Source organism: Numenius arquata, chromosome 2 (assembly GCF_964106895.1).
Source record: "Numenius arquata chromosome 2, bNumArq3.hap1.1, whole genome shotgun sequence".
NCBI lineage: Eukaryota > Metazoa > Chordata > Aves > Charadriiformes > Scolopacidae > Numenius > Numenius arquata.
This window is the reverse complement of record NC_133577.1, coordinates 100,268,681-100,340,769: the sequence shown is the minus strand read 5'-3', so window position 1 is coordinate 100,340,769 and position 72,089 is coordinate 100,268,681. Positions and strand designations below refer to the sequence as shown.

Sequence of the window (72,089 nt, the reverse complement as noted above, 5' to 3'; positions counted from 1 at the left end):
GCCATCAACTTAATTATATTACTATGAAATCCAAACGGTGTCTGATCTGAAAGACATGAAACAAATTCAAAATTTGCCAAAATTGAATATGAAAGTTCAAACAATTTAGTTAAATTTTTTACTTTTGAAAATTGTGCCAGAATGTTTCTTTTTCCTACAAAATGCTAGTGACTTAGAGCTGCATTTTCTGGTGGAAAAGTCTCCTACTGACAGGCAGCCCCCTTCACAGGTACATTTCAGACAAATGATGAGTGATAACATTTCAGTACCTTGCAGCAGATGCTTTTTGGCTTTGTTTTATCTGTAATAGCTTGGAGGATTCTTTGAGATTTGCTTCAAGGCTGAAAACATTTTTTGGAAATTCATTTGCTAAAGCATGTTTTTCAACTACCTGAGAAAATTCAAGGCTCTTTCGTGTACATAACGAAAAATGGTAGCAAGGCGTTGCATGGGTCAATTCTCAATCCTTTTCTAGTCAACAGGAATTTTACAATCGACTTCAACAGAAGCAAACTTAAGCCATCTAAATCAATATCCCAGTTTGCCATGGACTGAGTACAAATAAAACCTTACTAAATTGTAAAAGGAATTTAGTGAGTTTAGTCAATTCACTAAATTAAACAATAAAAAATGTAATTAGAAGAGATATCTTATTAAAAAGCATTATTTAAGTATATTAACTTCTTTTGGGCCATGTTTCATATAAGCAAAGATTTATCGATATTCTTCAATAATATATTCAACTATGACGACTGTGAATAATGTGATGTTTAATATTCCCTAAATTTTTTAGATAACCTTAGTGAAAAGTCATTAATTATAATATTTATCTGTTACTTGAAAAGGAACATGATATAAAATGACAACTCAATTTTCCTCTTTGACATTTCAAATACAAGTAGGTCATATTAATCAATCAATAATGTGCTTATCATACACTGTGGTCAATTATACCCCAACTATCAGTGACAGTTTTCTGGCTTGCAATCTGGACACATATACTCTCATGACAACTATATTCTTTTTAGCCCTTTTGTATTTTACAACCAGTGCTATTGCTTAAGGCACATCATAAACGTGCGAAAAGGGCATCAGATACTTCATAATCCCAATTCCATTTCTGTGCTATTAATGTATTTCCAAAGAATAAACTTTCAATGCATGGAAATCCAAGCAAAATGGGATAAGCTCCCCTTCTCTGAAGAAAAAGCTATACATAAAATGAAACCAGCAGCACTACAAATAGAGCATTTGCATTTGCTGATTGCAAGGTTGCAATTATAGTTCACCATTTTAATGAAGTCATAAACTAGTTGATCTTACTACTTTGGTTTATTGCACCATGAGAACCTTTTTTTTGGAGTTGCAGCCATATAAACTATAATTATTAATGATATCTCTGTGAAAGACATTATTAATACTGTTTGCCAGGACATTATTTATATTCTGGGCTATCTGTAAAGATGAGTCAGTATCTCCCAAATGAACTTTGACACAGTTTTAAATGGAACTTCTCACCTTCAGACAAATCATATAAATCTTAACCTTCCTGTTTTTATTAAAATTATTTTGAATGAATGATACAATCATAAATCTCACTATAAATCATCTCTTCATTGGAAAATTCTGGTTGGCCAATGATGAAATTGCTTATTTCAACAATACCTTACTCTAATTTTCCCTGACAAATGTTTTCTGATAAGGAACAACAAAACATTTTAGATTTTTTGAAGGGGAATATTTCATTTTTCTTTTTAAAAAGAACTTCTTTCAAAATATTGAAAGTGAGTTATTAACACAACATAAAGGAAAATTATTGAAGAAACAATTCCAAAATACATCATCCAGAATTTTTATTTCAATTTCATTTCACATGAATGAAATCTGAAAACACTTTTTAATATGTTTGCTCAGAATAGGAATTTGTTTTAAATTGTAGAATTTCCCATGAAATAGAATAGGCAGTTTTTATGAGGCCATAGGCTCAGCCAGGCTAAGGACACAAGCACTGACTGATGAACCTTCTCCCTCCCACGGAGGTGATGGCTTCTGCAGTACTGTCCTCCACCATTTCCTGAAAACCTGAGAGAATATGACCTTTCTTATATATTTTTTTCCATCTTTCTTGGGCAAAGTTCTGTTTACTCCAACTGGCTCATAGGTGGAGCGCTGAGAAGGAAAGAGATGTGTGAGTTCTCAGCCCTTACAAGTGTGCGATGAGACACATTTCACATCTTCCTTCGTTAGTGCCAGAAGCAGAATATGGAAACAAGATGAGAGCAAATTTGAATATCAAAAGTCATTCTCCGGTTTACCCACTCTTAAAAACTGTCACATCACATTCCCAGCACTAATTAGCTACCCTGTTCCAGTTCAGAAGCAACAGCATCTCAGAGGTGGTTGAATGACCTTATCAGTTGCAAACTGTTTATTTACTCAGGATAAAAATAAGGAAAAATGAAGAAAAAAATTGTTGTACGCATCTAACAGATCAATAATTGCTGTTTGCATGGTTTTATTGTTTTTACATCGTGTTTTGATGCTGTTATACTCATTGGGACATTTAGAGGGTAATATAGTAATAATTTATGAAATAAGAGAGTCTGAAATGCAACAGTATTCCTAGTGGTGCATTTCGTATCATATTAACAATACAAAAATCGTAAAAAGCTGATGGTGGCAGTGGGTTCCCACTGAGACATACCCTATTACAGTGGTATCCATGTCAGCTTTTTGCTTTTTAATCACAGCTTTGACATTCAGTGACTACAGTGTTTTTCTTTTAAAAATCATATAGATCTTCACTCAGGAGCCCAAATTATTTAGGTGACATTCCTAGTTTTGCATTAAAATCAATTAATGAAAGGAGTATCCTTAGTGCAGCTAATTTCCATAGATGAAGGCTGATGTACCAAGATTATTTGTGTGTGCGGTCCGTAAAGACAAAGTCCTTTTTTCATGTATTGCTTGAGCTCTACTTGATGCTGCAATGGCATGTGAGAGACAAATTCCTACGGCAATTTGAAGGTACATTTCTTTCGCTCTCACAAATGTTATGTTATGCTATCAGTGCACAAATACATATCAGTGCACAAATTGCTAACAAAACCTGGCTTTTTAATATTTACTTGATTTAGTATACCCAAAACAAAGATAGGCAAGACCAGAAATTTTGAGCTATTCTTATGAAGGTAAGGTGAAAAAGTTGATGACAGGGGTGTGCTGATACATTGGTCAGTTCAAATAATTGAACTTGGTGAAAAATGGCCTTTCAATCACCAGAAAAAAAAAATCTTAAGAGTTCAATATTTTTCTTATCAATTGTAAAGCTCCCTCCTTTTAAGTTTCTGAGAACTCTGTCATTGCCTGAAGTGTGGTCGAACCACTGACCACAGGTCTTGCTACGGGGGGCAGAAAGCTTCCCGTATTAATTCCTGTTTTAATTTTAGCTGTGCTTTGAAGGAGAGCCCGTATGCCCATAGGAGCAATGCATAGGAGTGGGGCTATGACAGATAGGCAGTGTGCAGTGGTATTGGCTCTGCCTTAGAATTGCCTTTTTTTCCCCAACAACATGTTTAAAATTTAATCATCCTAGATCTACAAAATTATTGACTGTATAGTTGAACCTTCAGTTTGATTTTTTTACACCATTCCCAGATTTTTATTATATTACCATCTCCCATCAGAGAGATCATCTTTGTTAGAGTAAACTGAAAATCACTAGTTATGACAAAAGAGAATTCCCATTAACAAGTCATCATCTAATCATATTAGGATCTTTGTATCCTATTATCAGCTTTCTTATGAAATACCATTTCTTAATGACAGGGATTTGACTAATACTGTGTGAACTCTGTTAACATAATTTGACAGTTACTACCAAGTGTGTTTTTATAGAATAAGGTGTCATTTTTTTTCATGCTTGCACATAATTCTAGCTTGTGATTTGATCAGATGTGAATGTTGAAAGTTAATTTTCATCAAATCAGCCGAGGAAGGAGGAATAGAGTTATCAGCACTTTGCACCGGATTAAAACATATTGGCACTGAATTCGGTGGGGCCTCAAAGGGAGTCAGCTTTCTCTTCTCTGAGTCCACAAAATTTCTTCTGTGGGTGACAGAGGCAATCCATCCATTTAGTGTTTTCTTTGAGGGCAATGGTACCACTTGTATATGTGATATGTAACATTTACTGTATTTTCAGCTTGTTTCACTGAAGGCCAAGCAGCAGGGAGAGCCCAGGCCCCTCCAGTCCCAGTTTCGAACCCCACGCAGTGAACCCGATGACGATTCATTTCTGCCACCTCCCTCACTCTAAAATGCCACGTTTCTTTCCCCATGTTCCCTCGATTGCCAACCCAGATTGACCTTACCTTAACCTGCATTGCCTAAATCAGCGGTCCAGGCTCCCCAGAGCATGGAAATTATATGCACCGGTATAACACATGACCTTGTCATTGTAAGTCTACACGTGAAACCATGTGAAAATATGGAAGAGATTTATCGTCACCTTTTTGTTGTTGTTGTTCCATATGGTTTTCCCCTTGTAGATCTAATTCATATGGCGCAATACATATATATGTTCCACACCTATACATGCATAAATGCCCCATCCCTGGAAACATTCAAGGTCCGGTTGGACAGGGCTCTGAGTAACTTGATGTAGTTGAAGATGTCCCTGCTCATTGCAGGGAGGTTGGACTAGATGATCTTTAAAGGTCCCTTCCAACCCAAACTATTTATGATTCTATGATACTTAATAGTTTATTTTCCATCAATCTGAAGATATTTTTCCTAGGTCATAGGTTGGGAAAAATGTTTTCCCAGCCAGAAAAACAAATTTATTAATTTTTTTCATAGTCTTGAAAAGACAAAATAGATTTTGATCCCTTTCTCATTGATGATCTTCATAGCACCTTTCCCCCTACCTTAAAAGAACAAAAAGCACCCATTTATTTTTTGAAAATAAAATCTTCTATGGGAAATAGTCACTTTGGATCTATTTAAAAGATATATATAGTCTGCTAAAGAGAAGATATCAACTCACAGAAATAGAATTTTGCTTTACATTTTCACAGATAGACTGACTCCGTGATTCCGAATGAAGAAAACCATTAATTAATTTTGTAGGGTTTTTTTCAGTTTGAATTACAAATGTGGAGATACCTATCTGAAATACTAAACATAGACACACAGCATTTCAGAGACAAATTTACTATCGACAGACTGTTCATAAGACAGCCTCACACTGGCAAAATACTGAGCACTAAGGTCAGGGACTGTCCTTTTGGTTTGTGTTTGTACAGCATCAACCATGGGCTCGGATCAATAGCTGATGTTCTTAGATCTACTGTCACATAAATAACAACATATTTTTATCAAATACAGTGTCACAGAGTTAAATAGGTAGTATCATAAATGACAGCAAATAGAGCAAAATTGTCCAAATAAATAAGTTACCTATTGTGTTTCAATATCCTTGGTATCTTTGTTATGGAAATCTGTGTAAAGGGATAATGCAAGCACAGTAACGTCGATGGAAGTCTTTACTTGATTTCCATGAGCTTTGCATCATGCTTTTACGTCCTAATTTGCAACAGCTGATAATCCACAATACAGCCCACAGAGTTATTAGTTTGAATTAGTGAAGTTCTCCTACTCGTTTGGTTTTAAGCCAATTTATATAGGCTTGTCTGTTTAAGCTGTTAATACTGTTGAAGATTACTATGGTATTACTGCAGTCTGCAATATTTCAAAGCTTACAGCACTGTTCCTCAACAAATCCTTGAAATGGATTTGACTTTTTCAACATCACTTTTAGTTGTCTAAGAGCTATCACTTGTGAAACAAGTCCCTGAAAGCCTGGGCTAACTGTGCGAAGTGTCAGAAAACACCCTTTAGTCTGCTGAAAGAGCTAAAGCAGGACTTCAACTGTTCAGCGTAGAAACAGAGAATACTTTTTTATTTCATCCAACTCCAGGTAGCTGGATAAACATTCCAGTTAATTAAGCTGTGAAACTGTTTCCTTGATTTAGAGGTTCTGATAATTTCACTGAGTTCTTTGCTTAAACTCAACTTGTATTTTCCTTCGTGATTCATTCATTTTAGTAAAGAATTACCCATTTGAAACAAATACTGGTTTTGCACACATGAAAAGAATCCTTTAATAAATGTAAGTCACTGTTCTGCTCTAACTGCACAGGGAAGACAGATTAGTGTTGTAAATTAACCCACAAACAGACTTTATGCTTTCTTGCTCCTTAAAACAAAATCAGTGCATGGCTAAGTAAACCATCTCTGAAAACATGTAGCTCCAATTGCTCAGCCAGTGCAGAAAAGATTATTAATAATCCCCAGTCTTGGTCTGAAAAGTTTAGTTAATGACAGTAGCCTGTGTGAGAAGAAAGGGAAGCAGAGCACCATCTGCTGTACAGCCGTGCAAGTGTTTCAGAACAAAACCTGCAAAAATGCCAACCTTATCTTAAGCTTTTCAAATAGTTAGGACATATGGAAGATTATCATCATCCAACATTGCATGACCATGAGCTTGAGGGGGACACAGACTAAAAATAGAGAGAGACATGAAGAGTCGGGGTTCAGAGTTAGCCACCAAAAGCTACAGGGAGGAAACAAAGTAAGGAACATTGTTTCTTTGGAGGGATAGCCGCGGCTGTGATTTTTAAAAGCACAGAATTTGACTGCCTAGATCTATATATATGCTACTATACTGACATCACATTTGGCAGACTCGCTTGATCGAGCTAAAGCACTGTTGGGAAAAAATGCCCCGAAGTTCCGTTAGTATGCCTACACCTCAGGAAGAAGGAAAATCATTATGCTCAGGGACCACTGTCAGCATCTTTGTCCAGTTCCTCATATTTTATAAGGAGCTGGTAGCCATTTAAAGATGAGCCTTTTGGGAGGCTTTTATTTGGGAAACTTCAAGTTCTTTGTGGGGATCTCAAAAAAGCAGATCAGGCTTGGGCATGCCTGTCACACTCTGCAGAGGGTGCAAGCGTTAGGAAAAGGGATGACAGTGACTCCAGAAACACCAAGCAAGCCTGAGGGTAACCTGTCATCCAACGCATTCAACATGAGCCACTGAGGAGCAGAAGAGTGATGGAAAGGGGTTGATTTCTGTCCTATGAGTAGAAAAGAAAATTAACTTTTCAGACTACCAGCTGCCAAAATCAAAATCAAGACCATCACCCCTAGTAGACAAGGAAAAGCTAAGGACTATAGAGTTCAAAGCCACCAATCCAAAGAGCAAATAAGGAGTGGAGTAGCACCTTCTCAGTCCTGAAAAGGATGAGAGACTGTCCATAAGCCTGACACCTCAAGACACACACCTTTTGCCTTTATCTATCACTCATAAGAGCCACTGACACTCATCCACTAAATATTGGGCAATCCAAATGAGCACTAATGATGCTATCCACAACAGCTCCAAGACCAAGAATTGGTAGTGGAACTGAGTCACGAGCTTAGCAGGTGTTGCAGCCCTCACATTGGCAAGAAAAGGCCCTGAAGGGAATGGGAGAATCCTGGGGATTAGCACGTGGTTGTGCACACAGGATTACTAAAGAGGCTTTGGTTCTTTCTTGTGGGAGAAGAAGACTACTATAAAGATGAGGCAACTATCAACAAAGGCTTGCTTAGGGAACAGGGCTGGGATTATCAGGGGCTGTTGCAAAGACCTGCACAAAAATAAACCTACCTGGGAGTGTGATACAAATAAAGAGGAACTAATTATTCATCATAGCATCAGAAAAGGAGAAAGAATGAAGAGACGAGGACAATCTGAAAAGCCTCTCAGGTGTACAGATACCAATGAATTAAATAAGCAGCGTAAGCAGAAGCTGGAAGCACAGCAGCCACACTTCCTGATTTTCCCACACACTCTCCCCTTTCCGCCCTGGACACTCTCTCCAGACAGCAAAACAGGAAATGGACTTTTTTCTCCATGGTTCTGTGTCAGGCAACCCACAACAAATTGAGTGAATTTTGAGAAGGCACAGAAAAAAGTCAGTGGCCAGTCAGGAAGATCCCTCGGGAAGTTAATAGCAGAAGGTCAGGATATTACACACAAGTACAAAATATCCCAATGTAAAGTAAAGACATGAAGCATAAGAGCCATTTTGGTCAAATCATGCCTTCCTCAATGATCTCAAACACAAATAAATCCACAGACAGTGGAAACCAGGTCAAATTAGGAATAAAAGAATGTAAAAGAAAACAACAAAAATGTAACAACTGAATCAGAAAATGATGCCGTCGCAAAATAAGAAGGATTATAAACAACAGGAAAGCTGTCTATGGAAATACCTCAGCCAGAAGGGAAGAAGAAAGGTGAATGAGTGATGCTGAGAAAGATTAAATATCTAATGCTTCTTTTTGTTTCAGTCCTCACACAAAAGGTCACCTAGGTGACACAACCAAAGAGCTTGCAGGTCAGGTTCAGCTGCCAAACTCACAGCCAACTTATTCACACACAATTTAGGCTCAAAACTGTACCAGGGCAGCTGAACATGATCTTTGTGGTTTAAAACAAAAGAAATAAAACCCTTCTCTCTCTCGCCAAGGCAAGGGTTATTGATGATGTGCACGGGGTGTGATAACGGGTGTCTGCACAGCTGTCCCTCAGTCCGGGTTACTGAACTCACTCTCCTGGTGCTCTAACAAGTTCAAGAGACAAGACTTTTGTTTTATGCCACCATAAGCCAATAATAACTCTACTTGTAAAAAGTCAAACGTAAAATTGTAAACAACCACAACATGGCACAAAATGCTCTGTCTTTTCTTAATAACTCATCATTTTACCTTTTTGCCTTTTATTTGACTGAACCTTTAGGATCCTGGCCTTAAGGGAAATCTTAATGCCAGCAAGCGGGTAATCAGAGTTTACATCTACATGAAAAATAAAAAGGACCAGACCCTTCCTCTGTTCCTGGCAGTAACTGCAATGGCACTGGCGAAACTTTCTCAGCTGCGTGCCACCCGGGGAAACGCTGTGGGAGCAGGCTCAAACCAAGCAGGGGGACACTGACAGCAAGGCTGTGCGGCTGGGTGTTCACGGGCTCTCTAATCAAATCCTCTTTAATTTGTGTAGACGTACAGCCAGTAGAGCTGCAGCCAGAGGGGCACGGACTCCAGTCCAAGACCTTTACAGCTTGAGATCAGATTTTAAATTTCAATGTCCTGGGGAATTAATACAGTGAATCTCAGTATCTCATATGCGCTTGTCTAACTGCTTTCTAATTTAGCACTGGATCCACCAAATAAGCACAAACGACAGTACCAATGATACTGGGTAGGGCTGACATTAGCACAGATGCATGCAAAATTATCAGAGCACGTAGTCAGAGCTCTTAGAACACTGAGCTGAAATTCCCTTGGGGACCATGGGAGGGAGCTTATGAAGTGTTAAAGAGAGGACAGTAGCCAGCAGTGATTCAGTTCTTCTGCCTGAAGCTAGTGCACAAGCAGGAACTTCTTTAGTTTCACCAGGGAACTTCAGATGACTCTTACTTGCCGGTAGCAGCTCAGGATCTCCTGGCTAGAAGAGCAACACTGCAGTCGTGCTACTCACAGCTTGTGGCTGGACCAGGCAGGTCACTCTTTCAAGAAATGAGCCAGAAGAGAATTACACTTTTAGAGAGATAAAGAAACAGTAAGACAAAAAGTTACAAGACCTTTATTAGCAGATGAATCCAGAGATAAATGCACAGGCTACTCAGGCATATATCTACAGTATTAGCTCTAAGCAATCAGTATTCCATCAATTTGAGTGAAGAAAGCTCCAGAATCAGCACTACGACATAATCATGAAATGACATTTGTTTACCCACCCTGCACAAGAATCTGATGTTCAATACATCTGGACTGATGTTCAGCACCCCTGCCCATCATCCAGCCCTACACTTGCCCATCTTCATCATCTGGCAGAACAGAAAGTGCAAGTCCAAGGGCAGACACAAACCTCCCTGAAAAGACAGCCTACACCAAGCCAATATGCTTAACTATTGTTATTTTGCTGTTAGGATTAAAAAAATGAAATTGCCTGTGAAAAGCTGAAGAAACCCATTGCAAATATTCTGCCTCATACTAGATTCTGTGGCACGGGGAATTTCCAGCCCTCTGCTTCCCAGAGCTGCCACAAACATGCAGCCATGCTGCCAGCAGCGGGCAGCCAGATGTGCTGCCCATTTTCACCCCACAAGTCACCCGTGTTGCAGAACAAGTAAATGTAGGAGCTTTTATGTAGAATAACAAGCCAATATACAACCTTGTCTACAAATGTCATAGCAACACTGCTCTGCTCCTTTCACATCTCCGTGACCGGGTGGAAAAGGCAGGGGATGTTCTGCTCACTTCAGCCCTGCAGCTCACTTAGTGTGGTTTCAGTGATCCTACGAGAAAGGCTGATTCAACCTTTCCCTGCTCTTAAGAGCAGTAGAAATGTTTTGATTGTTTTCACTGAGCACTAAATCACACCCTTGATGGATAAGGGTAGTTTATTGTATTGACCAGCCAAAAGAAATAGAAGGCATCTCGGACTGCTACTCACAGAGGGAAAAGCTGTACTTTGTCACTGTCTGTGCCCTTCTACAGGCCTCTGTAAATAAGAAATTAGAGTTCCTCGCATAACTTATTTCTTATCAATCATTAGCTAGTCAGGCAGCTCTAATAATAGCCTGAAGAGATCTACAACCCACAGTTGGTCGAGTTTACAAAAGCATCTGGGTAAGACCCCAGAATGAAAAGGTAGTCACAGTCTAGTCTGGAGGAAACCCTTCACAGGATGGAGCAGGGGAGGGACCACCTCTGGAAATCCCGAGAGGAGCAGCCCACCGTGGAAGTGCTCGGTCAGTAGTACCCCAGGTCGGTCAGTGGGGACAAGGGAATATGCTGTTAAGTCCAGAGAGGGCGTTAAAAAGAACTGCAGCCTATGTTAGACAGTCAAGGGGAGACTAACAGCTGGATTTTACTTTAACAGTTAAGCTGTCAGTGGTTGTAGCAAAGGTAACTAGAAAAAAAAGAATACCACCAAAAGCAGGCAGATTTCACCCCAAAATTGAGATCCCAACATATGAAGGAAGCAGAACATTTCAGCACCCTTCTGTATCTCCCCCTTCACGGGGTTCATTAAGTCCAAGAGGGAATACTCTCCTTCCTCTGGCAAGTGCAGCCTTGTGACATTTCACACCAGTCTGGGATGAAAACATCTCGATAGAAACTTTTTTTTTCTTTAGTTCAGGTAACCAAAACAAAATACTATTCAGTTCATTCTGCAGCTACAGAGGCTGAAGAGGGGTAGAAAATTCTTATTTCACACAGCTGTTGAGTTGCCATTGCTTTCATTTTTCTTAGTTTGTATCACTTCACTGGTGTGACTGACCAGCTGAAAACCTGTACATCATTTTACCAAATGTTTTCAGGAAAAAAAAACACACTGTGAAAACCTTCTTTAACAAAATGAAGGCTTTGGGCATCAAAAACATGCCCGTGCTCCTCCTGTTTTACTCCAGACCACAGGAATGTATTAATTTCATAAAATAACAGAAACTAATGTTATGTAAAATTAATGTGTGTTTTCTTAGAAAACTCAGCTTTGGACCAAGTAACCTCACTTAAAACTGTAGCTGAAAAAAGAGTTCAAAGAACACAGCTTGTAGTAGTACTCTTAATATAACAAATTTAGAAAGCAAAACAAAAAGCCTGAGGTAAACACACATCTGATGCTATTAAAGTTGCACTGTTGCGCTCTCTTTCCCCTGAGATTCTGCTGAATCTAGGGCTCCTAGATGACTGTAAGCAGTAATGGTCTCTTAAAATTAAGACTAAATGTGAAAGAAATGCAAAGCAGTTCGTGAACTTTTCCTATCCACGGAACCAATTACATCATTAAAGACTGCCAAAACAGTCTGTATTTTAATTGCTGCTCAAGATTTCACCGCGTCCCGAAAAATAAAATTCTGTTTCCTTTTCAATTAGTGCCCAAGAGATATTTAAGAACAAAAAAAACTGCATGAAAGCAGCAATAGTTATGAGAGGTTTTATTGAGAAGAGTGCCGCTTAATTTCCTTAATTTAGTGTATTTCCCAAAAGAACATCTTTGCCTATCCCCCATTCTGTACAATTCACAAACGTACTCCATTGATTTTCAGTCTGCAGAGCTCAGGGTGAAGATAAACAATAACTTTATATAGAAAATATTGATTTAAAGCCATTGATTCAAAGCCCTAGGGTATCAAAAGATTAGTTACTTTTAAGGAAAGTACTAAAGGTGACTTTCGGCTACTTCACGATTGAAAAATGCAAAGCAAATAAACCCTGCTATTCAAACCAGCAAGAAACCAATGCAGAAGCTGTTCCAAAGCAAGCCAATTTGGCACACAACAGACCAATAGAAATAGACCCAAGCAGGCATTGCTGGCAACTGTTTTAGTGATACCATATAAACCCTACATCTTCCAAAGTAAAAAATCCCAAGGAAAAATGAACGACACAGAATAAAACTTTGTTGTGATGTGAGACGCCACGAGGATGTCTTCAGGTGTACGATAGACCAGACAATATAGGACCAAGGGGCTGCAATCTGGTGGGCACCACTACCTCCTCCCAAAGTCACTAGGAGCCAGGGACCCTCAGTGCCCACAGCTGTGATATGCCACGGTTCCACACCAACCCCCTAAATCCAGGGCTGGTGCTGGTGACGCAGGAGGGGTGCTGCTGACAGAGCCGGGCCGGCTGGGGGATGCTGGGGGGTCATCCCACGCGTAACGGGGAGATAAGCAGGTGTACAAGGTGTGTGGAGCTGCACAGGGACACGTGGCCATGGGCAGAGGACTGCCAGCAGGCATCTACTCTGCTCGGGCAGGCGCTGGGTGCCAGCACAGGGCTCTGCCCTCGCTGGAGCCAGTCCCGGGGAAAACAAAATGCCTGATGGTACCAAAGGGAAAACAACGTTTAATCCACCCATAAACTACTTCCACAATTGCCTTATAAAACTCAGGACTGCAAGTAGTGAGGGAGGGATACCGTAAGTAGACCTTTTGTTGTGCTTTAACATAGGCATCTGCTTGCTCAGTATTAATGAGTCTTGCTTTTGTCAACGTTTTCCTTTTTTATGCACATTCTGATGTCAGGAAGAAGTTACAGATGTCAGCTGCAAAGAGAATCTGTGACAAGAAGAAAAATGACCAGAAGAAAAGCAGCCTGTGGTACAGTGGTAATCTCTTGTCAAAAAAGTGCCTTTCATTCAAGTACAGCAACCTCACAGGCATTTCCATCTATTTAGTAGAGTCCTGTAAACGATGGAAAAGGAAGATAGTTTCTCCCTAAATGGATGTTCTTCACTGTTTATACTCACGTTCACACTGTGCCAAGAGTACAGCCATGCTTAAACTCACAGACCTTTAAACATCTCATTCTCCCTGCACGAGGTGTAATTCTCTCCCACGTGGTATAAAATGGGAGAACCTGTCAGCGTTGGCCCAAACATAAACAACATTGAAAGAAAGGTCAGAGAGGGGAGTGGGCAGATGTTGAAGGTAATTATGCAAAGTGCACTATGAAGATTATACAGTTACTTCTAGGAAACCTTCCTCCTGCCCTACAGGGACTGTCCACGTGCAGGTTCACACTGAGAATGGTGCTCCTCTGCCCTCATGGTGCTCAGAGCCCTCTCCCAGAAAATGGGAAAGCAAGAATGGGCCAAGATCCTGTCTAAAAAATTTCAGCTGAAAGACTGTGCCCAAACAGCACTCCATCCAGCAGCTTTAGAAATCAGGAAGTAATTATATGTACAGAGCCTGTCCCAGGTTATAAATATGAACTACACAAGTATGTTCCACCTTTGATGTACCACTGCAGGTCTTCATGACATGAATGACTTAGGTGGATGGCCTTAGACACAACCTGCTAAACTCAAAGCCCTTTTTCTGTGGCAGAAGCAATGACAACTCACTTTACAGGAGGCAGGAGTCCTAAGCCAGAGACTTTTAATATTCAGTGCATGTAGTGTCCTTTGCTGGGAATTAATAGGGTTTAGGGAGAAACACAGAAGGACCATCCTGCAGGACAAACACAGGTGGAGACTTTATCCTGAAACCTTATCCTAGAAAAATCTGGCATATAGGAGATTAGCCACAAGAGTCCCTTTAAGCTTTTTAACTCAAAACCCAAATTCAGATTTCACGTGGTGGTATGTGATTTTTAACTGCAAGAGCAGATGCCTTTAAGCAAATGTACTACAGAAGCATGGAAGAAAACCAAGACTGTTTCTACTAGCAGGCATAAAGACAAAAATTACTGCCAAAATACATTTTACTAAGCAAATGAAAATATTCCAATTTTTTATATTTTCCATATATCCTAAATTGACACCATGAAGATTTCCCCAGGGACAACAGATGCCTGCCCATACACTATCCCCAAAATTTATACCATATTTTTTATATAAATACACCCAACAGTGTCTTTCTTGCTATTGACATAGATATTTCTCACTGCGAGAGAACAAACCCACTCTAATTACCCGGACCATCCTGTTACCTTTCCACAACATGAAGATGCCTGAGTTCCAGGGACAAGACCCTAGAGACTGCTATCAAAAGGTAGAAATTGTGGTGACTGCAGGCAGGAATGAAGAAGGTAGAGGAAAGAGAATGTGGTGGGTACACAGGGTAATTAGGGTGATTAATTCCTCACCTTCTGTAGTGCCCTCAGGTTGAGAGGGACAGGGTGGAGGCTCCTGCCGGACAGTCTCACCCTGGAATCAGGAGTGTCTGAGAGATCTCAAAGACAAGCTCAGGCAAGAAGACCCAAACCTTCTAGCTTGCAGAGAAATTGATATGAAGCTATCCCCATGTGGAAAATCATCTTTAGATTATTTTGTCATTACCCATTGATGATCTGACAGTGTAAAACATAAGGCTGCCCAGAAGGTAATGACTGACAGGAGGGCTTGGATCCCAGCCATGTGCCATCCAGAGGTTCACTGCCAGAGAGAAAATACCCCAGAGTCACAGCTGAGTTGCTTTTGCCATAAGCAAAGGGAGAGCATTTGTAATGGAGAGCCTTCCACTCTGCATTTTGAGGACATTTATATGCAAACATTGATGTCTGAGCAATCAAACATGCTGGGCTTTTAGGTGACTGAAGGGTGTTAATTTTAAACAGCTCAGTTGATCAGAAGAGCATGACTAATAAGCGAAATGGCAGTATTTTTACTGATTATTGCATCGTCAAAAATTTTTCAGGATAAGGATGACTTCAAGTCATTAACTTCATTGCTGTTGTCTTCTTGTTTTTCTTTTAAAGTTCTTTCAACCACTTACTCAATGAATCCCTCACACGGCCTTAACATTTACTCTCTTTCAACAAGCTGTAAAAGAGAGACGACATTTATTTCCACAGCTTATTTGATACAAGCTTCTACTCAGCCCTGGATCACAAGACAGTAGGTGGCAAGTAGCGAATACTCTTTCCACAATGCTGAAAATGAATGCAGATCTTGAATATGACAATTTGGCAGAGTTGTTCAAGCTGCTGTCTGCCAGTACCTAGGAGCACACACAGAGCACACATGAAAAGAAAGTAACTTATGGAAACTTCCTAATCAATTTTGTTGGGCTAGATGGATTCCTTCCAGAAATGAAAGATAGAAGAGCCTTATACCAGTCTCTGAAGTTCAAACTTTTTATTTTAATCATGCTATACCTACATAAAGGCCGCCTTTTCTGAGCAAAACGATATTGACAAACTGGCAGCCAGAATTAGAAATGCTGACTGAGGAGCAGAAGTAGAAGTAACCATAATTCACATATCAGCCAAAACTTTCAAACTGACAATACCCTACACATGCAACATGCAGATGCTAAAACAGTCAGTTGACTGAAGTTAATTTGCTTTAGAATCGTAGAATATCTCGAGTTGAAAGGGACCCATAAGGATCATGGAGTCCAACTCCCTGCTCCTCGCAGGACTGCCTAAAACCAAACCATATGACTAAGAGTGTCTTTCAGAGGCTCCTGGAACTCTGCTAGGCTTGGTGCCGTGACCACTTCCCTGGGAGCCTGTTCCAGTGACAGACCACCCTCTCAGTGAAGAACCTTTTCCTAATGTCCAATCTGAACTTCTTTGATCGTTGTTACATCACCTTAGCGGTTACTAACAAGAGTAACTCACACAAAGTGGATTTTTAAGGTATATTAGCTAGGTAAAAAAATTAGAATTACGTTTTTATTTGCATCAGAAACCCTATTACAGGGTTTTCCTGCTCAGTCAGGAAACAGAACATGTATCACTTACAATCAAGTGATTAGACTCTGAGACTAACTAGAGACCAATACTTAGTGATTGAATTATTCAAGCAGTAACTTCAAAGATGTATGTTTCAGAAAAACCAATATTATTTCCTGAACATATTCACAAGTAGTTGGAATGGCAAGTAATAAATCTTAAATGGATCCCAGCTTTGGTTGGGATTCACCTTATCTCACATTAAGAGTCCTCATTGTGGCACTTTTGTTTGATCTAATACCATATCACAGCCTCTCTGAACCTTGTCGCATGATCCCAAAGGGTACAAAGGACTGGGGTATCTCCTCTTTTTGACAAGACGTCAGACTCCAGCACATCTCCAAGACATTAGCTCTAAGATGATATTATGGCATCTGCACTTACCAGTGTGAGCTGACTTGAAAGGACCATCTACCAGGCAACACTTCTTTCTACTCCCCCCCATTCACATCTCCCTCCCTCCTGCCCACTGACTACAGCAGACCTGAAATCTGTGAATTTTCCTGGGGGAAATCTCCTATACCGAGTTGGTTAGCCTGCTTCATATTCTCTGTGCGAGCACACAAGGTCAAGGACTGGAAGCAAAGGCATTATCTTCTGTAACAGTTCATTAAAGTTTTGCCAAACCTGGAGGTGGGAAGACGCAGAGAGTAAGTGCAGATAGACCAGCTTTGTCCAGTTTTATGTGTCAGACAAGTATCTCACAGAGTGACACGAAGATGGTGCCAAGCAAAGTTTCAGCAAAATAAAAATAACAAAAGGTTAAAATTAGAAATTAATAAATTATCTAGGAATCACCATAATATTCGTATTGCAAAACTGGGAAGTATTACATCTAGGGGAAAAAAAATAAATCCCTGCAGCTGACAGAATGAAGGACTAGGAATACAATGCTGTAATTTTTGGAATAAATTAAGAACAGAAGAAATAAAACCGGTTTCACTACTAATGGTAATGCTGTTGATAGTGCAAAAACATTTATTCAATTAAGTCTTCTGCATTCAGAAATAAAATATCTTTGTGTCATATGAGGATGCTGAAATACCTTCTTGTCCATTAGCAAACCAGAAGAAAGTTAAACAAACATTGACCAGGTATAAATATTTCAAAACAAGCAGCTCTACACAATTTACAGTAGGAAACCATGAAAGAATTTCCTGAAGAATGCTGCTGTTACTAGTTCCAATAAATCTTAGCATTCTCAGAAAATTCCAGAAGATAACCTAAATGATTTTAGTATTATTCAAAATACTAAGTTACTTGTAGTCAGACTACGAGGCCATTCCCACATAAAAATAATTACAAAAGTTGTTGTAACACAAGTAACTAGAAGAGAATTAAAAGAAAATACAACAACCAGAAGTAGTCAAGAGGTTTCCAGGAGAATAAAGCTTGTCAAACAAATCTACTTATTCGTGAATATGTTTTTTTGTTCCATGAAGCTGAAATTATGCTACGCAGAGGAAAAAGAGAAACATCAAAATCTTGCAAGATTAACTGGCCATTCTCAGCAAATAAGCATTTATGGCAAAACGTTATCAAAGAGCTGTTTCCAGTGATGTTATAAAGGACACAACATTATTAAAAGCTTTCATTAGTGATCTGGAAGCAAATATAAAATCATGGCTGATGAAGTTTGCAGATGACAATACCCGGCAAGATGATAAAAAGTGGTAACAGTTGCACAGACGAATCTGTGTTACTGTGGTGAAATGGCACCAGTCTGAGCTTATTTTAACAAAGACAAATGCCACCGCATCGAGGAACGTAGATCTTATTCTAAGAATGGAAAGTAAGCTAACACAAGCATTCAACTTAGAAATTCAGAAAGGACTAGGAAAAAAAATTACCTATATATTAAAATTACCAAGTCCTTAACTATATTGAAATCCTGTATACGGTCCTGGAGCCCGTATTTTAAGGAGGACTCTAGAAAATTGATGAAGGTAGGAAAAAGGAGTGAATGACACAAACGTTTTAAGCACGAGAGAGTTCATGAGCTCCATTTGTTTGGCTTATCCAAAAGGAAACTGAGAAGTGATTTGATTATAACATCTAAGTACCTCCATGAGGAGAAACTGCAGGATATTAAGGAGGTCTTTACTGTAGTGGAGAGAGGCGTAAAAAGAATCAATGGCTGGAAGCTAATGCCAGAAAAATTCAAACGAGACGCGAGGGGCACACACTCAGCACCACGAGAACGATGAACCATCCCAACTAACTGGCAAAGGGAAGTATTTTCCCTCTTCATGCCATCAAACCAGGACTAGGCATTTTTCTGAAAAGTATGATTTAGCTGAACACAAGTTATGCTTTAGTCAAATTATTGGGTTCAGTACAGAGGTAACAGGGATAAATTTTATGGCTTGTGATATATGACAGATGAGACTAGATGAACTAACACAGACCCCAAGGCTAAACTCTATTAATCGATTTATCGGTGCTTTATGCTGCCATCCATTGCTACAGTATCAGAGCACTGTCTTATTAAATCAATAGCAATAGCGAAATCCCTTGTGGATTTCAGGGAGCTTCTGGAACTTTTGCTTTTAAAGAGTAAAACTAATCAGGGGAGGATTTTTGAGGTTTTCTAGAGGAGGTCAGAACGTTCTGTATTTATCCTTCTTGTTATAGACTGTATATTACTGTATTTCCTTTGTGCTTATACAGTATTTTGAAGCAGTGATTTCAATCAGGCACAGTACTACTAAATGGGTCTGTGTAAGAAACACTGTTCTACTTGTCTCCTCTGGCATTTGCAACCGTGCCAGTGGGTATCGCCACAGAACTGTCTCAGAGCTCGGCCTCTCAGTGTTGTTTAGGGTAATGAACACTTGCTTTGCTGATACCAAGAAAAAATGTTTGCACCCTCCAAGAGCCATAATTTTGATGAAATGGAAGAGTAGTATAGGCCCAATGCACCATATAATCTAGTCCTTAAAAATTCCATATTTTCAAAGACCAGATACCATTCTAAGAGGATAATGTGTCTGTTCTACAACAATTCTCATTCCAAAGCAATTGGATTTTTATGTCAAACAGTTATTATAGACTTATTATTAGACTTAGAAACAGTTATTATAGGATGTGGTGTCCTGAAAATACATGTATTTTGCAAAAGGTATTAACTCAACCTCGGACTCTAAAAATGATAAAAATGCAAAAGCTTTTTTTGTACAAAAGTTCTTCCCAATGTACTATTTGACAAGCATACATTAACAAAGCAACTTCTAATTAAGACAATGCTTGATGTCTAAAACACCAAAAATAAAGCAAATTCTCTAAATGCTTCACCTTTCCTACAATTGCAAACTGTTAACGCTTTATTCTTCAAGCTAAATCACTTTTCATTAATTACACTCTATCCTTCTGGCCAAAGAAAGAGCAAGCTAGGCAAACAGGATGACTGCAAAAATAAGATATTGATCTATTTTTTAAGCAATATCCTACCATTACTTATTTTTGCTGTTTTATTCATTGTTTTTATGGACCAGCAAAGAAGGTACTTCTCAAAACCCCGCGTGTTTCAATGAGCTGTTTGCTGACGTTAATTTTACAGCTAGAATAATTTTACAGACTGTGCACTCTCTATTGCATTCTGTAATCCCTCTAAAATTTTTTTGGGGCTTTTTGAAGTCCTAAGTCAATTTTTGCTCTTTGTACATGCACAGAAGGGTCGACTGAAGATGGCTTTTCCCTCGGAGGTTACCCAGCACCCACAGGAACAGGGCAGAGACCAAGCCCTTCACTGCACACCAGGTGCCCTGGCATTCAGCTTTTGTTCACGCTGTTCTCTGAAGCCCCGCTGAGCCTGTCTGCCTCGGGCAAGCGGAACGGCTCAGATCACCTCTGCTTAATTATAACGGCTTTATCACCCAAGCTTTCTTCCTGAAAGTACGCCTCTAGTAAAAAGTCTTTATCTGTACAGGAAGACAAAGAAGATGAAAGTTTTGTAATAGTCTACACAAAAATGAAAGGAAAACTAAGCTTATTGCCTGAGCTACAACCAAGAGACAACTGGCACTCCTTAGGACCCACTTTGGGTCAATAACACGCTTATGTGCCCAAATGTGTGCTCATCCATTAGCACTGTGGAGAAAGCACCATGCCCCCTCCGGGGCACCCTTTTGGCTTAAAATGGTACCAGATTAGCTTATCACAGCAGACAGCCTAGTTCTGAAGGCATGCACCTGGTGGCAGAAGCAATGCTGGCTAACGGGCGTACCAGCCACCAAGATCCAGAAAGAGCATCATGAGAAGAACAGATGGAGTGACACCAACTCCTGGAAGAGACACGCAGCAAGGAGACTAGAGGGATAGTGGAAACTGGAGGCTAGCCAGGAACAGCAAGCAGGAAAGACGAGTGCTCATGACAGGCAGTGAACCCCAAATACATCAAGCTTACCCACTAGACTAATGAAAAATAGATCTGCAATCCTGATTCACCTGGGGTAACACTAACCACCAAAATATAAAACAACACAATAAAATAAAACATAGCAGAACATTTTAAAATGAAAAAATAGGTGTACCAGTGACTAGTCAGAAACTGCATGACATCATACTTTAAAGTTTCACAGTGTTCTCCCCTTCTACTGTGCTCTCACGAGACCCCACCTGGAGTACTACGTCCAGCTCTGGGGCCCCTAACATAAGAAGGACATGGACCTGTTGGAACTGGTCCAGCAGAGGGCCACAAAGACAATCAGAGGGCTGGAGCACCCCTCCTATGAGGACAGGCTGAGAGAGTTGGGGTTGTTCAGCCTGGAGAAGAGAGAAGGCTTGGGGGAGACCTTATAACAGCCTTCCAGTATCTAAAAAGGGCCTACAAGAACGCTGGAGAGGGACTTTTTACAAGGGCATGTAATGATAGGACAAGGGGTAATGCTTTCAGACTGGAAGAGGGGAGATTTAGATTAGATATGAGGAAGATATGATCCTCTACTCTGAGGACAGTGAGGCACTGGCACAGGTTGCCCAAAGAAGCTGTGGATGCCCCATCCCTGGAAGCGTTAAAGGCCAGGTTGGATGAGGCTTTGAAAAGACCGGTCTAGCGGAAGGTGTCCCTGCCCATGGCAGGGGGTTGGAACTAGATGATCTTTAAGGTCCCTTCCAACCTAAAGCCTCCTAGAGAAGAGGAGGCTGAGGGGAGACCTTATCGCTCTCTGCAACTACCTGAAAGGAGGTTGTAGAAAAGCAGGGATTAGTCTCTTCTCCCAAGTCACAGGCAATAGGACAAGAGGAAATGGCCTCAAGTTCCACCGGGGGAGGTTCAGGTTGGATATTAGGAAAAATTTCTTCACTGAAAGGGTTATCAAGCATTGGAATGGGCTGTCCATGGAAGCGGTTGAGGCACCATCCCCAGAGATATTCAAAAGACAAGTTGACATGGTGCTCCGGAATATGGTTTAGTGTTGTTGGTGGGTTTTGTTGTTGTTGTTGGTTTGTTTTTTTTTTTAAGGTTGGACTAGATGATCTTAAAGGTCCCTTCCAACCTAGGCGATTCTGTGATTCTATGTATTCCAACAAGCATCTCCTAAGCACTACCTGCTCAGCGAGACACAGTAGGTTAGCACTATATGGCTAAAACATCAGCTTTAATTATATTTAAATTCCCAGTCTTAAATCAGAAGTTAAAACTGATTATATTGCTTTCATTTCTTGGAAGACTTAAAAAAAAAAAAAAAAAAAAAGAAGTGCCCTAAATACTCATTAACTCAGCCACAAAGATTTGCAGTTTAGGATGACTTCTACATCTACTTTTGTATTTCAAAGCAATTCATATAAATATTACAGACTGATTTAATGGGAATTGTGCCAGTAAAATGTATACACAAATGACTGGCAGAACATTAAGATTCATATGACACAAAAAATGGAACCTGTTGTACCCAGATTATAATGCTGAGAATGAGGGCGTGATATTAAACGACCCAAAGGAAGAATAGGAGAGAAAGCGACCTCCCAGAATATGACGGTAGTAGAAAATGCATTAGGTTACTGTAATAAATTGTTCATCTCATTTGGTTTAATAATTTAACACAAACAAGATAAAGCAGAAAGGAATACACAAAAGGCATTTTTAGAAATCAGCGTTCAATGCTAGAAATAACTGCGGAAATTAAAGACAGTGCAATCAAGCAGCACTTCTCCAAGTGGTGACGAAGCCACAGCAAAGTTACACGTTTATGCTCCATGCCCTTAGAAAGTCTGAAGCACAGAAACCATCATCAGCAAACAAACTTCACAGCTCCTCTCCTTCCCTAGCAAAATTCTGTTTGGTTTCAAGGGGACATTTATTAAAGCAAACTCCCAAATTTTTCTTTGCTCTAAAAAAAAGAAACAAATCAATAAATTATCTGTGGAAAATAGCACAGAGGGAAGAAAGGGGAATTTGAGTGAGAGTATTAGTTCAACAGGTGCCCTGAAAAGCAGTCACAAGTCTTAAGATTGATTATATTCTTACAAGCTTCTAACAGAGTTACTTTGGGAACATAACATGCTGTATCTTACAAGTTTGGCACTCTTAAAAAAGCAATAAACTATATCAAACCTGACGAGTCCTGCTCTTGCAGACCCATTTTGATCAACAGTGCAAGAAATCCGTCTTGTCTGTCAATCTATGAATAGGGCCCATGACCAGTGAAGGCGTGTTCCCAAATGAAGCTGTTAAAGTGTCAGGAAAAGCCATCAAGTTTATTCTCCTCTGGCTTTGACCCAGATGCAGAAAGCTGGGTTTTGGTTGGGTTGTGGGGTGTTTCTTTTAAGCATCACATGGAATTCTGAAGTCAGCAGGGCAGGAACTAACAAGGAGATCTGAATAACTGCATCTTTTCCCCTCCTCTTTCAGCATGACCACTACAAAAACCACTAAAAACAGTATCACTAAACAGCAACAAGTTATTTAATATAATAACCAGTTATTTATTACTGGTTTCAAAGAGTCTAGCTAGAGGGGTATAGAGGATCTACTGTAAGCAATGACTTAAAGAGCTTCTGTTTCTTTCCTTGGAGTTCAAATGACACAAGGAACCGAGCTTTTAAGAGATACCTCACTGTCCTTCCACGTAAGGGGCTGACACAGAAGTCAAATGATTTGACTGAACCAAGGATGCTAACCCTTACATCTACCAAATCAGAAATTAGGCTCAAGGACAGAAAATTATTTCAACATTGTTAATTATTTTTCAGAAATCTGCAGGTTCTCTAAGCTGTTGTGAAAAATTCTGCATTCCTTATTATCTCAGTATTTTATCCCTACAGATCCAGTTGGAAACTAAAACAGGGAAATTAAATCAAAAGATGGAAATCTAAAAGTAGAAACAGACTAGGGCCCTGGTTTGTACAACTAAGGTGGCACCCAGGTATGGGATGAACGTTTAAAATCCAGACCTAGAAGTGACAGTCACTGCTTTGATTAAAGGAACTTGCAATCATATAGATCAAGTAGGCAGACAGCAGCCAAGCATCTATCATAAGAGACGACAGGGATAATATTAATTGACTCAGGGAAGAAACTACCAGATGAACACTCAAGAAACATAATGACTTTACTAAATGCTCAAAAATTCCTCCTACCTGAAGATCCTCAAATAGCAATCTGAAGGGAAAATACAAATAAAAATAAAAAAAATCCAATCACAGTAGGACCACAGGTCCTCCTTTAATTACAGCTCTCTGCAAAGAGACATGTAGTAATATCTCCCATAATTTTTACAAGCATTCAAATGAAAGAAGAGCTTAGTGATTATCTTTTAAAAGCAGTGCAGGGAAAAGGGGGAGGGGAGAAGACAGAAGCCTTGTAGAAATTTGCTAGCAAATATGAATGTGCATCTTCCTGTATAAGTTTAAATGAGGACTCTCTAAAGAATGGAATGCAGCTGTGCATAAAGCAATCGCAAAACCAAAGAGACGACTGAACTTCTTCAATGCAAGAGTTTCCAATTACTTAATATTCCTTCAAGAAACTTAAAATTTTAATAGGCCCACAAAGGCTTAAAAATGCATTGGAGAACCACAAATCTTAAATTTTATGACAGCCTTTGAGGACAAGCTGTTCTTATATAGATCCACTAAGTAGTTACAAGAGAGAGATTTTGAGAACTACTTTAAAATGAGATTTTCTCCTCGCTTCCTGAAGTAGAAAATTCACTATTACCTCAGCAAACATCTTCTGTTTTTAAACTGAGTAATAGTTTCTAGTAGTCTACTAGGACTACAAAGCAACTGTGAGGCAACCTGCATTTCTATAGAAAATTATCCAGCATTATTTAAGATTTGGCAGTTAAATACAGAAAGCAAGTTCTAAGTGTTTCTCTGTAGAGCTAAACCAGGATCAAACAACATTTTTCTTTTTTCTAAGGGACCTTAAGGTTTAAGTTTAAGCACACTAGTGATTAATTTTTTAAAATTTGACTTTCTGCATTTCTGCTTTGCCCACTTGGGCAACTTGAGCAAATAACTCTTATTTGTGCAAAACTTTGTAGGTATTTAAGTTATTCTTCTCAAATATAGATATATATAGGGTAGATGAAAGTTTCTACACTTACATACACACCACCTTACAAATCAGGTATTGAACTGTTTGGGAGTATAACTGGTTTCTATCACACTACTCGGTTTTCCAGTCTTCTTACTGTCTCCAAATGTTTTCTTTGCAAGTCAGATTTCTTTTTAAAGGTCATCTTTCTAAATTTAAGACAGAGACTACAGAACTAAAAATTTATTCGAAACAGACACTCTGGAGAGTTACTTAATGGAAGCTACTAAGCACTCACTGGTTTTTAAGTTTTCTAAAGCGTTCATGACTTGCTTCAGAACAGATAGTTGAGGTGAGCAGTTTAAGTTCATATTAATAAAAATTAAATAAATATAGGATAAGGCAGTATATTCTGCTATTTGTAATATGCTAAGTAAATGTTTCTTGAAATAAGCACAAAGTAAGAATTTTTATCCTATGATAAGCTTCAATATTAACCCTTTTTGTTCTAATCCCCCCCAAACTGAAATTTAAGTGGAAAGGCTGCTGCTAATGTTCACATTCCATGTTTTTTTTATCCAAAATGGCTCATTGGTTTTTAAGCAGTATTTTCACATGCATACAACATACTAAAAACCAATTCAAAACTGAAAGTTTCTGCAAAGACAAACACTAAACAGGGCAAAAGAAAGAATTTTTAAATATAAACACACAGTACAAGAAAAAATAGCTGACAACAAATTGATATAAAAACCATTATTTATGTAAAAAAATAATGCATTGCATATTATAAAATCAGTCAATAACAGTATTCACCTTCACACAGACTTCTAGGTTTTCAGACTTCAAATGGTTACATAGCAAGGAAAAGAGACCGTAACTACATGAGAGGCAGACTGATTTCTAGTTTCCATCCCAGAAATTTACACCCTGAGCCAGCAGGGAGATTAAGAGCAGAATATAAACTCTGCTTACAGTGGAGTGTGTTTTTCTACTGCTAAAGCATTCATCCAGCTCACGTGGATGTGGGATTCAGAGCCAGCCCACCTTTGACAAAGAAACAGCCACAGAAATCAAGCTTCTAAAATGGGGTTGGGATGAAGGTGCAAGTCAGTGAGTGGATCCTCCACGTTCAAACAAACAGGAACTTCTCTGGAATCCAAAAACTCACTTTATGAAGACTTCATCTCAGTTAGACAGGTTATCCAAGTTCAAATATACTTTACAGATACATTTCATACCATGCAAGTTTAAATAATATTTTACTGTAACACTAGAACTCAATGTTTTTCTTCATGTTTTTCTCCAAAAAAAGTTTGTATTACATAAACAGAACATTTTTTTTTCCACTAAGATAACTAAAGAAAGCCTAATCCTTACCTGTTTTAAATCACTATCACCCTATTGACAGTAATGCATTCATGTAGTTGAGGGTCTACCCCAAAACAAATTTAAAGCCATGTTATCAAAAAAATATGGTAATAGGAATATTCTCTAAGAAACCCATGTAATATACAGTCTGATGAAGCATCAGAACTCTTATCACAGCTCTTCACTTTTAGGTACTAAATACTCTATAATAATCATTAGGTAATAATTCTTAGTAAGGAAATAACAACAGCAACAGCTTTCCACTGCTGATTTTTTTCTACTTCCAAAATTCCCTATAAAGCTGCAAACCCATGTAATTTTAAAAAAGTATTGTAAAACAAATAAGTTCATATTGAATTTTTGCTAAAAACCACCTCAATTCTGCACTATCTTTTGGCCATGATAGCTCAACAACATTGGAACAAATGCTGTATATTAAGAAGTCTCTGTATCTACAGAGAGAACTAGTATCACATACTAGTTATTCATTCTCAGAAAATTGTATTTATAGTGTGCAGTTTACATCTAAGATGGGCGAAACAAGATTGTCAAAACAGTATTTCAACATGTAAGAGATGAACATATAAAGGCACATACAGATTGTCAATGATTATATCACATTTCTTTGAAAACAGAGTATTTTCTGCACTTGTAAACAATGTTGTTTACATAAAGGCTCACACCTTTAAAGTGAGGTTAGTGCTGCTGACTCAGTTATTGCTACATTCACAGTTTAACAGAATTTTAGACAACAGATGAGGTACGCTCCCAAATAGAGCCATCTTCATTTCTTCCGTGTTCATTTGATCATTAGATAACTGAATTATGCAGACTAAAACTACTGACCATAGAAGCCAGTAATATCCAAATCATTGGATCCAAGATAAACGTTAGCAGTGATTAAACTTCAAAAGAGTAAAGAGTCACCTTTGCAGAAAAAAGTTCCTGTTCTTCATAACATGTATATTTTCTTCATTTTTATGTATGCTAGTAAACTTTTATCTGGGCACATAAAGAGCCGATTCAAGCCATAGTAGAATCCTTGCACCTTTGGACCAGTATGTTAATTCAGTCTCTTGATCTAATAGCTTGGAGTAAAAATCACCTTCCCTTTGATCTTCTGGCATACAAGTCTCTTATGCTTTTTGCTAGCTGCTTTACGAACACTTTGTATACTTTTCCACAGTACGTATGCATGGTTTTCCGCAATTCCAGTTCTAGGGGATGCAACAGGGAATGAACCAGATCATCTCCAAATGAATACTGTAAGGAGGTTAAGAAAAGAAGCTTTAAGGTCAATATGGAAGAGTGTCATTACTCAGAGTTATTAAAGATTTCTACCTTTGAACATCGTATTTTCTTTCTATAGGTTTATGAAATGTTTTCAAGAACTCGGAGAGCTTCTGAATGCAATATTTGAAAAACACCTCTAAATTACAGAAATAAGGCTACCAAGCAAGATTGGGAAAAAAAAAATAAGCAAATTATCATATCCAGGCAGGGAAGGAGGAAATTTAAAATTACCTTATTAAATTAAAAATTTACATATCTAAAATTATTTCTGGTTATTTGTTTGTTGAACAGTAACTTTTTTGAATGACAACTTTTAAGGAATACAATTCATATCAAATTATAATGAAACAACAGTATGAGAAGTGTCACTACTGAAGTTTCATTAAACTGAATAATGGTCAAATACATGCTATGTTTAACACGGACATGAAATAAAGGAGTCATTAATTCAACTGTGCAATATTTTTTATAAACAAATGATAAGCTAAAACAGCATTTCAAAGTAACATGATTTTGTTCATCTTATTACCACTGAATCTGCAGTGGTTTACATACTTTTTCTGACATATTCATAAACCAAATGGGAACATAAATAAAAAGAAATAATTTCTTCTTCTGTTTTTGACAACGCTCAAAGGAAACAAAGAAATCGTATTTTTATGGAAACACATTCACTTTCCCTGCAATGTATTCTCAGACCCCCAAAAGTACTTTTCTTCATTTTTATATCCATATGACAACATGTAATAAAGCACCATTAAAATATACTATTGATTTTTGAAGGTTATACACACACAATAGCCTGCTACATTAAAATGTGCATCAGTGCTAAATTTTACAGCTCTTCAGTGAATATACTGATGTAGTGATAAATAGTTTATTAGATGACTTATTTGCAGAATGAAAAGTCACTGTGCTTAGGATTTAAAGAAACAGCAACATTTATAAACTGAATCTCTAGAAAAGGTCAAAACAAAACTATAAAAAAAAAGATTTTCTACAATCCAAATTAGCTACAATTAAATGTTAAAATGTTGCAGTAAATACACACAAACTTTGGGAAGAAGAGCTTTTTTTCTGCATTTTAAAATCTCCAGAAAAATGAAGCTTCTGGTGATCTCCAATTGCTCATACAGTTTACCACATAATTTATTAAGGAATGGGAATAAAGCCTTTTAAGCAGACATTGACAACTACAGGCAAAGTTTTAGAATCCTAACCTAGAGATAGGAATACACTGGAATTCTACATAAGCACTAAGTGAAAAATTGGTGAAAAATTTAAAATCACTTAAAAGGGAAAAAAATTACTTTGTTGCAATCAAGGTAAGTATCAACAAAACCTACAAAACACCTGCAGGACTGCAGATAAAAATACGTAAAAAAAAAATAACTGTACAAGTACAATGTTGAAAACACTTACATTTTTTATTGCTTCATAGACAGCCCTAAAAGTAGGCTGTTTATCATCATGGTAAACACCTCTGTTTCCATGAAGAATAAATATACCTTCCTCTTCAGCTTCCTTACAATTACTTCCATAGATGCAGTGGTCAGGCCGATAATTCCATTGGCATGGAAAGACATAAAGACTTTCTGTGCAGAAAAATGAGAAGTCTGGATTAAGTATCAAAATTGTATCAGGAAATACACTAATCTTTTCTTTTTTTCTTAAGGCTGTTTCATAAATTTCTGTATGGTTGTTTTGAAACAACAGCCAATTACATGCTAGGAAGATACAGTGCTGCCTCTCAAAGTAAACACTTTCAGAAAATGAAAGTAGTGAAAAGTCCCTTGAATATTTTCACTGAAAAGTCTGCTAAAAGAGCATTTTCCTGAATTTTTGAACATCATAGAAAAGATCCACTTTGTCACGTTAGAGTTAGAATCAATGTGGATTTACCTGGATTGTGAAAAAACATGATGTTCAATAGATCCTGATCACCCCATGTTATGTTCAACTTGTACTTCTTCAGCAGTGGCATAAGAATTTCTCCCCACTGTAATCGGACTGGTGTCATATCATTCTATTAAACAAAACAAAACAACACACACTCAGAACAATTATACCTATAAAGAAGGAAATGCCCTCCAGAGTTGCAGTAAGTTGCTTTTCAAAGTTACAAATCTCAAATGCATAGATGATTTCTTCTTTTAAACAAATGAGCACATCTAAGGAGAATAGTTACAGACATTTCCAATATGCTTTATTTCTCAATTATTATCTTATAAGGGAAATTATATGCATCTCCTCTATTTAACTGCCACATTAATTTTTTTCTCTTCAAGATGCTCTCAAAAATCTTAAGCAAGAGTTTTAAGAAACAGCAGGGTTTCTTTATACAGCAGAAGGATCTAACACAAAAACAGCATTGAAGTGATGCATGCAAGCAGATGCGCACTACTTAAATATCTACACTTCATGCGATTTCTCTATCACAGAGTGATAATATACATAACTTTAAAAAAGTTAACTTCAAAAATTCAAAACAGATCAATATAAAATTAATTATTAAATAGTTCCAAACACATACAGCTAAAAAATATTGGCTACAATGCAGTGTACAAAAATAGAAAAAAATCCTTCAAAAGTTTTCAAAAGAATTTTCATTAAGGTGAACTAACTTTTTTAGTTACTGAGCTTGAACTTCCACAGTAAAGGCACAAATTTGTCATAGCAAAAGGCAGTAAGACTCTACATCAATAGCTGTTATTTAATTCCCAAATTCTTGACTTAGCAAAATCACTTCAAAGGAAAAGGACAAGGTCTTCTAAGGTTTTGGACAAGAAGATACTACTTGGACTAAGCTGGCCTACACTGAACTCCATGTTACTAAAAGGGTTACCATCTGCAGTGTAATACGTTGCATATTCTAAAGCTAAATTCTTATCTTTACACCATGTTTAAGCCCAATTAGAACAGAAAACCAACAATGCTGCTCACTCTATACCTTCTACTTCAGCTGGGAGAGTGAGGGTGAAATAACAGTAAGTCCCAAAGAGAGAAAATTCTGAACAAGTACAGGATTGTACCCTTGATTATTTTTAACCAAGTTGCCAAAAACAAAAATTTAAATTAGAACTCCAGTATGGTTTGAGATATATATACAAAATCACCATGCTAAGAATCAGAAAATATTACCAGCAGCAAAATATTCAGTTTTAGAATTATAGTATCGAATACTTTCTTCTCCAAACTTTCCACTGACAAACTAGGAAGTGCAAAAATTAGCAGTTCATTTTTTTTAGTCTTTCCTCTTTTCAGTCATCAAATATGAAGGGCTTTCAGAATTGAAGACTAAAAAAAGAATTACTATCAGATTTCAGACAAGAATTAATACAAAAGAGATCTATAGCTTATATTATGAAAGAAGGAATATCACAGTCCCTTCTGTCCTAAAAAATTTATGACTATGATTGCTTGCAAGTATTTGATGAAAGCAGGCATAGGAAATGCACAAGAGAATTCTTCTCTAGCAAGAATTATCATTAGGTTCAGTGCAATGCAATTAAACAAAAGAAAACAAAGGCTTAACACCAAAACCTTCCTAAAAGCAAATCAATTGGATTGAATCACAGTTGGTAAAAACTATTTCCTCACCTAACCTTTGCCATTCATAGGAAATTGACCAAAGGTTTAGATTTAGACTCAATGCTAAGAATTAAAAACAGAATTAAATTAGTTCACTGATACCAGGATAATAATGATAAAACAATATACAGTAGTAAATAAAGTTTTAGAGCATCACATAGAAATATTACTTTAAATTTTTTAAGTAATTATTTCATATATTTTTCATTTAACTTCTATAGTTTTAATAGCAATGAAATCCAGAGTATATTCCAGGGAGATGGAAAGCAGGTAACAGCATACATCATGTTGCCAGATGTCTAGAAGCAATGCTACTTGAAAAATAGTGCTATCAGATTTAAGAATTGGAAATTGTAATATTTCAATAACCTTTGCATAAATAGAAAATAGTTATATATACATTAGTGTTAGCAAATTAACAATGAAACCAGTGTAGGAATCACAGAGCAAGAGAAACTATTTGAATAGTTATACAACCTCCTTCTTTAAAATTCTACTGTAATTTGTAGTGAGGTCAAACAGCGTGACAAGTAGAATGCTCAAGTTCAGTCAAAATTGATGACAGAATTGCTTTTCAAATGTTACTCAAGTAAATACGTTAAGGATTTCCAAAATACAAACCTCCTCTCCAATATTCAATAAGTTGCAAAGAAGGTTCAAGGAAAAGAACCCATAACAGTAGTGGGAATTTCTGTGATGCCATCAAGCTGATACAGACAGGCTCTTACAAACTCTCAAAATTCTAGGTTTTTGAATGGAATAAAATGTGTAAGAACAGAATATACATAAGGATGTTAAGATGTTCTACTACGTTTTTGGTTTTTGTTGTTTTAGATGCTGTGCTTTTATTAGTTTGGGCATTACTGACTTCTGTCTCAGAAGACTTCTGCCTGGCCGAGGCTGAAGTCAGACTTACAAAAGCTGTCACATTTAGTCAGTAACAACCTAGTATTACCTCTCTCTTAATTCTAATAAGAAAATAGAAAGTTGAGGAAAAATACTTAAATCATACAGCAATATCTAAACAAACTGCAGCTGCGTCCCACAAACAGTTGACTAACTGAAATTTATGCCAAATGAGAGCAAGGCCTCTTCCTTCCGGTTACGTGACTCTGTCCTGTTCTTGCATTAACAGTGTAGTGCTAACACTTACTAGATGTTTTTGTGAGCTGATTTTCTTCACTAATCCAGCAGAAAGATTTCTTTTTTCTACTGTTACCAAGTTTAATTGAGTCGTAGAAGGGACCAACAAACACCAGAGGCTAGGACAGGGTAAATAAGAAAAGCAGGGAAAATCAGCTGGAAAGAGATGGGAACCTTCCTTTTAGAAGCAATTACCTTTTGCACAGGCTCACCATATTTCTTGAAACTATAGCCTTAAGCAACACTGAATGGTAAAAAAAAAAAAGTGTATAATGGTTTAGGTCATAGAAACTCTCTGAATTTTCTTTTTTTGTCTAAAGCATACCCATGAACCTGTCCTTTGCACACACTATCTGGAGATATTTTGTTTGAGGCTCATCTGGTTTTCTAGGAGCTCATTCCTTTCCACAGATGCCCACATCTCAGGCATCACAACACCTAAGTTTCTCAATAAATTTGATAAAAATCTTTGCTCTTTATTCACAAAGCCTCACTGAACTAGAACTTTCTGTTAAAACACCGTATCTGCAGTATTTGCTACATCTCTTAGAGTTTAAAAGTATCTACATGTATACAAATATTAAAAAAAAGTCACCTGCTATTACTTCTTCTATCTCCTAAATACTCTTGCATGTTTTACATTCCCATTTTCTAATTGCTGCTTAGCAAATACAACAGGTAGGCACTACCCATCAAAAGCTTCATTACCAATTCTAGTCTTATGTCTAGTTACGCACTGTTTGACCACACTATATTTGATAACATGCATGCATCTGTATATATGAATACAAATGTGTACACATATTTGTACCATATATATATATACACACAGAGTCTCAAAACCCATGAGACAAATGTAGTTAGGACCAGGAGTGACAACTTCCATTAGGCACCACAGATAGCCAAGTAGCTAGGATACCCATCTGAAATGACCTGACAGTCCTGAGAAAACTGAGGCTTGAATAAATAAGTGGATAAAAGACAACTTAATCCTGGAGCAATACATGGAACCACAGGTTTCCTTCTACCCAGGTGAGCACTATAACCATCTGCTAAAGTCTCCAGTTCTTTATATTTACTCATTTTCTGGTTCCTCCTGACTTTTACAACGCTATGTGGCAACAGAAGGAAGACGCTTGAAGGCAGCATCTCTGCTGCTCAAGCAGCTCAATGCTGAAGAAGCTACAATAGACAAAGAACCCACAGTTTTAAATCCATTGTACTGGAGGAATATCCTGATACAAAACTTCCACTAGTTTAGACAAGTGCTCTAGCCACTAGACAGTCATACAAAAAGATCTACAGGCAGCTTTTTAAAGATACAAAAATTCACAGAACTTATATGCTCCTTGAAGAATTTGTTGAGTCTCCTGAACGAACATAAAATTCAGACCTTCCTATAGGAACAAAGCATTTTCTAGTTCTACTGTATTTGACTGGAATAGTTAATGGGACATGGCATAGGACAGTACTGTACGGTCCAAAAGCCTCTGCAGTGTTGCTGGTAAGGGGCATGAGGATAGCCCCTACACTGAATTTGGTTTACCCTTCTTCTAAAGGCTTGAGACTAGTAGCTCCTTTGCTTATCAGTAACAAATTCCCAGGCCTATCATGTATAGTCTCAACTACACTAAACTAAACCCTTTTGAAGTTTTGCTGTGAGTCTTGCAATTTTTTGTATCAACCAATCCTCCTTTTAAGACATTCCAGGAACCTGAAGATGAAAATAAAGTCTCTGAAGTCTCCACAAACAGCAGTGCTTTTGTACTAATGCTTGTGCACCTTAGGGCCCTGTGATGCTCCACAAACTTGTGGGATCACACTCTAGGCTCTAGGGGAGATTAACTAAATGATGAGCGCTCTCTAAGCCAAGATCTCAATAATCAATATTGGGTAAGAGAAACTCAATTCTGACTTAATCACTACCCTGAACCATCTAGCTATGATATGAGAGGAAAATGACCAAGCACTATTATTTTTAAGGTTCAGGTCATAGAATCATAGAACTGTTTTGGGTTGGAAGGGACCTTAAAGATCATCGAGTTCCAACCCCCCTGCCATGGGCAGGGACACCTTCCACTAGACCAGGTTACTCAAAGGCCCAGCCAACCTGGCCCTGAACGCTTCCAGGGACAAGGTATCCACAACTTCCCTGGACAACCTGTTCCAGTGTCTCACCACTCTCACAGTAAAGAATTTCTTCCTAATATCTAACCTAAGTCTTCCCTCTTTCAGTTTAAAACCATTACCCCTTGTCCTATCACTTCACTCCCTGATAAAAAGTCCCTCCCCATCTTTCCTGTAGGCCCCCTTTAGGTACTGGAAGACTGCTATAATATGGTCTCCCTGGAGCCTTCCCTTCTCCAGGCTGAATAAACCCCAACTGTTTCAGCCTGTCTTCATAAGAGAGGTGCTCCAGGCCTCTGATCATCTTTGTGGCCCTCCTCTGGATCCGATCCATGTCCTTCTTACGTTGGGAACCCTACAGCTGGACACAGTACTCCAGGTGGGATCTCATGAGAGAGGAGTAGAGGGGCAGAATCACCTCCCTCGACCTGCTGGCCACGCTGCTTTTGATGCAGCCAAGGATGTGGTCTGCTTTCTGGGCTGCAAGCGCACATTGCCAGCTCATGTTGAGCTTCTCATCCAACAATACCATCAAGTCCCTCTCCTTAGGATGTGAGAACCCGACACAGGGATACTCTCAAACCATTCTCTGCCCAGCCTGTATTTGTGCTTGGGACTGCCCCGACCCACGTGGAGGACCTTGCGCTTGGCCTTGTTGAATTTCAAGAGGTTCACATGGACCCACCTCTGAAGCCTGTCCAGGTCCCTCTGGATGGCATCCCTTCCCTCCAGCATGTCAACCACACCACACAGCTTGGTGTCATTGGCGAACTTGCTGAGGGTGCACTCAATCCCACTGTCCATGTCTCCAACAAAAACGTTAAACAGCACCCTGATTAGACATTCTCATACTGCTCTGACTGGGCTGAGAATGCTACCACAATCCTGATACTATAGGACACTTCTCCAGTGTGTCCAATAGGTGGAAGGACTAAGTCAGCAGCATGGGTTAGAAATTATGAGGTAGTCTGCTGTTGGAAACAATTCTGAGCCTTCCCATACCAGAAAGTCTCCACTGGTAAGTATGTTGGTCACTGACAATTAAGGTCTGACACAGAGTCTTAGCAAACCAGTCACACTGGAGAAAGTATCGATCTCCACAAATTCAAAGTTCGAACAAATAACAAACATTACACTTGCCAGAAACATACAAAGACAGAGGCAAAATAAGGTGGAATGAATGTCCACAGCTAGGTGCTCAGCATTTGTTATACAAAGGCCTGAGAAATACGGGGGGCAAGGTTTTAAATCAAGAAGGGTATCCAAAGAGGGCATTTCATAATGCTTCAGCTGAACCAGAAAAACTCATGTGTGCCAAAACACCATGCATCCAAACATTTTATCTGTGCTTCTTGCTCGAGATAATCAGACTAAGACTCCAGGAAAGATGTATAGGATGATGAAAACACAGGGAGGAAAAGATATAGCAATGGAAGGAAAAAGATGAATTTCATGCAAGAAAGACGTCCTCAGCAACCATGTTAGAAGCTGCACACAAAAACAAAAAAAACAAAACCAAACTAACAAACAAAACCCACCAAACCCCCAAAACCCCATGTATACAGAACACACCATCATTTCTATTTCTTTTTTACTTCTTACTATCAAGCAAGAGTGAAAGAATATTTCTTTATGTGCACCACTAGTCTCAAATGTTTGAGGAACAGCCAGAGCGCACACATAAGCATTCCTGGACAAGTATGAAGTTCAGAAGACATGTGAAAGCAAGGGCCAGAAGTATATATGCATCAGACATGGAAGGAGAAGTCTAAGTTTGAAGTGACAGTAAAGCCCTGGGAAGGATGTCAAAGAATGATGACTAATGATTAAGTGCAGAAAATGATGTATTTCTAACATTTAAAACAAATGGAGTGGGGTTAAATGGGTTAATTGGTTTTGTGTTTTGTTTTTTGTTTTTTTTCTATTTTTTTTAACTAAAGCCATCAAAAAGGGCTTTGAATCATGTGATTTTCTATTAGGAAGGTTTGCTCTGCTTCTGCCTCTCTTTCTCAAGTGCCTTTTCTTAATTCTGAATATTTAGTGTATTTGCACAGCACTGGGTAGCTCACTTCAGTCTCAGTTCCTTTCCCTTAATTGTATGAATGCTAAACCTGCAACTCATGAAGCAGACTTGCTTAGCACAGTAGGTACTGAACAATTTGAGAAAGAGCATTAAGATGAATGTTTTCCGGACAATTCAAGTCTTTTTTTTGTGCTGATTCCCCATAACAGTTAACGACACACATAACAAAAATAACACAGCAAGAATGTTAAGATGAAAGCTAAATCTTTCTTTAATTGGAAATGGGGGCGAAGTAGTAATGTCTACTGCAAGTTTATATTGCCCTTCTCATGTGTGTACCTTCCAAGAGTTTTTGACTGCATGATTATTTTTCACTAATTGAACTTCTCTTAAATGAAGTACTTTTTCCCTTAGCATAACCACATAGCACTGCTTTTGTACTTGTGTTTCAAGGATGTAAGAAAAACTTCTGTGAAGCAATAACCACTGATGCTGCCGAATGCACTGCTTTAGTAAGTACTGCCATTATGCACTTATTTCTCTACAAAAACTATGACTTTGAAGTAAATCAAAACATACTTGAGGTGATAATCACCTGGTTACAATTTAAAAGATCAAAATTTGGAGACACTACAGTTAAAATAACTTACTAAATGTTTTAGCACCACCTCCTGGTCATACCAATATACACATTTTCAAGGTTACTTTAGAGGATACATTAACTGTTTTCAGGGAACTCTACAGTGAATAAAAAAATACTAGAATACGTAACATGTAATTTGCAGAAGACTCTATCAAGTCACAGGACCTCTCAGAACTAAGAAAATTTAAAAACAAAACCGCCTGAAATTCAAGAATTCTGAGTCTTAGAGTGAATGACATTTAAAAAACACAAGTTAGACACCGACTTTAAACACAGTGTATTTTTAGAGCATTATTTCATTTACAAGAAAAATATTTTGAAAAATACTGTCCCACATGAATTTGAAACAGGATTAGAATCAAAAGATGTAACAACAGAGAAAACGCAATAAAGGCAACAGCCATACCTTGAAATACTTTCTTCTAATACGTGTCATATTCATTAACATGACTCCAGAATTTATTCCAGTTACTCCATAATAGGGATGTCTAGCAAAGCGATTATACCACCCGATACGAGGCTCTTCATGTTCTGGTGCCATTGCAGCAATTTGTGTGGCATTGAACTTTCCCAGAAAAGACCAAATATCATCAACAGGTCTCAAAAACAGGATGTCAGTATCGACATACAGTAGCGAGTCCACATTTTTGAGGATTAACTGTGAGGGAAAGAAATTTGAAACCAAACTTTTAAGTTTTATTGAGCTTTTCTTTATAAAACAGAAGTTGGTGCCATTACACAATAAATATATTTATTATATATTATAATACATAATTTATAATAATTTTACACTATATTTATTTATATAATAAATGTATTATGATATATTATATATAATTTTGTCATATGCAAATAAATTCACTTTAGACTGACAGTTTGCAGTCAATAACTCTGTCATTGTTCCCTCTGCTCATTTTGGAGAATTTTTGTAGACTGAAACAGAGGTTTTAGATAGAGTAGTAATGCAAAGGCACTCAGTTTACATTTTATATCCATGAGCAACTCTGGAATAAGTTGCAGGCCAGGTGAAACATTACCATAACAGGAGCTCTGATCTTCTGTTACCTTGCTTTCCTATGCATCTAATCCAACAAGGAAGAGATGTAAAGGAGCCCCAGAAAAGATGGTATTTGGGAGACAGCTGCCACTGCTATAATTCACCAAGTCAAAGTATGATTTCTGAATTGTCTTAGATCAGCAAAGAAAAGGCTGTACAAAATACTCTGGCAACAATAGCCCATTTCTTGTTTCATTTTCTTTAATACTTCTCGGACTCACACATGCAGTAAACTTCACAACTAAATGAGGAGATAAGGTGTGATAACTCTTACCTCAGAGGATGACATGACCTGTACCACTCACTGAGGATACTGTGTCAAAATGCACCAAGTGAGAAAAGGACTTTTATTCCATAATGCATTAGTGCTACAGAAGAAGGTTAGATTTAGAGGGGGTTTTTTTTAGGATGTTGCAAAAGTAGATTTTAGGAGGAGTTCTTAATTTAAAACTAAGTAGAAATTAAATTAACAAGGACAGCTTCATGCTTCAAAAAATAGACTTCTGTATTGCCCTATTACAGAATAACTTACTGGCAAGAACAGCCTTTGTGAAGCACATGGTTTAAACAACTTCTTCCATTCTGCTGCACTCTCAGTTGGAAATGTTATTGGATATAATGTGTAGTTAACTTTTCCTTCATAGGGGAAGTCATCAAGCTACATGAAAAGAAGAGACCACAAAAATTACTTCAGTTCAATTTATCACAAAAAAAGAAATAAATCCCCCATTCAAATTGATAATTGAACACAATGGCAACACCTCTCTTCCATAACAGAAATGCTTCCATAAGTACCATAATCTGCCAACTGTTCCAAATACTTGAATAAAAAGTGGCACCTGCAGGCTACTACAAAGAAAACACATCATATCAGATCATAGACAAAAGTAAGGCCAAGTAAAATAAGTTAGTTTTTAAAAAAAGTAAATACATCAAATAAAACTTTTTCCCTCCTTAAATAGTTTCCACAGGTGAAATACCAATAAAGTCTTTCTCAATTTAAAATAACCTTACCCAATTTTTGCCACAATTACTGTTCACATGACACTAACGTATAGATATATCAGTATGTGTAACATACTAACGTCATAGTTAGTATGACACCTTAAGAACAAAAATAGTAAAACCCTCCACAGCTATATACTGGTCAGCTTCTAACACTGCCACTCGAGTCATAATGTTATATTCATCAACTGGAATTTACTAAAATTAGACATAACCATATGTATCATTTTCAGAGACAGATGTTGCACTTTGTTTAGACGATGTAAGACTGACACATACTGTGAGCACAGGAACAAAAAAGGACAGATCTCTATTTTCTCTTGTAAAACCAACTTTAAATAAGATCACATGAGATAACTGTTTTGTGTTCACTACATCAGGTTTGTATTTAACAGATTCAAGGTGACAGAAAGCTTTGGTCTGTCTTTATGAAAAGCTTTGATATCAGCAACTGGCATTTTTTCCACAGGGTAAAAAAATGAATCAAAAATTTCCATCCAACATTACAAAAGACTTGAGTATTGCCTTATTTTTAGAACCCTGCCTTTCTGCCACTATATCCAGCAACGGCTACCCAAAAAGCAGAGAAAAGGCTATATATTACTCAAATTGTACTACAAATTGATTAAATAAATTGTTTGAGTACTTACTATGTCTTTGAAACTCTCATGCAATTGGTCCTCAGCGAAAATATGAAACTGGAGAGGTTTGATGCTGAAAATGACGGCTGATCTCAACATCGTAACAGTCTCCTCCAGTCTTTCACCACAGGCAACCACTGCCAGATGCATTTTCTCAGAAGGATGTGTTTTCATGTAATCATATCTGATAAAAAAATATTTTTTCATTTGACATTATCTCTAGCACAGGCTCAAAGAAAAGCTCTACTATTTACTGCAACATGCAATTTATCAAAATACCCTTTATTGTAATTAAACCAGGAAAGGGTAACTCAAATAGAACATACAAACTACAGCATTACACCTCATACGTAGGTTTACATTTAACCTCAACTATTCTCATATTCACTCCCACCATCCCAGCCTATGAGGGAGAAACAAGGTATGGAAGAGCTATACAGAAACTAAACAAACAAACATTTATTTTCTTAGTAATCTTACTACCCATTGCTAGCAAGGAATTCCATCAAAATTGCTATGTTAAAAGAAAGATCATGTGGAGTTACATTGAAATGTGAAAGGCTGACAGACAACCCATTAAGTCTATGCATTAATTCATTTTTTCCTCTTTCCCTGGACTCAGTACAGAGATAAGTAAACATGATATAAATAAAGCCGAGTTAAATGCAACAACAAAAGTGAGATAACCCCTACTTTTAAGTTCTGTTAACAACATTGAGTGATCTAGGTATTCTTTCCACTTTCTGCTCCATTAAGTCCTTTTGTCAAACCCATGCTTCAGGGCTTCTCCTAAGCACTGGCAAAACGCAAAAAACTTTCTCCTGTCCTTCCATCCTGCAGGAGTACGACCTGGTTTGGGAGGAGGGGAAACCAACAGCTCAAGCAACTGTGTGGGATGTCCTGGTGCTCCCAGTGGGTCTGGAAAACCCCTCAGGTACACTGACCACATGTACTGCCTACGTCCTTGGGGCTAAAGCACTGCAAGGAGTGAGGACTGGGATGTCATTTCTCCCTGAAGACAGCTGTCCAACAGTTATGGTGAGAAGTGCCTGGTATGTATTATAGAGGGTACATTTAAAAGTTATTTCATTGTTTTAATACAATAGGCTAAAATTATCCTCAGGTAAATACCATTAGCTTGGTGGCAAACAGTGCTAACACTAAACCTAAAACCATGTTCTCCTGGATTTCATATTTTTAATTAGTCAGAAAATCTTTCAAAGGTTTTAAACATAGGTCAATTCAAAGACAATCTTCAAAACAAGATAGTGTGCTTGAGCTATTTGCATGGACTATGGGGGGGAGGGTGGGTGGCTAACAGAACTAAGAGTATCTGAAAGTTTAAATTACAAGTTTAATTCCAAGTTATGCAGACAAAAAAAATTCTGAAATTGGAAAAGACTTTCCCAAACGAGTTACAGTAGAAAAATGCTTAGCAAACATACCACCTGTGCTTAGAAACTTACCAGAGAGACACTTCAAAACAGAAATTAACAGATGTGATTCTTCACACATAATCTCCACCAAATTAATGTAACTAAAACATATTCAGATGCATACACATTTTCCTTTAAATTGACAATAGATACTATGCAAATATGTCTTTTTTTCTTTAAGGCATGGAAAAGCAACATACACTATTTTGAGTTCTGTGAGGCAAAATATAAGATATCACTGTAACACTGCTGAAGTTTGATGCCATAAATAATGGCTGCATTTAAGAAGACATTCTGAGTTTTGGAAGAGTTTGATGCCCTGGAGCTAAAAACACTCCAGCATCCCAGGGATTTAAGATTAATAAAATTTTAGTTAGAACATGCAATCAGTCCTACATCAAGGTTTGGGGCATTATTAAAAAAATCACATGGATGAAAGACCCCATAGGTAGGATTCAGATGTGAAATAGGACACCTAAATGAAGATGCTGACATACGAGATTGTGTCCAAAGTCTTATTAAAGCCAGTGGAGATCTAGCGAGCAGGATATGGAACACAGACAGCAATTCATCTTATTTCAAAGTAAATACCTAGAGCTTAATTCAAATTTTTAATATAGGTATACGTGACATTTAATATGCTCTAGAAAATCCCACCTGACCTCCAGGTGCCAGTCCAAAAGGACTGGGTGTCTCAAAAATCATCTAGTCCTAAGGAAACATCTAGGATACCCAAATGCTTCTCAATTAACACTGGCCATTCACTTCTCAGCAACTTAATGGCTAGTCACCTGGATCATTCTCTATGCTCTTTCAATTTTAGTGACCATTTAGGACCTACTTGACATAGACACCTATATGCAGACATCTATATTCAGATGATTTAATCCACAGACAGAAACCTTTTATAAATCTTGCAGCAAAACTTGAAAAATTAGTTTAGCTTAACAGGAGGGGGGAAAAAAGTAAAATACAATCTTTAAATGTAACCGAGGCATGCCCATTTAGACCTTTATACATAAAGCTAATTTAACATTACACTGTGTAGTAAGTAGCTAATGTAAAAAACACAAAGCAAGCTGAATGTGATGAGGGTAGCTGAAAACCACAAATGAGTGCACTGCTGCGGTCTGAACAAGCTGCAAGCAGGAGATTAGCCTCATCACTAATCCACTGAAAAGGGAATTACAATAATTAAGCCCTGAAGTCACGAGAGCCTACAGTGATATTGCAAGGTCATGTGATAAATAAGGGCACAATCTACACAAACTGCATAGCTGAAAGCCAAGTTCCTGAACCATATGTAACACATGACTTCCCATGAATTAAGGTATGACAAAAATTATGCCAAAGACACTCTAAAATGCATTGAGATTCAAAGACTATATTTTATTATTTCTACATTTAGTGACATCTGTGAATAAAAGAACGTTTTAAGCCACACAACAAATAAACAGGCTGATCATATTGTAATGCTTTTAGTCACTTTGTGTAAACAATCTCTGTTCTATGAGTTTCTAACTTCACGAGTTCAATTTCTTACATCTCCACTTAAAAATAACTTTTCCAGAAGGCAAAAAAGTGTTTAGAAAAAGCTAGTAATAACAGAATTTCAGCTTGCACAATATGGGGAACAGCTGGACTCAAATCTGTAAGTCCACAACACAAAGCTTTATCCCCAGAGCAGATGGAGCAAGAACCCATCAGAAAGAACTGGCCAACATTCCCTCTGGAATAAGAAGGGGATGGATGAGACATATTAGGTCTCAGAGACCTATTAGTGCAGGAGAAGTGATGAGACTTCAGAATTGTGGTTTACTCCAGACTCTGTGAAGAGACATCCTTTAGTGATTGTAAACTGCATTTATTTCCCTGCATAAGATCACTGGCAATCACAGCCTCCTTTTTAATAACCAGGCCTCAGTGCTGCTCTTCTCTGTATACATAACATCTCTCCACTCCCAGAAGGAAATCATTGACCCATCTTCATACCTCTTGTGCTAATCCTCCGCTGCCAGCATCTTTCATCGCTTCTTCCTTCTCCTGCCACTAGAAGCAGCATAAAGTTTAAATTGTTCAGCAGAGTTCATCAGCTCGAGCTCTGCAGTCTCATCTTCAATATTAACATGCCCCCACCCATAGGGCCAGTTATCTATGCCATGACTTGTCTCACTCCCTTCTTCAGTATTATGTCTACATTGACTTTGGTCCTTCCCCTAATTCCTTTCAAAATTATCTGCTCCCAACTGCTCCCTTCTCCTTTCTGAATTTTCCATCCTCTGTAACCTTCTTCCCCATCTTCCCTCCACAGCTCTCCACTGCAGTTAGCCATGCAACTACCTCAGCAGAAGACAGGAGAAGGAAAACCTTGTTTATTTAGACAGCTCTGGGTACGGTATAACCTAATGACACAAGCTTTTTCAGCAATACGGATGTTCTTTAGCAGTTCAGTAGCTGAGTTGAGCATGAGCAAAATAAAATGTATTTTGCAAGAACTGTAACTTGTCTGAACCTGCACATTTCTAATTACTAGTAGCCTGACGTTTTGGTACTTGGTGGAGAAGCTGGGAAAAGCAACAATAGAGTGAAATACAAACAGTGTATTTTAGTAAGGCTTTTAGATAGACTAACAAGGAAAATTTGAGAGCCCTAAGTTCTAAAGAACAAAAAATATCTCCAATAACATGGGAGTCCTAATTCCTGCAGGGTGTAAAAAACCGTCTGGTAATTAAAATGGAAGAGCAAAGAATGCACCTGTAGTCCAACAGAAGATACTGAGCAAGAAGTCATGACAGGATTTGAGTGTTTCGGGACAAATAAGAAAACTTCATTTGTCTGTGGCTACTAATTACACAGAAGTGGTAATGCCAGTAAAAATAAATGAAATCAATCACTTGAGCGAGAGCACCACACATACTCCCATGAGTTTAGAAAACACATTAAAAACAATCCACTTTCACACTGAGAGAGCAAAAATACATACTTTAAAACATGCTGCTAAGCAGCAGCGTAAGGCCACGTACAAGCCTTGCCCTGAGGTACTTTTGTGTTGAAGTGCAGACCTTCATTCTGTACTGACTAATTCTGCTGCGGGGTTAATAACCTCCAACAGAGGAACAGAGCTGGATATGCTCAATGAATCTGCTACAACAAGATTTTCCAGAGCCTGTCCATCAAGACACTTTATGTTTAAAGATACATATCATGACACAGTGTATATTAAATTAGCATTTCTAGGTCAATTAAAATTGTGAGCAATAATTTGCTAGTAAGCTACAGAGGTATGTTTTGAAGGGCTGTACTCTTCTATAACCTTCACTGCATCCCAGCTGAACTTCTTGGAAAAAACCCAAACCCCAAATGTTTTGCTAAAATATTAGTATATTGCTAAAATACCAGCTCCACAAGATCTTAGCTCTGCCCTCTAGACTTGACACAAGGTACTGCAGTGGGGGGTCTCCTGCACACATTTAAAGTAGAGGTCTCCTATTCTTATATCATAACACATCATGAGCACAGGTGAGAGGGTATCAAACCCTGAAGAACACCCAGACAGACATAAGGAATCTGTATACAGCTCCATCTAATTTGTGATCATTAAGCCTGTCCCAATCCTAGCTTGCTTTACTGAGGTCACAGTACAACAGCTTTTGCTGTACATACACACTGCCGCCTTCCAAGCTCCAAACCTTCTGGAGCAGCAGCAGTGTTACAGCATCTAGTGTGACTTGGGTACCGTTCAAAGAGTTGTCAATGTGACCAAGGACAATTTTATTTTAAAGCACATTCAAGTATAGTGGCACTTACTACAAAAAGCCATGAAGCAACAACAGTCAGCCTTAATTCTGTCTTACAAACTTTGTGGACTAGAGCTCCTTTTTCACATCCATTGATGTACTGCTAGGAACACACCTAGGGATCATCAGGAAGCTCCTTGCCCAACTTCACTGTCAATCAAGCTCTCCTCTCCTATTCCCTTAACATGGCTGGAGAAGCCAAAGAAGAAAAGATTAGAATCCAGGTACTGAGAGCACAGAGTGGTATGAATAATTGAAGCAGTTCATTCACCTCAGTTGTCCTTTCTAATTTTACTCTAGCCCACTGAGGAGTTACCATTTTTCATATAATTGCATGAGTTTTGAACAATGCAAAAATACTTATAGTTTTCTGAGAAAACTGCCATCATCCTAACTTTCACGGCTAGTTTTTATATACAACCACCACCGTATCACATAGTGGTAATACAAGGATATAAGAATTATTTTGTAGGTTACAAAAAAAAAAATTTTAAATTATTCTACATCAAAAGAAGTTTTCCTACACTGGTTCTGACAGAGCGAAAGCCTTGCCTTTCTTTGATCTTTTCTCTATACGGTCTGTAATGCATACAAGCATGCGATATTCAGCTTCCTAAACAAGGTTGCTTAGTAAAGTCTCTGAGTCCTTCCATAACATCATTAAACTAACTTTCCTTGATATTACAAACGAAATGGACCAGGTTGCCAGGTTCCGTTGTGTTAAAGTTGTTTACACTTATAAAAAAAAAAACAAACAGAAGCCTATCACTAATGTGTTTTCTTCTTCAGTATAAAAAGCTAACCACATTATCAGTGCAAATATTTTACCCATACAAGTTGTCTGACAATTAGCATAGGACAGGCAGAGAAAATATTTTCATATAATCAACCTGTATTATTTCAAACCTGGCACCACGATATGCCTCAGAAAAACAAATGGTGGATATGTAAATACAATACAGATAGCTTACTTATTGCATCCTTTTTTCTTTTAATGCTTTGTGTTTAATCTAAATCAATCGATCATTAAGGAGACCAACCCAGCAGCCTTTAGCCACCAGAAAAAGAACAGCAAGTAGGCAGAGTGAGAAGGCAACAAAACTGATGCTGATTAAAATGCAACTGTTAAATCATTCCCACACTTATAAGAAGTAGGATCAAGGCAAATACAGAAGTTATCCAGGTTTGAAAGTGAGGAAAAGTCTAGTTTTTACTCAGCTTTTTAACTTTCTACTACTGCACTGAATTAAAAATAGGCCATAATCAGAGCTTATCTTGTAAAAGCATGCTAATGATACCAGTGCATATAATATTCAACTACAAATTCAATTAGTAGGTTAGGTTTGAAGTTACAATATATTAGTTATTTAAAAATCTACAATAAAAGTCCCATCCTCCAATGAACTAGCTAATTTAGAGGAGAAGTCCTGTTTTTCAGGACTTTTCACAATTTATCTCAATATATCCACACCACTAGGACCTCAATATATTAAAAAAAAGGTGCCATTTCTTTCTTTAATAGGCAGCACAAGCTAAAACCCACTTAGAAGCAACATCCAACAACTGAAATCAGGCAGGTCAGATAGCCACGGTAATGATCCCTAATCAGTCTCAAGAGGAAATAAGCAGCCATACCAGCTAGATGACACTGGGCACCTTGAAAGGTGTACCAGAAAAGATAAGCATCATATTGTTCATGGGAAACCCAAGCCTTATATTATCTTTTATCAGTATTTTTTAAGTTTTTGATAAAATCTATACACTATATGTAAAATCTATTTACAATATATGTAAAGATAAAATCTATTTACACTATATGTAAAAGTGATCCCATGCTTCTTATATCGCTGTGAGAGCTGACAAGAAATACTCTGTACCAAAAGCACAACACAAGACACTTTGTCTCAATAATGTGATAATCAGAATGGTGATAAAAAAATGGGGGGCAGAATAGCTCAGAAATCCTTCCCACATACAGCACAGGCAATCGATCTTACACTGATTAACTTAATGAGACAACTTTCTTAATATCCATTATTAGAATAAGCAACTGCTCAGAGCTCATTAATTTCAAATGATGTTGAATTAGCTATGGCATGAGTCATACTGAAGTCTGTATGTACGCCTCCTAAAAATTTCCAGATTCCTCTATAGGTCTCCAACACTTCTGTTTTATTAACTTGAGTCTTACAAATCCACAAAACATTAGTTGTCACTTCACACTTTATACACTTACAGCTGCTCAGAAAAAATGACATAGCAAGCTGCATTTCAAAAATGTCTATGCCAAGTTCTTTCTCTCATGGATAAACAAATCCCTGTGGTTCTGATATTCAGGAGAAAAAAAAAAAGCCAACTGGAATTTCAAGTTAGAGAAAACAAGCTAAGTTTTTTCAAAGAAAAGACTTAAAAATCCAAAAGCTGAAGGACTAACTTCCAATATTTGCAAAACTTCACTGATAAAGGGAAAGGAGACATTCTAACATTGAGATAAATTTTATGAATCTATTAGTTGCAAAAAAAATTTGGCTATATTATCTGCTCCTCTGAACAAACTCATTTGGTTAGTTTATTGAAACAGCAAGAATAGAACCAGAATATCCATTCAAAAACTGATTTATGATCTGGATAAATAGTGTTGTTCTCTTATTTTATGGATTAAACCAGGCTAAATAGAAGATCCAAGATAAGCGCTAGCACAGTTCAATGACCAGACTCCTCCACTTCTATTAAAAGGAAACTTATTAGAATTCCCATTATTTTGTTGGCATGTCCCTTAGGCAATGGAGTTAGCTATCCTAAGATTTCAATTAGATATGTAGCTCTTGGGCTTTTCTCATAACCCTCTTCCTATCCCCGTCTCTTCAGTCAAGCTTTATTCTGCACCTCACTACAACAACTGCACTTAACAAGAACACAAATGCTTAGTCAACCCAGGATCAAATTATTTGGAATAAGACACTATGATAGAAGTCTCACTACTTGCTATTTCAAAGGATACCCAATTTAGAATCACAATGTTGCTTCTTTACAAAAAAAGCTTTCAAGAGGATTTATTTTCATTAAGAACAGTGAAGTAGCCTCTACACATACAATCTCAGAAAACAAGAGTGCTAGACTTCCTTTTCTGTGGTTAATAAACTTGCAGGGAATTAAGTTCATTCCTCTTCCTCCAAAAATCTACTTGAAGACTTCAGAACAACTACTAAGCATCCCATTCAAAGTATATGATGATATCAAAGGTTTAAACCCTTCAACTTCTCAGTGTTCCTACTACAATGCATATATTTTTTTGAGGGTTAAACAAAATTATAACTCGTACCCAAAGCTGAAACCGAACTGCAACTATCCTCTCTGTTATTCCAGGACATACAAGGAAATGAGGCTTAGGCAGCAAGTCCAGACGCTGAGCCACTGTAATTGCTTGCTGCTATCCAAAGAGGGTGCACTTTCTCCTCCTCTCTGCTGTCTTTCCCACCTCTTCTCTTACACAAACTCACTGCACCTCTCTGAAACCAACTGAACTTATTAGACGGAGCAAGAAATAAATACAGTTTGGGGGAGACAAGGGAGTCCCCCTCTGAAGTTAGAGAAGCTCTCGGATGAACTCAACAAGCACCGGAGTCAGCACAATATACACAGCATACAAGGATTAATTTAATAGCATATTGATATATGATATATCAATATATTGATAATCAAACTCAATTTGCAATCACTAATCTGAACCCCACATCCTCTTTACACATTTGAGCAGCTTTTTTCTTCCAGTTTCAAAATGTATAAACATGAAATTTGCAAATATTAGGGGTTCATCATTGTTTCATCATGAAAAAAACTGCACTTGCCCAGTAATGCCATTATCAATGAATACCATACTTCAACATACTTGTCTTCACAGGCACATACAGCATTCTTAACAGAATAATAAAAGTTATAGCTTAAGGTATGTGCAAAGGAACTGTATGGAGTTTCTCCACTTCTGGTTTCAAGTTCCCAATTGCCTTAGGTCTGGCGGAAAATCCAGAAAGGACATTTTCTGCTATTTTAGTGCATTACATTGTATTGTGGAGAGTTCATGGACATCATCATCACAGGCAACAGGATCAGAAGAAAGCAAGACCCTCCATCAGCACTACACAACTATTAGGCTGGCTCAGATGTCCATGGATGAATGAGGCTTACAATCATATCCTGTCCCTCCACTAAGCATAGGCTAAGACCCAGCGCCTCCCACCACAACTGCACTGACATTTGGTTTACCCCACTGTGCTAAACTTTATAAAGCTAAATTCCTAAAAGCTAACCTCTGCTCCCAAAACCTTCCTTTCCTTTAAGGAAAAAAAAAGTTAATTGAGTCCATTCAGGCAGCTAAATCTGCCAAAGGGAAAGCTAGATGAATCCCTTTGCCAAAAGAGGATGATACATTGGCTACCAGGGGCAGGGAAAAAGATACAGCAGTCCCAAATTACAGGTTCAGTTCACTAACAGACAAAAAAAAAAAAAAAAAAAAATCATCAATCTAAGCCATCTCTTCAAGTAACGCCTTGGCAACACATGAGCTTAAAAGGCACTGACAGAAAAAAAGCAGACAGGAATATGGGACAGATCCAAAGTCTTTCCCACAATCATAACTTCCAAAAATACATCATCTTGTGAAGGTAAACTTCTTTTTTTCCTTTGCTTCCTTAGAAATATTCAAGTTACAGATTAAAAGGAAGAGATAACCATATAAACGGATGATCAGTAAAATTTTAAATGTAAAAAAAATTCAATTACAAACATAGTTATATACAGAATATATCTGTCAAGTAGCCTAAGGCTACTTCCATTTCTTTTTAAGCTACTTCTGTAATCAGGCAGCCTAAAGCATCTGACCCACCACATCAAAACATTTAAACTTACTGTTAAAGATGCAACTTTAAGGACAAGAGTCTATGCTTTAACATACTGTATTTTAAAGCACATTCCAAACAAAGTTTCAGTGCTTTTGTATGAAGTATGCCCTCAAATGTTATAAAACACGTAACTTGAATCAAAAACCCTCCAAGCTTAACTACTAAGCATATCTGCCAGTTTTTATTACAAGTTACATTATGAACATTACTGTGCAGCAAGTTTTACTTACCAAAAATAGTTAATTCATCAGTAACTTGTCAGACTATATTCAGATAGATTTTTTACCAATGCTACCAAGTCTCTATTTAATGAACCAATATAACTGAAAAAAATCTACTCTTTGTAATAACATTTGAGTCTACAATTTTAAAAACATAATACAACAGAAAGCCCAGCTAAAGGCAACCATAATATAAGCAGGTGAAATGCACGTGAAGTAATCAAAATATTTTGATTTTTCATCTTGCTAAATAGCAAAAAATACTCAGCAGCTACATCTGTCTGCAATCAAATAATAAAGTACTATTTAATAATAGATCCTACCTAAAAGCAGCTTCCCAAAAGCAGTTCATTCCACAAACATCAGAGGGCAGCATCCAATACGAATTCCAGAAAGATACAGACAAATTCTTACACCTAACAGGATAAGACAAAAATAGCCTATATAAATGTTACTGATTTTATGGCAAAGTTAAATGGATTATTTTCTAGCTCAAACATAACTTGAATAGTTAATTACCTGACAGAAGACTGGGTATGTAATGGAACTTGAATAATACAAAGAGGAGGTACTGGGTGCCAACCAGGAGGATTCTTTGTAAGGAAGAATGGTCCCCATCCTTTAGCCTTTCCTCTCCATATATTTTCAGACTGAGAAAAACATAGGGGCTGGGATTTTTGAGAGTCATTCTGTGTTCTTGGCTTAATATAAGTCCATAGGTAATAGAATGAACAGCAACACTGCTGGAAAGAACTCCTTCCTCTTTGCAATACCTATGTCTACTTCAACCAGAGGAGTGAACAGAACATTTCAATTTCTAAGTTACATTGTCCAGATAAACACAATCCCTATTCATCCGTGACTATTTGCTGCAAAGCTGATTTTTAACCAAAACCAGGACTTTTCGGCACCAACAAATTCCATTGTTTCATAACAAAAGGTTAATGCAATACAGAAATAATCACCACATCTGGCAAGATTGCCTTCTCCATACTAATGACAAGACATAATTTATTGACTCGTGCTACACTAACAACTAAAAAAGCAGGTTCTACTAGTCCACCACTACATTTTATGCAACAGTACTATAGGAAATATTTAAAAAGAACAATAGAAGTGTATTTTCAAAGGTTCTGCTGAGGAAATCAAGACCAAGATTTAAAATCTTAAATGAGCAAGTAGAATATTGCAAAGCAAGGGGTATACTCTTGAGTGACCTCCTACACTCCCTCTTCCTGCCCCGGTGATGCAATGCCAATAGTATTTATCCTCCTTTGAAAGTAGGTATCTGTGAATGAAAGACGTGCAAGAAGAAAAGTCACACAAAAGCTTGATGATGAAAAGGTATTTAAGGACTACAGCTCAGAACTTTTCTTGAAGTTGGCTTTGCAAGTTTGAAATGAATCAACATAACCTTGGTAGGGTTATCTGGTACCTGTAAAGGCCAATGTTTTACAAATACCAGGTTTAATAGATTAATGTAGCACCAAAAATGGCAAGCTGTGTAACTTTTTTTTTCAACACTTGAGAAAAATAACCTTATAAACACAGTTTCACGAAGCCTCACTAAGTGTTGGGGGGGTGGAGCAGTTCTTTGGTAAAGATTGCAGGAAATCCTCGCATCCTGTACACACGTGTTTGCAAGAATTAGTAAAGTAATTCTGTCTCATGACTTAAGAATAGTTTCCACAAATAAATATTCAGGCATAAAAAAGGATAACGTAGATTGTGACTGGGGTATCTGCACTCCTCTGGGGAAACCAAGTGGTATAAAACCACAAGTTCTCTCTGCCAGATTGTTTCTTGCATTAATCTTTGTGGCTTTTGAAGTTTCTTAAAAACTTCAAGGCACACTAAGACCTTGTGCTTATCCGAAAAACAATCTTTACGATCTCCACTGTGTACCTTTTTGAAGTATCTGTCTCTCATTACTTTTAGGATAAATTAATAGTCTATCTCTCAAATACAGTTTTCTGGTTTGCAAGATTATTATCTTATTATTATTATTACAGGGGATTCCTCTTCCAGTTGTCAAGAGCTGTGTTTTTCTTAGCTGCCTTGAGCTACTATCCTATCCAGACAACCAAGGCAAGAGGCAAGCTTGAATTAATGTCTAAGTCATTTCTCTGACACATTAGGCCTTTCCAACATCCTATTTAGCACGATGACAAGGTTGTCAGCCTTGGATTTGATTCACAAATTTCACCTCTGAAACAAAAATGTTACTAGGATACGTATGTATGTAATTTACCTAACATTAGACTAAGACTTTCTTCTGCCAAGAGAAGTCTCTCTCAGCTGACCATATGCTACCATATATCCACAAAGCTTTTGCATATAAAGGTTTAAGAGACTGGAATCATTGCACAGCATTTTCTTCTTATTATTCACAATAAAATCATTAAAAATGCCACTCATGAAGATACTTTTTTTTTTTTTAGTTGATAAAACTTGATAACTGGATAAAAGCTTAGACTACAAATAAATGTCACAAGTGCTTTACAAAGCTAGGGAGATGTACTGTATGTGTTCATCAAACAGGCACAGTCATTGTTACCTGAACAAGGTTACTTGTCAGACAGGAATAGTCACCTTCAGCATTAGGGAGGGGTATTTTGCTCACATCTATTACAGGTTATGTGATTAAAGGCCAGTCTCCACAAATAGAAAGCAGAAAACAATGTCAGGTGAAAGAAACCCAGCAATCTAATCCAGGGACATGGAGCACCCTGACCCAGCTCCAATGCAGGACAGCAGCTAGCCCATGGGCCAGGCAGAAGATCCACCAGATGAGACAATAGGAGAGGCTCTCCAGACCACCTTATCAACTGCTTACAGTGGTTAATGCCTACAGGGGTGTGGGGCTCACTGTGGGATCAAGGTAGACTGGGGAGGAATGAAAACGCAAAACCAGAGAGAAGATAAGAGAGTCCAGTCACATGTAAACAGACTGCCAGTTAGTATGATTGGCCATGCCGTGTGTCAGATCACCAGCCTCCTTTTTAAACTCAGTTTCTATTTTCCTGGGTGAAAGTGGGCTCCATTCCATGTGCATGTGCGTGCACAGAGTCCAAGTGCCAGCAAATGAAAAGGCGGCCACAGATCACAGGAGCCCACGAGCCTGCAGTACAAGAAACTGGAGAGATGTGTGTGCACACAGCATGTGGGTGTGCACATTGGTGCACGTTATCACTAGGAAGTATCAAGCCAGACTAGTCCACAAGTAGAGCAAGAGGCCTGGGAGCCAGGTATCAGACAGTCCATAAGGCCAGGCCAGACTCTGCAGAGATCAGAGTGTCTGAGCTACTGAAACAACCTCTCTCTCAACCAGGTAATTTAGCTTCACCACAACCGGAGAGTAAAAATTTTAGTCTTGCACACATAGCAAAGGTGTCTATACTGTGACCTGAAAAGAATTCTTTTCAGAATTAAAGGCCAATTTTAAATTTGTGTGCAAAATACATAGCAATGCACCAGTCATATTCACAAAGGCTGAGGCCCTGGGCTCAGGCAAGTCAAGTTTTAACCATAAGAAATCCCTCAACTATCACTGGTTAAAAAAAAAAAAAAAAAAAAAAAGAAAGTCCTTTTGTTAAGTGCACTGGTGGAAATACTGTTAATGGAGATCACAGTTTTCAACTATACTTTTCAGTCCACATGGCATCTTTTATAGTGCTGTAACTTCACAGCAAATTTAGCACTATGTCCAAATGGTGAGGGATGCAGTCAACTAGCTTGAGTCATGACTGTTGCCTTTCCTGTCAGTACTGCATTAATGACCCAAGTCTAATCAACTGCAAGAATCAACTAACAGAGCCAGACTGGTGTCTCTCCTACAGCATAACCCACAAGATGTGGTAAAACAGGAAGGATGCACTTTTCAGTTCCTTCCTGCTCCTAATCACAGGAGTAAAAATTTGGGAAGATAAAGAGATGCTCAATTCAACTCCCAAATGCACCGAGAATTTCTGACTCTTCTGAATCGCTTTTTTCTGAACATTTACAGCAGTATCAGAAATTTGTTACCATATGTTTTGTCAGAGAAGCAATGGCTTTATCAGATAGGAGACAGCAGATGTAATGTTAAATGTCTGACACAGGACAAGCTTTTTAACTAATGAAACATGAAGATTTTTCCAATTTATAACATTTCTATGTAAAATAACATTTGCTAGTCAACTGCTTGACAAATTCAGCATTTTTTTTTTTAAATGAAGTTTCAATTTCCAATTGTTCAATGTTTCATCCTTTAAAAAGTTTTACTTGTATTTTTAAAATGCTTAGTTTCTAGACCAATTACTTATGGCATGAGAGTAGCTTAGAAGCATTCTGGTAAAACTGCTGGTTAAGTTCTGACACAGCCAGAAACAGCTGAGTACAGTGCAAGGAAAAAACAAACTACCTATTACAACCGCCCTCCTCTGCTATCTAAGCTTCTGGGTATACTTCCTACACCTTTCCATGCACTATAATTCACTTAACTCTCCCTTTGCCAGGATAGTTAGCGATCAAGAGACAGATACACTCAGATATCAGTGTCACACATAACAAAACAGTATGGCTGACTGCATGAAAATGCTAAACTACAGCATAATGGACAAATGTTTCATTTTAATTGGGCCAAATTCATTGACCTCACTGAATTCATGGAACTGAGGACAGACTGATTCCTGCTCTACTTCTCAAACTTGCTATTAGGATATCACTTTTTTTTGGACCCTAATAGAAATATGACCATCATCTACCTAGCTGAAGTGTCAATATTGATAAAATTAACTGAAGATCCACTTCTCATGAGCACAGTCTGCTAATTAACTGATCTGAAGGCATGTAGAGAAAGACTGACTTGAAAGGATACCTCATAGACAGCAGATTATAGTACTATTAAATGACATACATGCAGCAAATATGCATTTATTCACTCTAGCTTTTCTTCATTTTTTCCTCATCCATAAATCATACTAGCAAAGGAAAAAAGGCTGACTACACATACTGGCTTTTGACTGACTTTGTATCGTCTGGAAGTAGACACTTCAATATTTTCTGTTTTACATGTTCAGATCTATTGTTCATTTAGCTCTTATATATGACAGTACTGACTATTCATTACTACTTCTTTCACTGGAATGAATAATCAGGAGGACAACTTGCCTTCAACATTAATCTTTCTTCACAGCTAAAACCCAAGCTTAGGATTTAGTTAATAAATTATTGAAATGTTTTACAGCTATTTATATCAAGTTTCAAGATACAAGCCTTTAGTTTCTAGTCACCTTGTTCCTCAGGCTACTGTAGCCTTTGAAACAAACAACTCCTTACCAAAGTGATTACCCAACAAGCTGCCCTGAATTATTATGTTTATTGGAGGATCTTGTCTCAACCTGTAATTCTAGTTTCAGTATGGTACTTCCTTTTTAATTAAAGATTTTCTACTTAAAAGCATCATCACTATTGCAAAATTCTTCCAGGTGTGGTATGCTTAAGCTTTATTCAAAGCTCGCAGTTTTCATGTTCATCTGTTTCTGAAAACTACCAGAAATCTTGACTTCCCCTCCCCACCAGAGAGTATGACTGAGCTCTTTCTGCCCTCACGTCATACACTAAACTAGATTATTCAGGCACGGAAAACCCTTCTTGTCTAAAGAGAAGAGGAAATTACTACTGAGTGCGTAAATGCCTTCAGATGGCAGTTACATTTGCTTTGCCAAACTGTATTTTAAATCTTTTGGTGAAAACAGCCGAAGCAACCCATTACTGAAAGTTACTATCAATGTATATGAAATGTTAAACTTCAAGAAGGATTACAAGGTTATCTGAACATGACTTACTCTATAAGGTTATGAGCTCTGTAGGACATTACACGATCACAAGACAGTCAGAACTGGGCATAAAACAGCCATGTGCCTGTCATGCTCAGTCTCCGCTAAAGAAACAGGTGAAGTATAAAAACTGGAAAATACCAATACATTCACCAAGATGTGTGTATCAATTACACAAGAGAATGTAACACAGTTATAATTTAATACTTAAGAGTAATTGAAACATACATCTAAAGCAACATTCAGCGGGGCATTTCTTAACTGCCACAGGACAGATTTTTTTCCTTAAACAAAAGCCTTTTAGGGACTGTTCTAAGGGACTGACTCACACCTGAGTTCGCACCAACAGCATACAAAACTTCAATAATTTACAACAGGATGATGTTCATCCTGAGCCTGCAGTTTGACAGCGGTTTATAAGTAAAGAATTGCCACACAGGTGTCAACAGGCACTGATTTTTCAAGGAGATATGCTCCCATGAAACCATATCCACAGGAATTATTTGCAGCACCTAAGACCTCTGGAAAAACAACTTTCTCAGTTTGTAAAGATTTTCCACATTGCAACACAGGGCAGATTTGTATCTCATTTCACCTCACTGCTGCAAGAAACTTCTTGCACCTTGTTGAGGTTCTCCTCCACCAGTATCTTTTACTTTAAAACTACACTTTAGTACAAACACTAAAAAAGAAAAAACATACAGCTTTTAAAATAAACTTGGTGGTTCTTTTGCTAACCAGGAGCATGATGCACCTGAAGGTAATTTCAAGGGTTACTAATACAAAATACTTAGATTATCATCTTTCACCCAACAAAAGTTTTCTTCACCTAAATTGCATATTTTCTTTAGTAAAACAAATATCATACATATGACTTTTTTCCTCACATTTGTATTTAAAACTGATTTATTAAACCAATGAAGTCTTACACAAAACTGTTAAAGTTGACTCTTTCATTCCAGTTATCATGTTCTTTAGAACTAGTAGATTTCAACTTCTCACAATGAGTTTTAAATCATGAACTAGAAGTGAGAAATAAGCATTCTCACATTTTTCAAGTCATAATCTGTATTAATTCAAACTAAAGAGAAAGCATGAGACAAGACATCCTCTGAAGTAGTTACACCAGTCAAAAGTTGGGTTTCGCATTTCAGCTGACTCCAACCCTAGTAACTCAGAATGCTGTTTCATGATATTTTAAGATGATTAAGTCAGAGCTTGTCATCCTGCCATCCTCCATAACTCCTTTGCACAAGCACCAACACTTTCGTAATTACACGATGAGCCAATTCAGAGCACTGAGCTGGCCAAACCCGAGGTAGTTTTCAGGCAGGACAGTGTGCCAGATCAACTCAGAATCAACTCACTTGTGTGATCAGAGAAGCACGAGCAGTATAAGGAAGGGGGGTGTGCGTGGGTGTGTGTGCAGCACTGGGAAGGTGGGACAGTCGCCAAGCCATCAAACTTACATTGCTTTAAACTGCTGTGGAATCTAAGCAGAATTAGAGGGTGGCTGGCCCTGAAAGGCCTGGTCCTAATTTCTCCTGCTGCTTCAGTAACAGATTTCTCATCACTCCTCTTTTCCTGGCATTAGCATTCTGGTAGACACAGATGAACAGGACCATGAAACCAAAGTAATCTAAAGAAAAACTAGCATTTTTTTAATTCCATACTCTCACTCACCGCTTGACCAATTAAAAATTTCTGCTGACACGAGGCAGACAACAGAAATATGCAGCTATGCAGAGTGTGAGCTGCTCAGATTTACGCCACTTCAGCTGCGGAACTGAACTCGCAGTTCCTTGTGAGAAGACTGGTTTTATTAAAGCATCCCATAACAAGTATCTTGGCTCGAATAAAGTTAGGTTTGATACAGTTCGCAGGTTTCAGAGCCCCTGAAAGCTCCTTAGCTTGGAAGAAGTAAACGCGCCCTCCTGGCTTCATCTGTCCCGTTGCAACAGGGAAGCCGCCTGGCTGATTTTGGGACGGGATGACCGTACAGCGGCAGCCCGGTTCCCCCCCGTCCCGACACCGCCCCGCCTCGCAGCGCAGGGCCCGCGGCCAGCGCAGCCTCCCGGCAACCGGCTGGCCGAAACGCCACTTTTTTTTAAAGTTTCCTTTGTTTGTTTTTACGGCTTTTTCAACCTCTGTTTCCCGGTAACCGGCCCGCGGGATGCCGGAGCCGCCCCCGCTCCCTCTCAAAAGCGCTTTCCCGGCGGCCGCCTCGTTCCCGCCCAGCCGCCCCAGCGGAGCGGCCGCCGGGGCGCTGCCGGCCGGCAGCCAGGGGCGCCCGCCGCCGCCACGGGGGGCGAGGGCGGGCGCCGAGCCCCGCTCCGCCCGCGGGAGGGCGGCCAGCGCGCTCCCGGCCCTCCCCGCAGGAATGCGGGGGGGAACCACCGCCCGCCCACGCCTCCCCCCCGGCTTGAGGCCCGGCCCCGGCCCCCGCGCCCCCGTACCTGCCGGCCCCCGCTTCGCCTCGGCCCGCGCTCCCCGCCGCCGCCCGGCCGCCGCCTGCCTGCCGCCGGGCGCCGAGCGCGGCGGGCTCTGGGGCCTGCCGCTCCCGGCCGCCGCCGCCGCCCGGCTCCTGCTCCAGGGAGAGGGCCAGCTGGCTGAAGCCGTAGAGCAGCGAGCAGAGGCCGCAGCCCAGGCACAGCAGCGCCACCCGCGCGAACCGCCGCATCCTCCTCCTCCTCCCGCCCCGGCCCCGGCAGCGGCGCCAGGCGGCGGCCGGGGCCCAACCGGCAGCGCGAACACCAACGGACGCGGCGGCGGCGGCAGCAACGCGAGCCCCGGCATGCGAGGGGCGGAGCCGGGCGAGGGGCGGGGCGAGCCCTGAGGCGGCCGGGGGGAGGCAGGTGCCGGCGGCGGGGCGGGGCTGCGGACCGAGCCTCAGGGGCGGGGAGACATCGGCGGAGCGGCTGCACATCGGCCTTTAATTGCTCCAAACGTGAAACAAAAGCTGAAGAGTCTCTTTTCACGGCTGCAAACGGGCCCGAGGCGGGCGGGCAGGCAGGGAGCCTGGGGGCGCCGGCTGGGCCTAGGCCCGGTCCCCTGGGGAGATGGGACGCTGTGCTCCACCGCCAACCTGACCTTCATCTCCCATAACCCTGCCCGAGCAACATCCACCCATGGTGGTCACAACGGGCACATCTAGTCGTGATGTCCATCCAGGTCAATGTGGTTTCAGGGGGACCGATAAGGACACGATAGCCAAGGGCTACCTTGAGCAACACGCCACCTCACCACAGAACTGTGATTGATACGCAAATATGACTATAGGTCAATCATCTGACCCCCAAAAATAGTGGACAGCCCAAGAGCCCTTCGAGCTGTCCTGCACAGCTGCAGGCCAGGATCTCCCCTTGATCAGGGGTGCCACTCAAGGTTACTCCTTGAGATTCAGAGATTCCTCACCACAACAGACCCTTGGTAAGTGACTAACAGCACACTAAACTTTGAAATCTTAGCTAAGTGATATAAACTATTGATTCCCCATAAATGATCCTTTAGACATAAACTGTTGACCAAGTCTGGGACTAGGACTGGATCCTAGTCTGAGATCTCTGAGAACTTCCTCTCTGAGAAGGAGTTTAGAAAGCAAGGGGGTCCTCTCTCAACCTCATGACTCAATGGGAGGGTCTCCCTGACAGCTCTGTCTGACCCCGTCCTCCGTGCAGTAAATAACCAAGTGTACCTTGCCATCGAATCTTGTTAAAACACTGTCGCATTTACTATCAAACTTCATTTTATATCAATAAATGTGTCGCTGCTTCTCTCTACAAGGGAAGTGCATCACTCCATCCATGACAGGAGGGCCCCGGAGAAGCTGCTTGCCCTTGCTGGGGTCAGCCTGGTCTCACTGCCTGCTCAGACCTCCAGAAAATGTGTCCTTGGGAAGAAGCCGAGAGAAGAAATGTCCCAGGCAAAGGCAGTGACCAGTCTTGACAAACTGGACGTCCACAGGCTTAGACCGGGCTCCTGTCTCACCTTGTCTTTGTTAAGGTCAAAAGTGAGGCTAAAATGCCCTGAAGATGACATTTTTTCCCCACAATCAGGGCTTCTGTTGTTGGTGTCTACGACTTCCTCATGTAAAAGCTTCACAACTGCCTCACCACAAGGACATTCCCTCACCTTTGCTAGGCAGCTGGGGTTACACAGGTGTCCTTTCTCCTTGTGGAGACACAACCTGAGCAGCAACTCGTTGTGGACTCCAGCCCCCTTCCCTCCTCCAGCCCTGGCACACTGGCCGCTGCACAGCGGTCTGTCCTGAGGAGCAGGAGAAGCTTGGTGAACCAGGCCTGAAGGATTCATTTGTGGTCAGTAGCAAACAGAGGCTTCTCTTGGCTCACTGAGTTGTGCTTCCGGAGAACAAGAAGTAGATCTGGGAGGTGGCGCACTGGGGAGAAGAAATAATAGGTGTGGGTCCTGCTAGTCAGAGGGAATGTTGGTTTGGGTTTCAGCTGAATCCAATACAGTGTCGCATCCCCTCTCGCTGGCCTGGTCTGCTGACCAAAGGCCTAACAGCCCGACCCACTAGTGCCAAGTGTTTGAAAGTCATCAGTCAGTGCTTCTCCCTCAGCTCCTGACATTGGGTAAAAAAAAATAAATATAAACTTGAAATAATTCTGCTTGCTTTTTCATCCTTTTGGTGCATTTTCTCTACAGGCTGGACTTCTTTTCTCTATGGACTTTTCTTTAAATTAAGCGGTGGCATCCCCACTTAATCGCATGAATTCAGGACCCTGCGTTTTAAGAAAAATGCCCGTATGATTTACAATAGAGCTTAAAAAAATAGTGCTATTGCAGATTCTGCGGCCTGAGGGTGTATGTCATATGCGAATGCCCACAAAACCTGAGCCGTAGCTTACTGCCGCTTTTGGCTGTGTTTAAAAGAAGGGGGACAGCAGAATGCCAGCTGGCTACTCGAGCAGCTGGAAGAGAAGTAATGACAAAATTGTCCTGCCAAAATTGTTCATCGGCTCTTCCTCAAAACAGAAGTAGAAGTGAGGGGAAAAAAAAGTGGCTCTCAGAAATACTGGATACTCAGCTATGCTTGCAGTGCAGATAGCAGGATGATTACTATGAGATACAAGCAGGGGAATTGGGACCGAGAAAAGAAGAATCCAAGAGAAGTAAGGAACTGGGAGGATGAGGAGCAATGATGAGAATTCAGGGCCAATGATGGCAGGGGGATGATGGGAAAGTCATAGATGAAATGGGGGAGATTTGTAAAAAGGGCTCTCTAGAGAGGATTTGCTTAATGAGGTAAGGGAAGTTTATGTTAGTGAGATCCATGTGCTGGTAAGCATCACAGAAATAACCAGCTGCAAAAGTGCCACTCCAAGTCTTAGCCTGGCTTTCCAACCCTCTGTTTTCCGTCACTCCATGCTTTCTGCCGCAACGGATGAACCCGCCGTTCTGCCAGCTTTCCTGAATTTCTGTTTGCATTCAAAAACCCACTTTATTGCTCTCATTGCGTACCTGCCTGCAGACCTGTGTCATGAATTCGCTTGCTGTCCCATCTCACAACCCCTGATATACACTATGAAGTCCATATGGCAGGGAATAAGTAACATCACAATGTGAGAGTCAGAGTGGAGAGACACAACGGAGTATTTACTGACAGCGAGCATAAAAGCGAAGACCAGTTAGTCGCTACTGAGATGTGACACTTGCCTTTTGTATTGAAGAGTCAGGGAAAATGAGGTCTGAAGGGTGTTAGAGAAGGACCAAGAATGAACGTGGCAGCTGGGCAGCAATAATGCTTTTGTGCTTCAGAAGAAGAAAGTATATTCTTAGACGAGAAAAGAAGAAATCAGGAGTGCTAAAGAGAGACGACATAGGGAGAAAAAATATTCTGTTGGACTTTCAATCATACCGTTTCCCAAACAGGAGTTTACAGGATTGCCTCTATTCAGTGCTGTCCAATAATGTCTGAATAATTAACAAGTGAGAATGTACCTCCAGTGCTCTAAAAATATAACTGAGGCAAGGTCAGAGAGTTTGTATCTTTTGTTAAGGTATCTGATGCTAGCGGGGAGAAAAAAAAAAACAGATAAACTTGCATAGACACAAGCCTTTATCCACACTGCAAAATCTGTCCATTTAATCTATCAGTTATATACCTGATACAAGATAAAATGCTTCTCACTAGAAACTCAGCCTTGTAAATAACGAATATAAGCAAAAGCCACTGAAATGTTGTACCAAGGTTATATCCCTGAGAAAAAACACTATTGGATGGTATCCACTCAGCAAATTCAGCTTTTGAAATTCTTTAAAGAGAAATAATTATGTATCTTTACTATTGACCATAAACAGTTAATGAACAATACATAACATTTTATCCTATAACGTTTGCTAGTCTTTAATAAACTTTAAACATGGAGAGGTACAATTAGGCGCAAGATTCTCTCCATTTATTACCAACTTTAAATCTTGAAATCCTTTTCTTGCCTGGAAATTAGTTACTTAGCCATAGTAATTTTTGTATCTTTAGGATTCAATTCTATTTACTATGTCCAGAAAATAGCTGAAATCCAGAAAACAGTAATCTTAGTGAATTACAGATATTAAATAAGTAGCTAGGACAACTGATTATTTAAGAGAATCAGAATCTTGTACTTCTGCAAGTGTGTTCAAGGGTCATAAGAGCAGTTACTGTACACCAGAAAATGAAACTAAATTCTAACAACTCATTACATCAAGAGATAAATCAGATAAACTGGGAAAAAAAAGAATTATTCACAATTATGGAAGGGGATTATCTGATGCAACAGAGAGAACAAAGAGAGAAATCAATTTCCACTTCAACTTTCTGCTAATTAAAAACCCCAGTCCTAATCAGATGCATTTGTATCATTCCTTCTGGTTTTGTTCTTTCAGGAAGTTAAGCCATTAGTTAAGTTGGCGAAGCAATAAGATTTTGCGCTGACAGATTTGTGTCATTGCTGCCCCGTGTGCAGGCCAGTTAAGGGTTTTTCAAAGGTAAAGATACTTTCTTTGATGTTCTCGTGCCCTTTCGTACAACCTGAGGTGTCAACACTTTATTGTGATAGATTGCAAGGCTGGGTGAGCGAGGGGAAACTCCTTTACTACCATGTGCTGTGCATATGGTATCATCAGACTTCTTGGTGCAATGTCCCTTTTCTGTTGCTGCCAGACATCATTTTTCTTTCCTTCCAATTCATTCTTAAGACAAGGATTTAATTTGTTACAACTGCCTTCTACTCTTGCTGCATCTACTCTTCAAATCGCCCTAACATCGGCCCACAATGTTAAAAATGTTAATAAAAATTCTCAAAATCAATTTTTATTGATGACCAAAATATTATTGCCTTTCTCCATTTCTTCCCCCTTTAGCTTTGCTTGTTTTGCATTGTAGTGTGTGTTTAACCTATTCAGACTATAAGCAGGGGCTTACAATATTTTGCAATTACTCTTGGTATCAGCAATATACACACAATTAAATAAGCTGCATTGCAGTTTGGGAAGTGGTGTGATGCTTTGCAAAATTCCTAGTTTGTTCTAATTTGAATTAATTATTTCTTCATCAATAGTACAATTTACTTCAAAATTCATTTAATGGATCTTCTGGGAACAATTATTAGACAGTAGAGAGTCAAAATATTTCTATTGTTCCTCTAAATTTCTGTGTTCTAAATAAATAAATATGCATCTATATATGTAGACTTGCACAATTTTTAGTGTTTTACTACATTAAAAAAAAGCAGAAAGAATACTTTCCAGGACCATAAAGATAATTTTCTTTTTATCTCTTTTTCTATACTTTTGTGTCAAAACTCTTTTTTTTTTTCCCGTAAAGATTTCTAAATATGGAGCTCCACAACATCACTCCAAAGGGAATTCTCAGTGTTGGGCTTTTGTTTCTTTGCCTTATCTGAAATTCTCCAAGGACCCAATTCTGGCCCAGGTATTTGTGTTTAAAGTACTCCTGGAAAGAGTGAAAGCAAACTTACCTACTTATGCAAATAGGTACCATGTACAAAAATATAGAAATAAGGCAAGCAGGCCTGGCTTTTTGTTTATTTGTTTGTTCATATATAAGTAAACTCAAATATAAAAGTCCTTATCTCATCCTGCTGTTGTTTGCTCTGAGTCCTCCGACACCCAGATCAGGGTCTCTTAAGTTTCTACAACAGAACATAATTTTTTTTTTCTTCTAATAGAATAAATATTTGCTAACAGTAATTATACACAATAACAAATTTGCATTATGGCTTGAAAGTTCGACTTTTAAGATGAAGGATCAATCAAATCAACTAATCTGAAATTAATCCTGTAAGGTATTTTCTACCTTTTCCACTTTACAGTACCTGTGCAGACTCTACACAGTGAATGTAATGCTACTAGAAATAAGTATGCTCATCCTAGTCACTTTTTTGAAGTCTCTTACAGAATCACAGAATCACAGAATATTTTTGGTTGGATGGGACCTTTGAGACCATCGAGTCCAACCAACAAAAAAAAAAAAAAGAAAAAACCCAACCCACCAAAACCAAAAAAAACCCCCAAAAATCCCAGAACACCAAACACCAAAACCAAACCAAAACAAACGCCCACCACCACACACCACCCCACCCACAAACAGACACAAACCAGCAATCTCGGGCACTAGAGCATGCCCTGAAGTGCCATGTCTACACGTTTCTTAAATACCTCCAGGGATGGCGACTCCACCACCTCCCTGGGCAGGCTGTTCCACTGCCTGACCACTCTCTCTTAAAAGGAATTCCTCTTAAAAGGAATGCGTTAGCTCATGAGATCCTCAGACCACAGACTGAAAGCTGCTGCTTCTTTTTAGTTTATTTTTTCATATTTGATTTAAAATTTTATACATTTTATGTATTTATTATCTCCAAGTGCAAAAAGCCAGCATGGCTAGGAGAGTGAAACTGCATCTGGCAAACAGCTAAAATGAAAAAACCCCAAAATGTTAGATGACAAGTGCCAGCTGCCCTTACAAGAGGAAAGAGAGGTTTAGGAGCGCTGTCAGGGGCTCTGAGAGCCGTTCAGCAATGCCAGCCAGAGGCGGTGAGCCAGGTAGCCAGTTGCCTCTGTTTCGCAACAGCAGCAGAGCCTGGAATGGAAAAAACGACAGACGGTCATTCAGTAAGGAGAGGCTTTGGAAAGCTGGCAGTCAGTCAAAGCAGGTGAAGAGTTGATTTACTTTGTCAATTTCTAGCAAGCCCATTTGCTACTTTACCTTTCTGTTTTGTTTATCTGTACCCTGCTGTTGCTTCCTGGTCCTCTTCAAATAGGGTTTAACCAATGTAGAGACAGGTCAAGGATAGAGAAAGGAAGTCCTAACGTTCATCTGTCCACATCCTTTTGCCTACGGGTTGCTTTATTTCCATAATTACTAAAAACCAGATTAGAGCAGTCAGAGGTAGTAGCTGTTTAAAGCATTTAGTGCTTGAATTATCAGGAGGAAGAGGTAAGACATTAAATACTTTCTTTTGTACTGACTGCGCCACTAAAAACTGAATTGAACAGCCCTGTACCAGACGAATGCCCAAGGTACGTAACAGGCGTAGGTACCCAGTTTATTCTCAGACAAGAGTCTTAATCACATGTGAAGTTCGCAGAAGTAATTATTGTGAGCAGTCAGCTCACCTTGCGCAGTCCTGCGCCACTCCCCGGCGGCAGACATTATGCTGATCTATCTGATTTGTCATTAGAATTGTGTTCTCCAACTATTCCACTGCCCAAGCGGCCACAGAGTTGGTGAGTAGTTGTGATATTGTGTTGCACAGAACTTAGAACCTGAAACATCTAAGATGCCTTCCAGAGCTCCTGATTCAGGATTGCACTAATACATTACTCAGCTTTTCTTCACCCATCCTTTATCTGCAACTTTATAAAGATTTTTTTTTCCCACTTTCATTTTCTTTCAAGTGAAGAAAGGGTAAAATAAAATTGGACACTGTCCTAATCTATCTCCAGGCACCAGGCACTGAGTCTGGAATGCTGTCATCTCCCATGGCTGCCAAAACATTTGTGTGGAATTTAAGAAATTTGTTTTGATCTTCAGACCCATAATTGTGTAGCAGATTTACCAAACAGTCAACAGAGGAAAGAAATGAATAGAAGGCTGATAGAAGGGCTTTACAGCTTGCTCTCCTCTCTTGAATTCCTTCTGTTCTTCTGAAATAGATGAGTAAGTAGACTAAATTAGACTCCCTTAATTAGTGACAATAGCCCCATTCTGGTCTCTGATGCCAATTCAGTCTCGTACAAGTCAGTGTTTCTGCTAGTACCAAGCCTGGTAGTTATGTGAACAGTTTGCTACCACTTGCTGCCTGTACCTTGGGATCTATGCCCAATACTTACAGGGTGTCATTAAAAGCATTCTGTGCCTGAGGATGTTTCAGCCTCACACATTGCCTCCTTGGAGTGAGGATGAGTTTACGTCCTCATGGCCAACACTTCAGTCACTTTCCAGACAACTGGAAAACTCTGTCTTTGCAAGGGAACCAGCTTCTTTCAAGAACGCCTTATGGGATTTTAGCCTCACGCTGCAAAACAACACAAACGACAGAGGGAATCGCACACCAGAACTATATAGAACTTGAAGATAATTTGAGGCAACCCACACAGACCGTTTTTTAGAACCTGCTTTAGTAACAAAAAGAGTAGTTGTATATCCAATGAGATGAAGCCTTAGACTAAGCCTTCTTCTCAAGCTTCTTACCTCAGTTGTTAATTTGCAAGCATGGAAGCTTGCATGGATGCAAGTTTCTTGGCTCGGAAGCAGTACCCTCAGGAGCATCTCAACTTCCATCATAGCCAAAAGGGGTAATGAATGATCTGTGCCAGTAAATTAAGGAGACATCAAATTCCCTAAGTCTGCTGCTTATCCCCAAATTGCCCCCTTACATTTCTTGCACTCCCTCCTAGCCAGTACAAATAACACATTCAGAGAATGGTTCTGAACAATTTAATAATTTTATTTGCCATTTCATTTATCATAACACACCCTAAGCATCACCACTGCCAGTCTGAATATAGTGCACCAACAACAATTTTCACCAAAAATACTTTCTTGTCAGATTCTTCACAGGCAAGAAGTATTAATTTATTCCTGGAGAAGGCATTTCAATACGTATCACTGTTCTGGGCTTCAAACACATTTATTTATGCTCATCTGAAATCAACCGTATGTTTATCAAACAACACGAAATCACTATAGAGTTGTTAGTTTTAAAACAATTCCATTATCATTAATTGTTTATTAATGATTTATTTATGATGGCATTTATTCTGGAAAAAATACCTTTGCACTGTGATTAAATTGCTTAATAATGTCTTTGAATTGAGGTCAGGAAGAGGTCGGTTTAAGGCAGCGTCCTAATGGGTTACTATACACTTGGATAAATGCAATGTGTTGTCCTCTTTATTTGAAGGAGTGCTTAACTGGAATCGAACATAGTTTATCAGACAGAAGCTTTGTAGCATCTCATGATGCAAACTGTATTTTCTGACTGTTACAAAGAGATCTTTTAAGTGTAGGCCAATATACTGGTCACATTTTTTTTAGGGTACCTTTAGAATTTTTATAACAAAATTGTACACGTTAAAAAATTACAACCACACACAATCTTTTGTTCACGGAGATGTTTATTTGTCTTCAATGTTTGTAGGGAATACGATTTCACTACAAAAGTGTCTCAGAGAAACTCCATTCAAAGTCCAGGCTTAAGAATGAAGGGAAAATATACTTTCAGCTGTACCAGTCCTGAGCAAAGTTTAAAAAAAAAAATTAAAAAAAAAAAATCCTCTAGAGATAGGAAGCAGCACCAATAAAACCAGAGGGCCTCTTACTGATATCTCGTGCTTGCTTTTCTGCTTGAGAATTGGTAAAAACTTAGGTAGGAAGAATTACTTCATTAGAATGTGGACCTAAGATTCACAGTCCCAATCGCTCCTCAAATACCATGCATTCTTTTACAGCCAGAGTTCAGGGCCTCAGTTTTACTTTCCATTAAGTAGTCAGGACTGCTAACAGCAAGACTGTTGCCCCCATGGTGTAACATTTTCTCTTACTTAAATTGGTAAATAAATATTTATTTTATATACTTCTTTTAATAAATATTTATTTCCTATCAATATCAAGTTCCTGAAAAGTTACATTGTTCTTAGAAGTATACTACTCACAGCAGTTATAAAACTTGTGATAACATCAGGTCTCAAAATAATTCAAGTGGCTTACATTCTGTCTCTTGTTCTTTCAGTGAAAGGATTTCAAAAGCCATTGGTAACACTCTACTTAATAGTTGGTTTATCCAGGACATTCAGATTCAATCTGACAACATAAATACTTCTAAGAGTCAGAACAGAAAAGGCACTTACTCATTTTGGGGAAGACACCTGGCAGGTAAGATTTTTATTTTCAAAATAACAAGCCCTTTTTCTGACAATAAAATCCTTAAAAACTACTGTTGGATAAACATAAACCCCATGAATAAAACCAACTTATGTATCTCTTCCCAAGAAAGGTAATACTGTCCTTGATTGAGAAACTGAGAAGTGTGAAAGCATCCAGAAATACTCTGAAGTTTTATTCACTTCTGTGATATTCCGGTCGGCTATCACAGCTGACTAGAAGAAAAAGTCTCCTCCAAAGAATGTATGTAAATTGAAAGCCTCAGAAATTTACAGACTGTTTGCTATTAGGTACTTGTATCAGCAATAAAATATAAGATTCTAGTGTTATAGCCAGGAACATCACCTTGGTTATGACTGATAACCTGTGACTCCATCCAGAGGAGTAAATCTTTTATCCAACTTCCTTTCAATTGAACCGTTGCCTCAGTGATGCTCTGCGTAAGGCACTTAGTAAATTTTAAGAGCATCTGACGGTGCTGTTGGTAGTTTTGATTTGTCTGTGAGGAAGCTCTACCAATGCTTCAAGATTAATGGGCTAAGGTGTGGAATAATCACTGAAAACAGCCATATGAACTACTGGCCACAAAACTCTTCAGAAGCCACATCCGTTCTAGTTTGGGTTCTTATTAACCTTTCAACATAAAGCTACCCTTTTCCTAGTAGTCCAGGAATCAGGATCTTTAAAATTGGGTAGTGTCTAAATGTACAAGAGGAATCTATTTTGCTCCTGACTAGCCCTTTAATCAAAACTACTGCCCTTTCAATAAATGACCTGTACCCAAGAAAGAAACATTTGTGATATTTACTATGAAATTCACAAAAAACTACATCTATCTTTAGGCCAAAAAGTCGCTGAACTAAGATGTATCAAGAATTATAAAGCAACACACACCTCTAAGTGTGGGATGCTGCCTACTTCCAATACAGTACGCAGAGAATGGAATACTGAACACACGAAGAAGCCATTATATAGTGGCTTTTCTAGATATTATTCAGAAAATATATTTTCTTTGTTCTTTTCCCCCCTTACCCTCTGTCTTTTTGTGTGACTGCGGGTTTTTGAAGGTGTTTGACATTTTAGAAACAGAAGCTACTCAGAATTTCTGTAGGAAAACCAAGAAAGAACCCAGTATCTGTGCATGCTCCTCAGATCTCTTGCTCCAGCTGGCACCGAAAGCATTTTCTTGCACCTTTCAAAAAGCCTCCAGGTACTGCAAGTTACTTGGCAACATTTCGCCTCCATCAGTTGGGAAGCATCTTGCTTACTTTTCCATGTTTGGAAGTCTCCTAGCAATAGAATCAGACCATTTGCAGAAATGCAGATATGAAGACCAGCAATTGGCATCCCAGAATGCCAGCTACCACAGCCAGAATGCTTGAATGGTACAGGATTTACTGGCGTAAATAAGTTTGCTCAGCAAGAATCTGTTCAATAAGTCAATTATATAGAAACAAGGACAGTGGTAACAAAATTGACAGATGACTTCTAAGCTCCACAAACTGTTGTTGGTCTTACAGAAGCCAAGATAGAGTTGAAGAACTGGGAATAGTAGTCAAATTCCCCAGCTGCAAAAGCAGGCATAATGAATTATTTCAAACTCACTGCATCCACTTATACTATAGCTGTAACTTAAAAATAATAATAATAATAAAAAAAAAAAAAACAGAGAGAAGAAGGAATCAGAATGTGTTCCCTTCAGAGGTGGGAGTAGTGATACTCAACAAATACATGTAATCTTAAGAGATTTCCCTTGCTGAGATTAATTCATAGCTGGAGGCTGTTACAGTAAGAGATGATCAGTCAGATGGCAGATTTCCTTGCTCAGAGATCTGTGCAGTCAGGAACTGGGCCTGGCATTGAAGCATGTTGATTTATTCCGTGCAAAGAAGGATCAGCTTGAAATAGATTATTCATGGATGGTAGTTATATATTAGATGCATATAAATAGCAAATTAGATCTCTGTATTCCCAAAGTGGGTATTCAGAAAGCAGAATCAGCCTGACAACTCATCTTAACTAACAGATGGTAAGTGACTGAACAACTCCATCCTTTTCTAGTGACAAAGTACCTGCAACAGCCTTTGAATCAAACCGAATTTGTAGAATCTAGTGAGCTTGGGAAGGGGGTAAAGAGCCAAATTTCATTAGCCCTGGTTACATATATTTCCTCCTTCTGTACACTTTAGCTTACTCATACAGAAGAGGAAAATTATGAACACATGGTTAGCAGGTTATCAAAAAATAGATTGATAGTCTTTTTTCCTCAGTTGTCTTCTCAATAACTGCATTGTAAGTTAGAGCTCCATTGGCCTAAAGCCACATTTCTTAAAATCTTGAAGTTTAAGGGAGATTTTTCATTTTGCAAGCACTTTGACTAAGATAAAGATTTACACACAGAGAACAGTGTAATTAAAAGATTACACTTTTCCAGGTGGCCTAGATCCTGAAAATGTAGTCCTGAAGGGGCTTTTTTGCTCAGATATTCCTACCTCTGTCAAGATATGCTACACTTTCTACAAAATAATTTACTTTTTGGGACTATTCTTTAAATTATTGTTACTGGAACAATATTTTTTTCTGGTGGTAATCTTCTTTTTTAACATATGGGACAAGGAGTGATTAGATAGAATCATAGTATTATAGTGTTACCATCCTGTCTTTTACAAACACCAAATGGTACAGCAATCTCTTGTGATCTTTTTTAGTAATATTCACTTGAGCTATGGAATATGTTTTTGCCCTTCGTCTTCCATGTTTAACTCCTTAAAAGTACAGCCAAAACTTCCTGTTTCCCATGAACTGTCTCCTCTTAAAATCCCCTATGTCAGTGGACACAGCAAGTTCTTTCAGGTGACTTTTATCTGTTTCACATAATAAAAGGAGCAAGATTAGGATCAAACACATCTCCTGAGGGATTAACATCTCCTGAGGGATTAAGTATTATACGGTGGTGGTTCATTTTAATCAATTTTCACCAATACAGAAGCTGTAAACAGCTCTTGCATTACTAAGACTCTGGGATCTGAAATGAATTCATTTGTTCGCTGCATTTTCTATTGCTGTGTGAATCCAATGGTATAGTTTAGGTGAGGGCTGGGGGGGGATACCTGGACTCCTAGGCCTTGTTCATAGACATATCACACTCTTCTCGTGCGATGTCTTAGGAAAGTAACTTAAACATCACTTCCTGTTGGATAATACCATTTACTCCACTCATATCCATCTAGAGGGGAAGTTACAATAATTTCTGTAAAGCATTTATTTGTAATTAACTTGTGAAGTACTTTTTGGATTTTAATTTAGCAGTTAAATCCTGTTAATTCTTATTAAAACATGGGCTCTTCTTTAGATGTCAAAGTAAGCTCAATATCTGAAGTTTAAACTTTGACAGTAACTTTGACTCTAAACTTTGACAGTAGAAAAGAAAACCAACTGAGCTTCCTCATTCTGACTCATTTTACTGTACAGCTTTTGCTAGTTTGTGAAGTTACACCCTTTCAAACTGAGACTACTTTGATGTAAGTCAGGGGATAATTTCAGGTAAGAAAAACCTTTGAAAGCTTGAACAGTGTTTCCAGCACACCCAAATCTTAACATTGATAGAAATTAGCATTTGCAAATTATCATAGCCAAAACCAGCATCAACTTTTTATCTTACCTATCTTATTCCTGAGTAAGCACAGGCAAAATTTACTACAAGTATAGCACTTGCTGCTGCCTTTGGAGAAATTAAATTAAATTGCATTTCTATTTCCATATAGTTTCTGATATTTGAAAGGAAGCATATCCAGACTCCCTAGCAGGGAGCAGAGTGAAATAAAGGCATGTGAC

At 38.7% G+C, this 72,089-nt stretch overlaps 1 protein-coding gene across 1 annotated transcript; it reads right to left on the bottom strand.

The window, feature by feature from the left end:
- Positions 1–27,256: 27,256 nt before the first annotated feature.
- On the bottom strand, positions 27,257–58,529 carry GXYLT1 (glucoside xylosyltransferase 1). The gene is made up of 8 exons (XM_074168720.1): positions 58,306–58,529; positions 50,354–50,446; positions 39,688–39,862; positions 38,565–38,690; positions 37,382–37,633; positions 29,351–29,474; positions 28,871–29,043; positions 27,257–27,418 (listed from the first exon to the last, which is right to left on the bottom strand). Exons 1-8 carry the CDS (start codon positions 58,527–58,529, stop codon positions 27,257–27,259), a joined length of 1,329 nt encoding a protein of 442 aa, XP_074024821.1.
- Positions 58,530–72,089: the final 13,560 nt, after the last annotated feature.

Bases quoted from the DNA above. Each gene is read 5' to 3' on its own strand.
- GXYLT1 (XM_074168720.1), bottom strand. From the start codon at position 58,529: ATGCGGCGGTTCGCGCGGGTGGCGCTGCTGTGCCTGGGCTGCGGCCTC. The intron at 50,447-58,305 runs GTACGGGGGCGC...TTATCCTGTTAG, and splicing joins GGCGAAGCGGGGGCCGGCAG to GTGTAAGAATTTGTCTGTAT. The intron at 37,634-38,564 runs GTAAGTTATTCT...TTTCCCTCACAG, and splicing joins CACAAAGGCTGTTCTTGCCA to TTAATCCTCAAAAATGTGGA.